Source organism: Trematomus bernacchii, unplaced genomic scaffold (assembly GCF_902827165.1).
Source record: "Trematomus bernacchii unplaced genomic scaffold, fTreBer1.1, whole genome shotgun sequence".
NCBI classification, from domain to species: domain Eukaryota; kingdom Metazoa; phylum Chordata; class Actinopteri; order Perciformes; family Nototheniidae; genus Trematomus; species Trematomus bernacchii.
The window spans coordinates 56056-128144 of record NW_022987787.1 but is presented as its reverse complement, the minus strand read 5'-3'; the positions used below and the strand labels follow the sequence as shown (position 1 = coordinate 128144).

The 72089-nt window shown below is 43.9% G+C and overlaps 1 protein-coding gene across 1 annotated transcript; it reads right to left on the bottom strand.

Annotated features, from left to right (window-relative positions):
• Positions 1–48984: 48984 nt before the first annotated feature.
• On the bottom strand, positions 48985–54136 carry LOC117497598. The gene is made up of 4 exons (XM_034149581.1): positions 53497–54136; positions 52296–53365; positions 50204–50206; positions 48985–49683 (listed from the first exon to the last, which is right to left on the bottom strand). The coding sequence occupies exons 1-4, from the start codon at positions 54134–54136 to the stop codon at positions 48985–48987; spliced, it is 2412 nt and encodes an 803-aa protein (XP_034005472.1).
• Positions 54137–72089: the final 17953 nt, after the last annotated feature.

The following is a 72089-nucleotide window of genomic DNA, read 5'->3' as shown; positions in this document are numbered from 1 at the left end:
ATCCCAAAGCATTTTAAAAAGCCAGCTATACAGATTATATACAAACAAACAGAGGTGGGAAATAGTGGATTACAAATACTTCGTTACTGTACTTAAGTACATTTTTCTGGTATCAGTACTTTACTCCACTACTTATTTTTCTGAGGACTTTTTACTTCTTACATTTTTAACACAAATACCTGTACTTTTGCTTCTTACATTTTCCAAACAGGCTGGTTCCTTTAGTTTGAATGTGTGTTTGGTGGCGTGATCATTATTATTTAGAGTCATTGCGTGCCTATTTATTTGAACACGATTCGTGTATCCATCATTTCCTGGTCTTCTCTAAAGAAGAGGGACCAATGAAAACGTTGTCATGTTGCTGTTGTTCAACAATGACATTATTGTTCTATTAATATAAAGGGAGGTCAGTCACTCTTTAAAACAGCTGGTAGTTACGGGTACTTTTTACTTAAGTACATTTCGAAGCCCATACTTCTTTACTTTTACTCGAGTAAAGAAGTTTAGTCAGTATTTCTACTTTTACCAGAGTATTTTTAAACACGAGTATCTGTACTTCTAATTGAGTACTGTGTGTGTGTGTGTGTGTGTGTGTGTGTGTGTGTGTGTGTGTGTGTGTGTGTGTGTGTGTGTGTGTGTGTGTGTGTGTGTGTGTGTGTGTGTGTGTGTGTGTTGGGATGGGATGAGATTTGGTTCTTTGCCAACCATATCACCCTTCAATCAGCACAATCCAAGCAGACATCTTGGTGTCAAAAATGGCCCAAATGGAAGTAAATCCATACCTGATTTACTAGTATGCCTCTTTCCTCACCAGCAGAGAGCAACTTGTGTCATCTGCCATCACAACCAATGTAGCCCCCCCCCCCAGGGCTGCGTGAGTTCAGCTGTGCTGACACACTGATGATTGTCGTACCAAATCAATTCCTCATGAAGTACTCTGATGATACTGCAATAATATCTCTGCTCAGTAACACAGACGACCCTGAGCTGCACCAACAGGCTGGAAATCAGGTGGTTGAGTGGACTGATAACAATGCTCTTGAGATCAACACCAAGAAAACTGAGGAAATAGTTTTTTGGCTCGCACTCTGACTCCAATAGAGTCCCCATTGTCATCCATACAGATCAAATCAAGCAGGGAGTTGTAATACAAGTACTGGGTGTAATGATTGACCATCTGCTGTCATGGAAAGAGCACATTGAATATCTGTGCTATAGGACAAAACAAATAATTGATTTCCTCCGCCGCCTCAGGTCTTTTGGAGCAAGCAGATACATTCTTCTGTTGTTCTTTACATCGGTGATTTGGTCTGTTCTACAGTACTGCAATACTACCTGGTACAAGGGTTTTTCAACAGCTTTAAAATCAAAACTGCTCCACCTGTTGAAAATCTGCTCAAAGATTGTTGGTCAACCCTGTGTCAGAGACTCTATGACTCATAATAACCTGGCAGTGGCGAGCCGTCAGGGCCCTCCAGGCCCTCTCTAATGGCGCGTTTAGACTACACGGCCTCGCTCGGCCCTGCTCGGTATGGCTGGGCCTCGTTAGGACTGGCTCACTTTATGGCGCATTTCCATTACAGTTTTAGGAACTGGGCTAGTATCTATAGTAACGCAGTGTAGGCGGAGCCGTGACGTGATCTTCAGAGATCCCCAGAAAAACAACACAGCCGTTAGCTGTTAGCACTCAGAGCTCACAGCTCCTCATATATGTTCAGAAACTAGACAAAAGTTAAACAAGTACAAACCACAGACTGCCTGTGTCATGGTGAATACAGTCGCTGCTTTATTTATGTCTGTATAGGCCGTTGTTGTGAGTGTTGACGGTCGGAGCATATACTGCGTTAGCTTAGCCAATCTCCATTTAGAACACACGCATTTTAAAAGGTTTTTCGCCTGCCGTCTGTCTGCAGACTTGACAAAGCATTAATTCATGGTTTTTACTAACCGGTATCAGTATGTTGTTACTTCGGCATCATTTTGAAACGTGTATTACAATTAAATCACGGTCAACGGAGAACATTACATGGGGGGATTACATCCATTAAAGGTCCCCGGGGCAGAGGGATCAGACTGGACAAGGCTGAAGGAACATGATCTGTCTGGACCTCCACGATGCTGGACCACTACAGTATGTTTCATCAATTAAGGCTTACAGTAGTTGACTTTAATTAAATGTATTATGTCAACAGATTACACATCAGGTTAGTTAAAAACAATAACAAATAATTATTCATATTAAGTTTACATAGAAAATATTAGGTTCAACATAATATAGTTGTTTTCAACCAACCTAATACAGTAACGTGACATTTTTTGACATATTACATTTAAATTAAGTCAACATTTCAGTTTTTTCAGTGTATTAGAGACTTTCACAAATAATAACCTGCTCCACCTCTGCTGCTTACAGACAAATGTGTTCACATGGTCTCATTCTCATTCTCTTTTTCACTCGTTCGCATTTTCTGCTCATATTTGCAAAACAAACTCTTTCCTCGGGGGATTTGCAACAAGCAGGGATTGGATTTAAGGTTTTGTTTTACTGGCGAAGGTGAAAATGCCATCAAATTCTAAAGTAGGCTCTCTAATGAAGCTGGGCCGCGCAAAGGGAGGATATGAGAATGAATACATTTGAATAATATTTCTGAACCGCAGCGTCTGAGGCTTAGTGTGAGCAGCCCCTGGGTGGAAACCGTGGATTTATCAACGGTCCAAAACAACATCTGTTATTGCCCTTTTCCACTCCAGTCACCGTTATTGTAACATTTTACCGGAAGTACTCTCGAGACACAGAAAGCCGGATAGCAATATTACATAAAAAATAAATAAATAATAGATACAGTTAGGCAAAATACCACAATTGCAATTTTGTGGAAAGGTTAATTGAGCACACTGGCCCAAAAGTATAAGAGGACAGATGTATAGGCCATACCAGCAATAACACATTCCACCTGAGCTAAGGTTCTGATAAAAAAGAGCAACGTGTTTCCATCAAGGCAGATCTATAAAGGTATTCAAAGAAGTGAGTGTTAAGGTAATGATACGTTGCAACTCGTTTTTTCTACCCAGGGTGCATAGAGAGAGAAAAACAGTTTGACCCAGCTCAGAGCGCACCCTGAGGACAGTTAAAGGAAACATATGAATGCGTAAGAAGCTGGGGATATAAGAGGCTAATTTCTCTACGTGCTAGCTAACTAACTCCTTACGATAGCTACAGTATAGCCTTTCAAATGTATTTTCATAGGCATATTGTTACAGTCTACAGGCTATCATGTGTCATCATAATCACCTCTCATGTTATTATCATAACTTATAATCAAGAAGCTGCACATTATTGTAATTAAACATGTTGATGGAAACATTTTTCTTCATGCATTTAAACAAGACCAGTTCATTAAAGAGGCCCTATTCTGTTTTTTGGGGTTTTCCCTTTCCTGTAGTGAGTTGTACAGGTTTTGTGCATGTAAATGGTCTGCAGAGGCTAAAATCCCTGTGTTCCCCCACCCCCCCCGCCTGAAACACCTCCATTGGACTCCTTTGTTTACTTCTGTCACATATTGACATCACGGTGTAACACTCGCACTTCTATTGCTAGCGCTTCAACACATTGTAGGTAATAAGGTACTAAGTGGTTGACCAATCAGAGCAGACTGGGCTCTGGTTTCAGACAGAGGGTGAAAAGATGCTGCAGCACAGGCAGTATGAGAAAAATAAAGAGCTTTTTGAACATTAAAGCATGGAGACATGTCCCAGTAGAGACACTACATACTATGAACCTGAATGAGCAGAATAGGGCCGCTTTAATTCCTGTAGAAAAAGAACACTCTGTTTCTTCAAACAACAATGCTCTCATTTTAGTGTTGTGTCAGATTGAGAGCGGTATTTAAGTCACAACACCTTTGTCTCAAACAGATAAAAGAAAAAGGAGCTTTACACGATTTCTGCCTTGCCTCCAAATAAAAAAATGTGTCACTGTCTTCTGGCTTTGTATTGAATATTCTTCTCACAATATTGTACTTTGTTCAGATACTATCTCTTGGCCTTACTATGGTCTGAATACATTCAACATACATTCTCCAAGCCCCCAGATGTAATATATGTCCCTGACATTTACTACTACTATTCAGTGAGTAACTGCACTGCTCAGGGAAACTTTTTAAATAATGGTTGTATTGATTCTGAAGCATTTGCTAGCAGTTGGTCTGGTAACATTTAAATAAGATGGTTTTTTTGTGTCCTAAATCTAGTACAATGCTGTAGATATTTCCTGGAAGCAATACCTCACAAAGATAACTTGCACAAATATTATTTTGTAAGCCTTTTGCCAGTTGTCTACAGTGAGTAAATAGGAAACCCCACAAAATAACCAATTCAGCCAATGAGTAGTCAAATGTCACTACTTTGGAGACAAGCATCGTCTAAATGTGTGATCAAAGGTGAGAATATGGAAAGAACTGATAAAGTTTCAGCTGCTGGAGCCTTTTCCACTTAGATGTTGGAAGGAAACCATGCGCTACACAGTGTGCAGACTTGAGGATAAGCAGCATTGATATATTTCTTATCTTGACTTTTTCTCCCTGGACATTACACTGCACATTACACCACCCTGGCTTTGTGTAGGCTGGTCTTCTCACAATCCCTTTATATCTTAAACTCGCTCAATTCCTTTCAGATAGCAAACTATTTCCAAGGTCGGGCGCATTGGAGAGAGAGTGAAACTGAACTTTGGTGTGTTCTGTTCCAACCTCCTATACATCAAACCACCTCCATTACATATAACACATTAAAAGGCAGCTTTCTTATTTCTCTTCTCGCCCTCTTTTCAGACCTGAGTATACCAATAAGACAAATTCGGTGTCAGTGAAGCATTCTCACTGAAACACGAGAGAGGTATTTCACTTTGTGCTGTAGCCAAGGTTACCGGGCACACATACACTTACACAAACCACTAAATATTCCGTACACCCTGCTATAGATTTTCCCCAAATGGAGCTCTCTCCAAGAGCAAACTCTTGTTTGAGCAGAAAAATCTAAAGTGTGTTATTGTAAATGATTTTAATTCCCTGTATAAATAAAGGATAGAATAAATGTGTTGTAATTAAATACCTAGTTCATGGTATATTTACTGCAGAGTGTTTGCACATGGAAAGGGCGTGTGGATAAAAATGGCCCATGCCTTTAGCTTTGAAATTGACATTGTTTCTACAACCAGGCAAGGGTGGAGGTTGAAGAAAATAAATAAAATGAACTTTCGTCCAAGTTGGAACCCACAGGAATCCAAAAGCACTGCCAATATGTTCTGTACAAGAAAGTCTGAGCCAGTACTTTATGTTCTGCAGCAGCTAAATCAAAATATATAATATTTTAATTGTATTTAATCTCCTCTATCTGCCACATGGTCCATACAAATTGCCAGTAACTCTAGACTAAAACCAGACGCTTAATCCAATAGACAGATGCCTTGGTAAAAAATGAAGATCATCCACAGCCCATCAGCACAGACTGTCTCTAATTTATTAAATAATCAACACTTTAATCTTTTGATACAACTTTGCTAGTAATGACACATCTTGTTGAGGTACTGGGGGAAGGGGAGCATCCAATCACATCCATCCTCCAGATCTAATCTTTTTCGCATGCTGAATTAAATCAATTTATTTTTCCTTTCCAGTAAATGACCACACATCCCCCAGGAGATAATCAGCTGAGACGCTGTATTTACGACCACTTTTATGACACCAATACATTTCAGTTTACTCACATTTGTGTTGTTACTGTAGATTTGCCTAATTCCTACAGGCAGTCACAGAAGTAGTTGTTAAACGGCGTTTGGTGTCATCTTATATTTTTGATAAGGCCCTAATCAGTTACAGGGCATTTTTAGCGGCCTGGAGCAGCTTGTTGTAATAGTTTAAGCGCTTCAGTTTTGCATTGCGTCATATTTTTGCAAATACAGTATAGAAATGCCTGACGTTTCATTGTACCATCGGATTAATTGATAGATGGGACTCCTGTGTTGGCTCTTGCTGGATACCCAGAGCTATAGGACCTTAAAAAAAAACGGTATGGCAAAAATAAGTTGAGTGTGGAACGCTGCACACTTTTCACCCTCAACAAATGCACCCAAACAGCTGATCTTGATACTTAACGATAGTTGCTGGATCAGCCGAGAGTGCTGTTGTTTTGGTGAACACGGCACTAAAGAAATGAAAAGGTTTACATGTGTTTTTCCTAACTATTTAATACATGTACTACTAAACTGGTGACAAAAAGAAGCCGCTGTTAATGTAATTCGGTTAATTTCGCAATCTGTAATGATTTGCTACCGCTAATGATAAGGTTGCTAGCTAGCTAACTAGCTAATATTGGGGAACAGCAGCTGTGTGCTATTTGAGACAAAACGATCTGGTCTGGTATGACATGGCAATGTTGCTTATTAAGAATGTGTCTGAATTGAGACACAGCAACTATGATCCATACAGAAAAGAGTAGGCCTGCCTGTGAATTAGCGCGTTACTTGGGAATTTGAAATGTTTATACTGCCATTGTAAGAGGGCATTTTGAAGCTCTACTTGATAACTTGATGTTTGGCCTGCTCCAACTATTTCAAAGCCCAAGTAAGGGATGTTCAATATTTTACCCTATTCACAAAAACAATAATCATCCAGAAAACGACAGCTCGAATGCATGGTAACAAACATTTCAGGTGGTGGACATGTGTCCAAATGTAACACTTCTTGATATATGACAATGTTATAGTGATCTAATTAGGGCGATCTCAGCATGGACTTCAACACAAAAAATGTATATCAGAGATCCTGAAGGTGCAGAGTGACCCGGGCAGGGACGGTCCAACAAAAAGACACCTTTGGTTGCAGAATGGGAAATATATGATTCAGTGTCTTTGAAGCTTGACCCCAGCTCGGGACAAAAAACACGGATATCTCAGCATCTGCTCGTCCAATTTTTCTTTTTTTGTATTCCACCAAATGTATGGTGGTGCTATACTTCACAGCTGGAGTTACCCTTTGAGTCGGCTTTTTCTTTGTAGACAAAACATGGCAAGACTGCCAGGTGCTTTTTGAGTCACTGATGTATATCCGATTGCAGGCTCCTGCTTGCTTTGATCATTATTGCCATATTTCTGCTTGTTACCTCAAAATAGGGTTTGATGTGATGTTTCGCAAGGATAGGAAATGTGTTTCCCAATAAGTTTAAATGTACATTTTGCTGATATCTCCAGTGTTTAAATGATCAGCACAAAAATCTGAGTTTTTAATTGACGTGTCCGTGTTTTTCATCAAGGAGACTCCCCTGATGTAAAGTCGTTGTTGAACTGAGAGGTGTAGAACATTTTTTGGTGGGGGGTTTGTTTAGTAAAGTCTGCTCCTCAGACAGCGGGGGTGCAGCTGGACCAGAGCCAGCCTGAGGTCATTGGGTCCACACTTCAAAAAGGAGTTGGACTGAGCTCTTATCTTCTCCCTGGGTGGGATTCAAAACATTTCCTGTAACCAGTCAGATTCAAAGCAACCAAGAATCTGGCCTGTCTGGAATTAAGCAATTTGATGATGACAATACATGTCAGTCGTGTTAGAATAAACATGTCAACAATCTGTATCTTAACTCTTACTTTTTCATACATTAACTCAGGGTTCAGGCTCTCTTCCATAATCATACAGTGGATTCAGTTGGAAAACCCCCTGAGAGAGCATTAAGACCATTACCATAATCAAACGTCACACTGAATACCATAAGAAAATGCTCAACTAAGGCTGATAATTGGCTCCCCACACCATAATGTGGTTGTTTGATCAGACATCTGATTTGAATAAATGGAAACTAAACATGGGCAAGCTGTTGTCAGTGAGGAATATTCATAAAACACCAGATTGGTCAATAAATGGTCTTAACCAGCCTGTGTCACTCTTGCGGCTTTCACACCAGCGCTTTTCCCTTTCTAGCTCCTAGCGAGAGCTTTTCTGGTTCAGCTCCGGTTTCCCTTTTCAGCTCCCGCTCTGTTCACACCGCCCAGAGCTGCCGAGAGATTTTCTCCCACAACAACAACGGGCCAGGGACTGCGTCGGGTCGACGATCGTGTTGCTTTTAATCATACGAAGCCAGATTAAATTAAATAACGACTTCTCCAACCTTATACTTTTCTCCAGAGTGCCGTGGTTCATTGTTTATTAATGTGTTTCAGCGGCATTTACCGACCGCTGCAGTGCTGGCTGCTCTTCCACGGGAGTTTATTCTCCCGTTAGCTCACACGGCTCTAAAGTATTCACTGTCTGACTGTCACACAAGCAGCTGATACATATCCCCAGTTCCCCTTAAGTGAATGTGTGTCAGTCTGAATTGACGCTGTTTGGCATCACAACGCTGTTATGAAAGTTTCTCTGGTATAACATGGGTGATGTTAGCATAGCAACCGAAGCTAAACTGACTACTTGCTAAGCCGTTTTCTCCAGGCACATTTTACCGACGTATTTTTCATTATGATTCTACTTGTGATAGTCGGACATGACAACCTGTACAGCCCATGTATTAATTCCATCCGATAGCTGCTATAATAACAAACAAAACGTCTGCCTGCTCTCCACAATGATCAATAACAGCGAACGGATGGTCAAAGTAAGGTTTCCTGCACGCCTCGACGTAAGCGACGCCGCGTCATAGCTCCAAAGCTCTTGCCTCTGGACCGACAACTTTTTGGAGCTGGAAGTGAACCGCATTCCGGAGCTATGACGCGCCGCCGCTGCGGTGTGAACAGGAAAAACCGGCGCTTTTCAGGCTCTAGCTCCCAGCAGGAGCTGGAAAAGCGCCGGTGTGAAAGGGGCATGAGTGATGAAAATATGTTGGGGAATGAGTTATTTAAATGGTGTCATACGGTGTCTACACTGAGAAAATGAACATTGACTTTAATTAAATGTATCATGTCAACAAATTTCACATAACTGTATTAGGTTAGTTGAAATCAATAATATTAGGTTGCAACTAATATTTTTTATTAAAACTTAATATTATTGCTTTATCTAATAATACAGTTATGTGACATCGGTTGACAGAATACATTTAATTAAAGTAAACGCTTCCATTTTTTCAGTGTGTGTGAAAATTGTTTCCCCTTTTAAGTTTCATACATGATTTACTCAACATTACTACTATTCAGCCTTTGGACACAAGTTGTGTTCTGTGGCTCCAAACAAGATTTTCCAAGTCTAAGAAAAACAACGGTGGTGATGTTATAGTGATGTAATGAGGGTCATCTCAGGCTTGGAGGCAATACATTTACAACAGAATGTGTTTTACGAGCTGATGTTGTGGAGGAAGGACCAAATAAACTAAACCTCTAGAAAGGGTCATGCTTTTTTAAAAGTTGAAACGAAGGTTCAGAATGCAATATTTCTCAAAAGGTGGCTTAGGCTACATCACCCCAGAGTTCCCCAAACATATTCAACATGTATAAATCACGTATAAATGCATGTTCCTGCAAGAAGTAATCATCTGGCCTGAAGAATTGGACTCATGAGACACATCACTATCTCTTAACTCTCTCTTTGTTCTTTAGAAGATGAATGGTGGAGCCAGCACGTCCGATATGGAGGTTTTCTTTATTGTGTCATTGATAAAAACAGAGTTCTTGGACGTATATAAGATAAGTCTTATCGGACATTTTCCCGCAGTCCCCATACCAAAGTTTAACCACGCTGACCCCATTAGCTCCATTACGGCTGGAATCAGTACGGCCTTTTATACTCAGCATCACCCCCAGACCACACACACCATCAGCTGTGAGAGAAGATGAATGCTCCGTTGGGAGAACAGCGAGCAGAGCTACTGCTAGGCCTCCTCCACTGTGTATTGTTTTTCACAGTCCAGTGGCGATGTGTGATTATATTGCTGCAAGGCTGGCCAAGCTACACCGTCTCCCCGTGGGAAAGAGTGTGTGTGTATGAATGCAGAAAGTTGGTGACGTGTCAGTCATGTTTCACGTCTGGCTAAAGTCTGGCCAGAGGTGTGTTTAGACTACCAAACAGAGTAAAGTTCGCTGGAGCAGTGAGAAAGTTTACGCGTGTTCTGTGAGTTCTTTTAAAGTTGGATTTTTACAGTTTTGGCCATCATTTCCATCAGTCATTGGCACATAACTCACCAACTTCATACTGACATCAGGGGACTCGTTAAAATTATGACTTAAACTGTCCATAAACATCCATTAAATCTTTTTCAACTACTTTCTGGGTCAACTTTAGCACTGCACTTATGTGTGAACAGTTTTACAATGCAGCTGATGATTGGACAGGGCATTTTAGCAGCAAATCTTCCACACTGAAAAACAGCACATACTATTCGTCCAGGTTTGACTTTGGAGGACAATGTATTAGGAAACGTTGGTTTGTTCGCCAAGAATAGGGATCTTTACCATCATGTTTACATTAATAACTATGTGTTAAAGGTTGGAAATGGATCGTGGTCATGTTTTTAGGTGCTTCACTATAGGTTGAAAGGTGTCACTAAAAAAATGTATCGCAAGAAACATACAATGAGTGAGAACAGGAACAGAAAGTCATGTGTTAACGTCGGATTTTCTGTTGATGGAAGTTATCGCTCTATATGAAGTCCACCTATAACCTGCACCGTTGCTTCTTCATTTTCTTTTCTAAAAGGTGTATATGGGGTTATTATTTGGGACATATTCATCCCACCAACTTTAATTCTTAGTCAGTATGACATCTGTGTTTACCCAGTAATTGACATTTTTCACAACCATATTACTTCACCAAGGAGGTTATGTTTTTGGTTCAGCAACAGGTTTGTAAACAGGATTAATGGAAAAAACGTCTCGACTTTCATTGAACAAAGTGTAAGGGTGAAGCATGGGCCAAAGATGAACTTTTTTCAATTTTGAACCAGATTCGAATCACAGGATACATATTGCTAATGGAAATAGCCTTGGCAGAGGTCCACACTCTCCGAATGCTCTTCTAGTTATTGCAATATCTTTAAGTCAAATGGAACATCCTATAATGGCACCAAGCTGATATATGGGTAGACATTTACAGGTCTGGAATATAAAATGGATGGCATACAGCAATAAATCTGCATTTTAAAACACATTCGCCGAAGAAAAATGGTGAAAGGAACCAACCTTTGGCAGGAGAAGCAGTTTCCAACTCAAACCCCCCATGCTTTATTGACCTGTCACTCTTTTTCCCCAACATCCATTAGGATGTCTGAGAGGGGTTGTTCAGAGGAAAAATACAGAGTGGAACTAATATTGAGTGAGTCTGATTTATGTGGAAACAACAGCAGTGCACTTTTACAGAAAGCCTTTCAAGTGCCGTGAAACATGAAAAGATTTTTAATAAAGAAGAGCAGAAAAAGGTGAAGCTCATCAAAAAGCAAATCAGTCCTGATGATTAAAAATAAATGTGATGAAGCAAAGGTTCATTTGTTTGAACTCATTCCAATTGAGCCTGGCTTTTTGCAATGCCATTTCAGTAATAATGCAAATGTAGTAAATGTAGTTAAAATAATAACTGATGTTACATGTGGGGCTTGAAGCTGAGGCGCGGGCTTGACAAATACAGTTCTAAAAGCACTAAATTACTCAAACTGCATAGTAACTTCGAGAAAAATGCATTCATAAATGACTCAGAGAAGCGCAACGAATACAACATCAGCATTCATTTATTTATTTTGAAATTCTTGTGGACTGCTGCCATATATGCTATGCCTTTCACTTTCAGATGGCACGTGGAGATGGGGTCTTGGAATGTGTGATGGATGGAGGGAGCTGGAAGATGAAACAGATTCCTGCTCCATTGGAAATCTCCACGAGACTGGTGGGCTACAGTAGGTCAGGAGGCTCAGGGGAGGGGGGGCTCGGCCCAGGAGACTGACTGCAGCGGAACCTGGTCCTGATAAGGGAGGCTCATCTAAAGAAGGCCTGTTCCTTAGGGTTTGTGTTGACATGGTACCAGTTCCTGACATGCATTTGTTCTGCTGCGAGCATGGCTAAAAACACAGAGCTATGAATGAATGGCAGTCAGTCAGGTGCTTGGTCCAGATTCAAAATATCTGAACAATTGGAAGGATTGTTGTGAACTTTGGCATCTACTGACTTCAGTGATGTCTTGGCTCTTCCCTCTAGTGCAGTTAACATCTTTAGTTTCGAGACATCTTTAGATTTTTGTGTAATGTTGACAGTTGACAGCTCCATCAGCCAAAGTTGAACTTCGAGTTGACTAATTAGCAATTGTTAGCATGCTAGCAAGGTGCACTTAATGGTAAATTAACCTGGTAAATATAACTTGCTTAACATTAGCATGCTAGCTGGCTGGATGAGTTCATCAGAGGCTTTTGCAAGAACAGAACAACAAACCCCTTATAACGTCTTCTTTATGAAATATGGCACATGGCATTTGCAAGATTTGGAAAATGTTTTGTTATTGAGCTGTAGGACTTCATTATGTACACTTGGTGAGTGGTGAGAGTATTAAACTGCAAATGTAATACTTGGTTTTGCACATATTTATAATGACAAAATAATTCTGGTCGAGATACAACGTGGGTCAATTTCATGTTATTCTTTGAAATGTTGATTTTAGGAAGATCAGCTTAACGTTGGTGCAAGGTTTAACCTCTTAAGCACGGCAGTCGAAAAAATAAACGGTGGGAGGGGTCCAATGGGGGATTGGACCCCTCCCACCGTTTTTTTTTTCGAGATAATGTCTCAGGGCTTCTTAACATTTATGAAACTATTAATGTGTAGCACCAGATTAACGGGAAGAATCTCAGCTAACTGAAGATATGAACCATTTTTACCAAAACAAAACACAAGTCTCATAAGAAGCGTCTAAATGACCCCTGAGCGAAAACATTCTAACGCACTGCGGCACACAATTCAAGATAAAGATACCCTTATTACTTATCGTAGCTGCACATACAATATAGCCGATTAAAACTGAGACTCCACAGATTATTTAGGTATAGTATCATCACTGAGCGATCCGAACTTGCGACAGGGGAAGCAAACACAGAAATCACAACACGTACCGTTACGGAGCATTTGCGGCAGATCGTCTCACCGTAGCTGTCAATTAGGTCGAAAGACGTGTTTAATGGCATTAAAACGAAAAACAAAAATGCTACAACTGTTGATCCATAGGTTGATAATGTACCTGTGCCTTTGAAAAAATTATTTATAATCCATAATTCCATTTATTATGTAAAAATCGGAGCGGAAAAGTTAGCTGCTATGCAGCTTCCGGTTTTGGTAACGCGTCACTCTCACTCCTTATTTGTTAACGTTTTGGTGTGTATATAACTTTCCCTCGATTCCATTGGCTCTAGCGGTTATAAAGAGCTTTCATTCATCAAAATCGACCAAGGGGGGCCAGAGATAGGTCAAATCCACCCAAATGACCCCAGAAGTGGGGTTTTTTGGCTAAATCTCTCTAAAAAGGTCAAATTTCACTTGTTTTGCATCAATCTTGATACAGGGTACTTATTATATGTTGTACTTTGGATTCCTAAAGCTTTTAGTCTACTAACGCATCATCCAAGGGTAGTTTTCACTATAAGTAAAAAATAATTTTTGGACGGACACTATAATTTACAGTTTTTTACTATGTAAAATCTGAATTTTCTTTCAAATAAAAAACATCTATATTGATTCTAACTTTTCTACATCCAACTCACAGGTTTATCATTACTTTGAGAATAAAGATTATTAATTGAACCCTTTTAGAAGGGAAGATATGGTCATTTGTTCTGGGAATGTCATTTTCGAGCCTGAGACCTGAAAAACAGGCTCAGGGCTTAAGAGGTTAAAATTATTTTGTAGTAAATTGTTAAGGTTATTGCTATTTAAAGCAATGGTACTCGCAAAGACATGCATTTGTTCCTGCATGCAAGAACAAGAGCTTATGTCTTTGTTTATCTTCTTCACATCATTTTTCACAGTGTACTATAACCTGGCAACCAGGCTTGGAAACAAAAAGGCTGTCTAATACTGGTGCCAATGGCTTTTCACTGTGGTACATTTCACCGTGTGTGGAACACAATAACAGTTTCATTTGTTATATCAGAATTTATTTCAGTAAATGTCCTCCTTCATTCACATCATTACACTATAAATACCTTTACAGTACATATTCTCCATATTTAAAGTTACCACTGTAATAACTACAGAAAAGAGGGCAATCAAGGTCCTGCAGTAAATAACCTCATTAGAGATTATCTTTGCCATTTTATCAGCCTATAATCTTGTTTACTCCGAGGCTAATGGAGGAGCGTGGAAATGGCCTCGTTCCAGCTGCTCGCCTTCAGCTTCTACTTATCAGCCGTGTATGATGTATTGAGACCTGGAACTTGAATACACCCAAGAGAAGGGCAAAAGGTCAAATGCAGACAAAGAGCATCTCTGTCTCTGTTTTCATTCACAACAATCAAGAGAGTGAAAGCAGATTAAGTCGTACTTCTAGATGACATTTAACTTTTATATCTCAGGAGTTCTAATGTGTGAAATATGGTCATATTTTATTGCTGCCCATCAATTCCGGCCTTTGAGAGTGTTTTTTTTGTACGTGTCTAGTTACATACTCTCAATATGATCCCATTAAATCCTACTCTAAAAAACACAGTAATAAGACAAGCATTTAAAAAACGTTTAGAGAGGAAACAAAGGCGACACAGAAGCATGTTTTAATTAAAAGTCTGGCATGTGACAGGACTGTCTCCCAGACCGGGGTCAGGAGGGTCAGACTATAGATGTCGGGTCGGACAGAGTCTCCATGGTAATAATGTGTTGCACGCTAAAGAGCGGGGGGTCTGATTCAATTATAAAGCTCAGGGCTTCTCAAACAAACCTTAACTGACTGACAGCTTTCAACTGCAGATATGTTGTCTTCAAAGACACACTTTTCTATTTGTCAAAGCAGACTGCATTATAATTCACTACACTCTGTTGTTCCAATAAAATAATAAACACTGGTACAGGGCCATGCTCATATTGTATCATTTGTCATTCCATTTCCTGGTAGAAAGCCCTGAAGAAAGAAATTGATGGAAATCGAAACAAGTATTTATTTCAGCCCTGAAAAACATTGTAGGTCCCCCTTGAGCCAAACAGTATTTAGATGCATCATTTCACCAATTGGCTGTAACAGTATTCCAATGAACAATTGAAGAATTCATGCCATTAGGCTTTTTTTGAATAACTCAGAATTGCAGTTGAGTTACTGTAAAAACTTGGAAAATAAATAATGAATATATATATATATTGTATTTATAATGAATATATTTGAATCAACATACCAACCACAGTGGTTGTATTGGTTTGTCTTCAAGAAACAAATATTGGTTTTCCCCTTTAAAACTCAATGGCTATTTGTCTGTTTGGTAGGAATATGTTTTATTTGACTTCTTAAATAATGGGATAAAATGATGCATCAATTAACTTGGGTGGACACGAGTATAGTAGGTAATGTTTAATTATTGCTAGTTTATGCCAAAGAGTGGTTTAATCTAGACTAGTCATTACCAAATGATTAAATAATGAATTTGTAGTATTTAGAATTTTCTATGGTCTGTATGTTTATTCTACTATATAGTCCCCCATAATAGTGAATCATCACTTATTGAGTTAGTGCCTTAGTTGTTGGTGATTGTTTTGTAGAAGCAAATGGGGCCCAATACCTAGCCATGTGGAACACACGTTTACCAGGCAGCATGTTTCAACCAATGATCTTTCCATTGCTAACCCGAAACAACAGATTTATGTCAACATACCCATAACTAACTGGTTCATTGTTCATCATTAGTTCCTCTCGTATAAAGAAAGCATCTGAGCTGCAAACAGCAAAACAATTATATTGGACACTCATGGCACAGCAATATAAACATTAATAACAAATAGAGCTATTGAACTAATATAATTAAATACAGACAATAGAAAGAGTGGATGTTTCAATGACGGCCAATATTCTCTCTCTTGTGATTGGAAGCATTAACTTGTGGTTCATATTGTATATAATAAGGCAGAGCAGTGGAGTGTCACATTGATAATTCCCCACAACTAGAGCCTTAATTAGAACTTTATTATCCTTTGTTTACTGTCTTTGCAGATTTTTTAATTTGCTGTGTTTTGAGCCCTCAGGACCACCGTACTCTACCCCCCCTGAGGCTCTCTGCTGCAAGCCTGTGTGCACCTAAAGTTAACAGTACTGAAATATATCATACTTAAATTACTTTTTAAGGGTCAACTGCTGGAGACTGTAGTTTTTATCAAACATTATTCAAATGAATGAAGTCATGTTTGTTGGAGACTATTTTAGCAGCATATTAATACATAGTTGGCCCTCTCATGGGTAATAAGAGGAGAACAATAGTGGATGAATACATCATATCATACTTTGGCTTCTCAGGCAACACTTGTAAGTCATTGTAAGTTTTTCTCTTTTTATGGCATTTGATGTTCATTTGATTTTTCTAAGAATGGGAAAACTGTCTGTCTTTCTTTCGAGACAGTGATATCTCGAAAGTTCCCAGAAATATTGCTATAATGGTATTCATGGTCCTTAGAGGATGATACCTAACCTTTCCTCTCCATTTTTTAACTGTCAAACTTTTGTCCAACTCCAAGTCACTAAAGTAAAATGTTACTTTATTATTATTACTTTGTGTTAGTTAGTGAGTGTGTGTGGATTATTTTGAGAATAAAGTCATAATGTTGGATTATAACACTTTTAGGGGGAATTGATACTTGAATGTAAAGATAATTTTATTTGAGTCACAAACTTTAACCTTTTTGTCACAATAATACCAAAACAATTGTAAAATCATGACTTACTGTCTTGACATCATACAGTATTTTTGGTATATTATTCCGGTTTTATTCTATCTTTCCTGTTGTAATATTTGTATCGTATGATCAGAGAAAAGAAGTAGGTTTATCCTACAAAGACTATGAATTTGGCCACTTGTGACCAAACCGATTTTTCCTATTTCACTGAATAATCCCTGATCTATTTCAAACCAATTGCCTAATGTCTGTATTGTTTAAACTGAGGTTTACCATTCTGGTTCCCCTCCCATGGGTTCTCTTTCCATTATCCCATTTTCCTGTATTCCTTGTTATGGCCAATATGTTATCCTCCATTTCTCTCTCCTTCTCCATGGAGCAACATAAAGGTGGGCTGCATATGCACACTGTGTAATTTGGTTCCTGTCAGCAGCTATTTGCACAATGTAATGAGAAAGTCAGTAAACAAATGCAGCCAATTACTGATAGGACTGGATGTGTTTGTCATGTGGTAATGACTTCAAAGGAAAACAATGACTTGAAGCAATCACAGGACTTGCAAACTGAAAACCTCTGATCTGGCTTTATCGCCTGCAGTCTTCAAGCTCCATCCTGGAGAAGTTTTTATTGATGTGTGTTACATTTTTTAAATGACATTGGCGATTTTTGTTTTACTCCAAAACGAAATTCAGACCGGCTATCTTTTGACAGAAGCATCTCTATTCATGCATATTTTGTCTGGAATGCAGTCAAAATGTGTCATTGGAATTCATTCACCAAGTATGACTACCGGTGTTTGGGTAATAAATCTTTCTGCATTTGAAAGCAAACGTCAAATCTAAAAAATACAGGTAAAAGCAGATCTCAAGACCTGCAGATACCCAGACAAATAATATGAAAGTGAGAAATGGATAGGAGAAACGCAAAGAATAGGCCTTATTCAGAGAAGATATTGGGCATCTCCCATGGCTGAGTTCCATGTAACTGCTTCAGAGTCACACTGGATCACTGTAACAATGTTATGACTTAATGAGACTTGAATGACTCATCATTATTATTGTCACACATGTGATTTCCCACTGCATAAAAAAGACATCCAAATTAGAACTTCCAATATTCCAACATAGTGTTAAAGCCAATGCCATTAAGCCCATTCAGCTACCAGGTCATTTCTTCTTTGTTATCATCTTCAAGCAAATGGCCCCCTCGTCTAAAAGACTAACGAGCAATTTACCTGATTCATGGCTTTGAATGTAGTCTGGGATCTCTATTTGTGGATAATGTAGACACTGCCGGAATAGAAAAATGACTCAGTGTTTCTCCACAAGATTTGGTAATTTATAGAAAGGTAGGAAATGGCATTCAATTTGCTATAATTAAAGACAATATTAACTGCTCAGAATTTTTGAAATTGTGGCTTCTTTGATGAATAAATCCTTGTATGTGGCAGTAACTTAGGCAGACATTTACTTTAGGGCGGGCCTGTATAAAATAGGGTGGGCCAGCTTTTTCCAGGGGGAAAAATGACTTTAAGGTAGGCCTGGCCTATAATAATAACATATAATAATGCCCATTGCCAAGCATCGTTGTAGCATTTCCCTCCGAATAATGGTTGAAGACTTGACTGATGATATGAATTTATTGAAATCTCCAATATCAACGTAAGAGCTATAAAGACACAAAAATAACTAATACATTTAGGCTCCATTCGTATTAGAATCACTTTAGCAAAGAGTAAAGCAAGCAGTGCTGAATAAAGTATTATCTTTTACGAAACGTTTTTTTTCATATGGAATGCAGTTGGAGGTCAACCAATCACAGAGCTTGAGGCAAAGCGGAACAATAGCTGAGGATTCTGGGTAGTGTAGTGTCTTCGGCCATCCTAAACTCTGAACAAATATTTGTTTCTCCGAATCGAAGGGGAAAATTACAAAAGCATTGTACACAATTTAAACCAATCAATGTTGTGTAATTAACAAGGATAATCTGGTGTTTTTGAGTTGATGAGTAGTGCAGATATCACTGTAAAATCAATCGACAGTAAGGAGAATACTTACTTCCGGGTGTAAAATCCTCCGTTATCCAATGGGAATGGACGCTCACATTGCTCTCTGCGTCCGTAATACAATAAAGGGGACATGATCAAATAGGAATATAATTATCTTTTAAATAACGTTAAAGGGAACAATCTATTTGACACAGCTGAAGTTCTGGCCTTCCTTAAAAACTCATTTAATAAAAATCACAGTTGTATTACACACAATGCACTGTTTTTTGAGAACAAAAATTCGTAACTAATGCACACACATACTAATGCACACACATACATTCTGACGAAAAATAAAAATTATTATGAATACAAATAAAATAAAAGAAGCCTCGCGTGAGTTACTACAAGCTATAAAGTAGATTTTAAAAACGTTTTATAGAATAAAAGCTCAATGCTGGACGTTGTAGAAATGCGTGTGTGCACCACGACAAAGGAGCCTCATTCACTTTACATTGGGGTTGTTTGCGTGGTGCAGACACGTAAATGTAGCAAAGTTCGTGACTCCACCACGCACTGCGGTGTTAAGGAGTCGTGGTGGAGTCACGCATTCTGGTGAGACCAGGTTGGGCCAATCACGATCACAAGCCGCTTGACAAAAACGTGCCTGCGCAGACGCTTGCACGCCGTCAGGTGGCTACATAGCAGCGCTAATGTCAAAGACACAAACATTATACATAATATTTTAATTTTACCAGGATGCAGTGACAAAAATATTTGGGAAGGCTTAGCCTTCCCTAGCCTAAAGTACCCGCCGCCCCTGATAGCATGGAAATACATTGAAGGACAGCTCGCTTTGATATTTAATATAATCAAATCTTAAGGATTATGTCATAGAAAGTGCTCCTTAAAGCTGGATTGGGGAGCTTTTTTCTTCCCACACTGGCATTGAGAGTGATTATCATATGGATACCATAGTGACAGAGCAGCAGCTAGGAGTGGTGCACAAAATAAAAAATGTGGCGATCAGAGGAAGGATTCAAGTAAACATATTTGCACGGCAAAGGGAGATGCAGGAAGCTCACCAGAAGGCCAAGATGCAGGAAATTGGACAAAGAAGCCAGACAACACAAACCCCATAAAACTGAGAATACAGAGAGCTTTTCCTGCCGGATATAGGCTCATACAGTATTGTGTGTACAGGCTTTTGCAAGACATTTAGTCTCACACTACAGCTTTAAAAAAACAACTTCAGTGGATGATTTTCTTCTTGGTTCTACCCTTGGTCTTATGGAGATGGACGTGAACACACAAGCACACACACACACACAAACGGTCTACATCGGGAGATGTATCGACGTGATGAAGGAGGAGGGCCAGCGCTGAGTGCTGGGAGTCGCTCTCTGGTTAAACTCACATATACACCACGACTCAGCGCCTATCAATTATACCTGATGTGGGCAAATTGATGGGCACAGAATAGTTCATAATATACAACCTACCTGCTTGTATCAACTAAGAGGGGACTGTCAGGAACAAAACAAAACACGCCTGTGTAATCAGGGCATGTTCAGTGTTGTTTATTATGTCTGATGTCAGAATGTGGAACAAGGGCTTTCACTGCAACAGCATGCAGTGTTCTTTGCTGAATGCTAAGCAGGACTGGGTGAAAAATGTAGAATTCTGAATGTATTCTGAATAAATGTTATATCTAGTGACTTATAACAGGCCTGGCAGTGAAGATCAACTCTGTGCATTTATATAGGGTCTTTTCTATCGTTTGGTGCTGCCAAAAAAGAACAGTGTATCCCTCCCCTACTTTCATTCCCTTACCAACACGCTAAATTTGGAGGTGTGTTTGTATTCAGGTCAAAATGTGGTAAAATAACCAATATTGGCATTAAAATCACTCAATATGATAATTATGTAAAACGACATAGTATTTCGGTCATTATGCAGTAAAACTTACCCGATGTGTTCACATGTAAGTAGCATCTTACTTGTGATGTTGTGGAGATGGAGACAATGTTCAATATTTGTTTAAATGTTGGGTAGTTTAATGTAAAGGACCCATGTCATGGCCATTTCCACTGATCATAATTCCATTGTTGAGGTATACTAAAATAGATTTATACTGTGCAATTTTCCAAACTCACATTGGTTTCTCATACAGCATCTCTGTAAAGTATGTGTATTCACCGGTATTCACTCTCTCCACTAAACGGCTCGTTGCAGCTCTTGCCCCCCCCTCCCTGTGAGCCTAGTGTGCTCCGATTGGTCAGCTCGGCCACTCTGTTCTGATTAGGCAACCACCAGAGAGGCTCCGTCCATGTCTAACAGTGCTTTTTTTCGGCTCGCTCTGAGCGGAAGAACATCAGTCTTATAATGGCGTCTGTACAGCCGTATATTTTATACGCTAACTAACCGAACTGTACCTACAACCCTAACCCTAACCCTACCCAGAATCCTCAGCTATGGGACTACACCATGTGCTTAGCTTGACAAACCCCGTGATCAGTCCTCAAGCTCTGTGATTGGATGTTGGAGTGGCAGTGCGCGAAGTTTACACGGAGCGTGAAAAAGCACTTTGAAATGGAATGAAACCCATCGACGGCACACTATCCAAAACAGGAATCGAACGTGCCAATCGGCCACTCTGTTCTGATTAGTCAACCACCAGAGAGGCTCCGCCCATGTCTAACGGGCCGTCTCCACGGCAGCGTTAAAAAAATCTTGGAGGTGGGCGTATCTGAAGCTTGAGGATTTTTTGCGAGCAACCAATCACATGAATCTCCCGCCCGCGACATACGAAGCAAAAAAGCCCGAAGTAAACTGGATATAAACTCCCCAAAACAGGCGAAAACCTACCACTGTCTCTGCCACCTCCCTCCATGCCTGGCTCCTCCGGTTTATATCCCGGTAGGTCTGGTCATAAAGCACCGGGTGATTGATTCGCTACCGCTAATTTCTCCTCCATTTTTTGGAATATGAGGAAATGACCTGCGGTATTTCTCTCCCAGCATACACGCCGTTTGATTGGCTAGAGCTTGAACTGTCAGATTTGCGTACACGGGATTTGATTGGCTGACGCTTCCACCTCAGCCTCAAAAGTTGAACATTGTTCAACTTTGGATCTTGAAAATCCTGAGAATCTCCGCTCGCCTGCCCACAATGCATTTCGGCGAAAGCGAAAAAAAGTGACGTCACCCCATTCAAAGTGAATGGGCAGAAGCGTTTCAAGATTTTTTAACGCTGCCGTGGAGACGGCCCGTAACAGTGCTTTTTTTCGGCTCGCTCTGAGCAGAAGAACATCAGTCTTATAATGGCGTCGGTACAGCCGTATATTTTATACGCTAACTAACCGAACTGTACCTACAACTGTTGTTATAGAAGAGTAAGTTATTTTTACCTGTAATAAACTACTACTGTTTGATGAGAAATCAAATCATGGTTTGCTATATATGAATGATATGTTATAGGAGCAAATAATTCAGGGAAGAAAGGATAGGCCTACTAAGTATTTCCATCAAACTTTATTTTTAGAAATGTACAAAATGAACATGCGTAAATATACATATATACACTGTATATCATCCATTCCTCCCCTTATAGGCGTTTTCGGCATCTTGCCTATCGCAGCTTTGTAAGCGGCTGCCGGGGCTTTTTAGGACGAGGCATCAGAGTGGGTCATCCCGTGTGTGTGTTGTCCGCCAGATACGCCAGGAGTTTCCTGATCTGGCTGGACGAAATCAAATGCAAATCACAAAATATTAGAGAAACTTAGTTATTTTAGATTCGTTAGTAGTAGTTGTGGTAGGAGTGTGTGTATTTCCTAAATACCGAGGTCCAAACATGATAAGGGGGTTCGGGGTATACCCCCCCTGAGATTTTTGGTATTTTCATGATCGAGTTAGGTGCTTTTTAAGTCCTGTGGGGGGTCACAAATTGGATAATATATTGATTTCAAACCATGTCAGTGGGCTGCAGCATCAATTATTTTTGAAAGTGTAATGCATAAGAATCAGTTGATTGTTACTATTAATGATCTGGACATGCAGAAGAGGCTAAAATGATCACAAAACATTGTCAACATTCATTTTCCATGTCTCTCTCCTTTCCATAACCTGCCCCCTCTCTTCCATCTTCTTTAGTCTCTCTGTCTTCTTCCTGTTCATTACTCTCTCTGTCCTCTACTCTTTCTCTTTGTTCAATCTCTCCCTCGTTGTTCACTTTTTGCTCCTCCTCACTTGTCGCTCCTGCCAGTGAATTAAAAGCAATTCAGCAATTTAGTTCATTTCACTTGTTTGTTTGCATTATTTTTTTTATTTAAATCTGTTTTGTTTGATTCTCAAAAGAGAACAAAGATGTAAGCAAATTGTGTGGTTTTATACAATTGTATGTTATTATGACATAACTGCAATAGATATATGTTGTTTTAAAATTATGCCTATTGTGTATAGTGTAAATGAAGACTATTGTTATAGATAAATAAATAGATAGATAAATAGATAGATCAAGGTTCTTTATTGTCAAACTGACATAGCTACAGAGTAATTATGTTGTTGAAAATCTTATGTCACAGGCTTCTCCAACAATGCAACATAATAATACAGATAGCAAGAGCAATACAAAAAGAAAAATAGTTATAAAATAAAGTGAGCATGTGGAATAGTGCAGTACGAGTCTATATACAAGTTATTGGAATGATATATATTAGATACATATTACCGAGTAGCAGATTAATGTTTTGAAGTCGTTTCAGCAGTTAAATTGTTTAACAGTCTCACTGCCCGCGGGAAGCAACTGTCTCCAAATCTTCTTGTCTTTGCCAGGATGCTGCGGTAACGTCTGCCAGACGGCAACAGAAAGAACAGTTTGTGGCTGGGGTGATGGGGGTCTTTGATAATCCGTAGTGTTTTCTTCCTGAGCCGCTGGGAGTAAAGGTCCTCCATGGATGGCAGCTCCGTCCTGGTGATGTGCTGTGCAGTTTTCACCACCCTCTGTAAAGCCTTACGATCGAGGTCGGTGCAGCTGCCGTACCAGGCCGTCATGCTGCCAGTGAGGATACTCTCTATCGTGCACCTGTAGAAGTTGCAGAGTATCCTGGAGTCCATTTTTAACCTCCTCAGCCTGCGGAGGAAGAAGAGCCGCTGTCGAGCTTTCTTGGTGATGGTGGTGGTGTGAAGAGTCCATGCCAGGTCCTCAGTGATGTGGACCCCAAGGAACCTGAAGCTGCTGACTCTCTCCACCGTAGTCCCATTGATGGCGATGGGGGCGTGTCCCTCTCCTTGCTGCTTCCTGTAATCCACAATCAGCTCCTTTGTTTTGCTGATGTTGAGATGGAGGTTGTTATCCTGGCACCAAGATGTCAGGTTTTCGACCTCCTCTCTGTACGCCGTCTCGTCATCGTCTGTGATCTGGCCGATGACGGTCGTGTCATCAGCAAACTTCACGATGGTGTTGGAGCTGTGTGTGGCCACGCAGTCGTGAGTGAACAGGGAGTAGAGGAGAGGGCTGAGCACGCAGCCTTGAGGGGCACCGGTGTTGAGAATCAGGGTGGAGGATGTGATGTTTCCCACCCGCACTGCCTGGGGTCTGCCCGTCAAGAAGTTCAGGATCCAGTCACAGAGGGGGCTGTTGAGCCTGAGGTCTCTGAGCTTGATGGCCAGCTTGGAGGGCACAATGGTATTGAATGCTGAACTGTAGACAATGAACAGCATTCTCACATATGTGTTCCTCACATATTCCTGGGGTTATTAAGCCTACATTCTTTTGTGTGACTGTACCTGCAGTTCCTCCCTGACTTCCATCACTTTCTCTCTTTGCCTGTCCTGTCTCTTCCTTACCAAAGCTGAGCTTCGACTGACGTAGTCTTTTCATTATATCTGAGTCAGCGTAAAAAGAAAACAATACAATGTTATATCTTCAATGTTTTACTCAAATTGAAATGAAAGAAAAGCATTACAACGTTTATTAAAAGGTAATCCTTCTGACATTGGATGCATGTAATTAACTGTAGCTCTCTAGCTTGTTTATGTTAGGATGCGTGGAAAGGGTAGGACCCAAATGCAGACTACAAAACAAGGTAAAAAGGTCTAGAAACAAAAGCGAGCTTTATTCCAAAAGCTGAACAAAAACATGGCATGAAACACATAGGTACTACAAAAACTGACCGTGACCAACATGGTGGGAGACAGGAGAAACAATGAACCGACAAGGCACACAGGGGAAGACAAGACTAAATACAGAGAGGGGTAATCACAAGATAAGACACAGCTGGGGTAAGGGAGGCAGAAACACAAGGGCAACAGGTGAACACAATCAAACAATCAGACACACCAGGGAAACTAAGACAGGAAGGCAAACACAGGAAGAAGGAACAGAGAAGACACAAGGAGGAAAACATTTCAAAACAAAACAGGAAACCAGAGACAGAAAAAGACAAGACAAAACACAACACAGACAGATCGTGACAGTTTATTCACGCAATTTAAACCAAAGTATAGCCTATAGCTGCAATATGAGTTAGTGTGCATGTTGTCGGACGTCCACTGACTAACGTAGAGCGTTCACACAGGATCTGCTGGTCATATGATGTCCTGTGAGGAACAGAAACACAAGCAGCCCACTGGACTCAGATCTCTAGATACCTCATCACTCCTCCGCTGCTCCGTTACAAGTCCGGGCTGCGGTGGTTTGTTGATACATGTCGTCTTCTTCTGTTTGCTTTAATCGAGGCTACGTAGTTATGCAGCACCCCCATCGGCAGTAAATGGAAGTACTACTACAAAGAACCCCGTTTAGTGCAGTTGTTTCACACGTTTTGTTATATACACAGCTCGGAAATTATTACCGAGGTCCGGACCTCGGTGACCTCAATGGTGGATACGGCCCTGGACACACACACTGCTGGAGGAGCAGACAGGCTTGGCGATGCAGCTAGAACAAGCGAAACTCATCCTGAGCACACACAAACACTCACAGCCGAAGTAAAAACAATAAGTGTGGCTTGATATTGAGTAAGAAAAAGGTTTATAACACTGTGAGCATGGGTCTGCGGAGAGCATTTCAACGTAATAGTCCGAAAAACATTTACCCATTTAAACAGTCGTGGTAGATATCTTGTTTGTTTTAAACATCATAAATACACAAACAACAATGAATACTTACAGGCAGGGCCGTATCCACCATTGAGGTCACCGAGGTCCGGACCTCGGTAATTTTTTTCGAGCTGTGTATAACAAAACTTGTGAAATAATTGCACTAAAAGGGATTCTTTGTAGTACTTCCATTTACTGACAATGGGCGCTGCATAACTACGTAGCCTCGATTAAAGCAAACAGAAGAAGACGACATGTATCAACAAACCATCGGAGCAGCGGAGGAGTGATGAGGTATCTCGAGATCTGAGTCCAGTGGGCTGCTTGTGTTTCTGTTCCTCAGGACATCATATGACCAGCAGATCCTGTGTGAATGCTCTACGTTAGTCAGTGGACGTCCGACAACATGCACACTAACTTATATTGCAGCCATAGGCTATACTTTGGTTTAAATTGCGTGAATAAACTAGCTAGAGAGCTAAAGTTAATTACATTCATCCAATGTCAGAAGGATTACCTTTTAATAAACGTTGTAATGCTTTTCTTTCATTTCAATTTGAGTAAAACATTGAAGATATAACATTGTATTGTTTTCTTTTTACACTGACTCAGATATAATGAAAAGACTACGTCAGTCGAAGCTCAGCTTTGGTAAGGAAGAGACAGGACAGGCAGAGAAAGAGAAAGAGAGAAAGTGATGGAAGTCAGGGAGGAACTGCAGGTACAGTCACACAAACATAATGTAGGCTTAATAACCCCATCTGGCAGACGTTACCGCAGCATCCTGGCAAAGACAAGAAGATTCGGAGACAGTTGCTTCCCGCGGGCAGTGAGACTGTTAAACAATTTAACTGCTGAAACAACTTCAAAACATTCATCTGCTACTCAGTAATATGTATCTAATATCTAATATATATCATTCCAATAACTTAGATAGATAGATAGATAGATCGTACTTTATTGATCCCAAATTGGGAAATTGTTTTTGTTACAGCAGCATAAAAGGCATTTTACAATAAAACAAAATATACAAGAATAGAATAAAATAAAATAAAATATAAAATAAAATATAAAATATACATGTCAAAATACAAAATAGAAAATATACATACAGATATTATATATATATATATATATATATACAAATATATATATATTCAAAATATATGGAATTATGGAGTATTAAATATGAAACAGATTATGTGTGAGTAAAATGTACAAGGTGGTTTTATTTCTAGAGAAACTATGGAGCAGAGAGTTCTCTTCCAGCCAGAGGTGATTTGTTGTACAGTGTTATTGCAGTGGGCAGGAATGTTTTCCAGTATCTGTCCTTGTGACAGGGGAGCTGCAGGTGGAGAGGATGGGTGGGGTTATCCATGATGGACAACAGCCTGTTCAGTGTCCTCCTCTCCACCACAGCTTCAAAGGGTTCCAGCTTGATGCCGATGACTGACCCAGCTTTCCTGATCAGTTTATTGATCCTGCTGGTGTCACCGGCTCTGATGCTGCCCCCCCAGCAGACTGCAGCAAAGAAGAGTGCACTAGCCACAACAGACTGATAGAAGATCTCCAGCATCTTACTGCATACGTTGAAGGATCTCAGCTTCCTCAGAAAATAGAGTCTGCTCATCCCCTTCTTGTACACAGCGTCAGTGTTGATCCTCCAGTTCAGCCCATTGTCTAAGTGCACTCCCAGGTACTTGTAGACCTCCACAACTGCCACATCCTCTCCCAGAATGCACAGGGGCAGAGGAGGAGATGTCCTCTTCCTCCTGAAATCAATGACCATCTCTCTGGTCTTGGCCACATTCAAAAGCAGATGATTTCTTCCAGTCCACTCAACAAAATCACCCACCAGCGCTCTGTACTCCTCCTCCCGTCCATCCCTTATACACCCTACCACTGCAGAGTCATCCGAAAACTTCTGCAGGTGGCATGACTCTGAGTTGTATAGAAAGTCAGAGGTGTATAAGGTGAACAGGAAAGGAGACAGCACAGTCCCCTGTGGGGCTCCAATACTACCAACCACCACATCAGACAGCACACTGCCCAGCCGGACGTACTGTGGTCTGTCCGTGAGGTAGTTGGTAATCCAGGAGATGGTGGACGAGTTTACCCTCATAGCCTGCAGCTTGTCACTCAGTAGCCGAGGCTGGATCGTGTTGAATGCACTGGAGAAATCAAAAAAGGTGATTCTCACAGTGCAACCCGATCCATTCAGGTATGAGTGAGCACGCTGCAGCAGGTAAATAATGGCATCGTCCACCCCCAGGTGAGGCTGGTAGGCAAATTGCAGAGGGTCAAGGAATGATCTCACCTGCGGTCTGAGATGGGCCAAGACCAGTCTCTCAAGCACCTTCATCACATGAGATGTGAGTGCTACAGGGCGATAGTCATTGAGCCCAGAAGGAGTTGTCTTTTTAGGGACCGGAACAACGCATGATGTCTTCCACAGCACCGGGATGGTCTCCAAGTGCAGGCTCAGGTTGAATATATACTGGAGAACAGGAGCCAGCTGGCGTGCACAGGTCCTCAGGACCCTGGGGCTGATACCATCAGGGCCAGCAGCCTTGCCTTGGTGGAGTTTTTCCATCTGACTCTGGACCTGTCCTGTGCTCACAGTGAAGCGGGGGGGGGGGCTTGATGGCAGGGGGGATAGAGGGGGGGGGGGTCTGAGGCAAGATGAGCAGAGGGGGGGGGGGGGGGTCAGCGGCAATGTGAGCAGAGGGGGGGTGCAGAAGCCAGGCTGGGTGGTGGAGGAGAGGTGTGAAGTGTAGGTGGTGAGCAGAGGGGGGATGTTGACGCCAGGCTGAGAGGAGGAGGTGAGGTGAGAAGAGGAAGTGGAGGAGACAGCAGCGGGCGGAGAGCTAAACCTATTGAAGAAGGTGTTCAGCTCGTTGGCCCTCTCCAGGGTGCCCACAGTCAGTCTGTCTCTCCCTTTGAAGCCAGTGATAGCCTTCATCCCAGCCCAGACATCCCTGCTATTGTTCTGCTGGAGCTTATGGCGCGTTTCCACTACAGCGCGCAGCCCGGTTTAAGAGGGCTGTGACGTCAGCGGCCCGTTTGTGGTTGCGTTTCCACTTGGCCTAGTACCGGCCGGCTGGTCCTAATTCTCAGTTTTTCTGGCCTCATAAAATCGTGGGGCCAGGGCCGAGAGAACCGGGCTGAGTTTGTGACGTCAACGCTCTCGGCTGCTGATTGGTCGGAGAGAATCGTCACAATCTGCGCGCGACATAATCCATTTTTACAAACAGCATTTTTGTTAACAGAGGAGCTACAACAATGGCAAAGAAAAGTACACCATGGTCGGTCGAGGAAGTGACGACGTCCATTATATTGCAGATGATAAGGTCCAGCGGGTGCTCGACGGGACAACTCGCAATATCAAAGTCTTTCAGGAGGTCTCTACACAGACACTGGACTCTCCAACGGCGTTACTGGAGTCTGCATGGTACGTTTTTGCTAACGCTGTTATTTGCTTGAAAGCTTTGTGTCCCTGCTTTGTGTCCCTATCTGTTTTAAAGCTCACTTCTAACAAATAAGTCTATTTTATCCTTACATTTATGTTCGACAACCCCGATGGAGCCCCGAAGGCTAGCTAGGCAGATAGCATTAGCGAGAGCTATTGTTTGCTAACACCATATGTGCCATTGTTTACGTTCAGTTTGTCTTTTCTATAGTTGTTGTTGCTATTTATAGTATTGTGCTGCAGTAGTTTGTGGAATTTACAAGTCATGTTTCTGTTCTAGATGATTACATTGGGACTAGCGAGGAGGAACAGTTCCGAACAACGTCCTCTGCATCAACAGCACAAACCGAGGAGGAGAGGATCTGGCCCTGCAGGAACGGCAACTGGCCCAGTAGAATCAATGCCATGTCTTATCTTATTGCTTGTTGATAAATAATTGCACCCACCAGCGATCGCACAGAAAGATGGCATCATCTAGGCGTCCCTCTGCAGTCAGAAATATCATAAACACCATCGTCCACAAAGCACTGTACAGGGGTTTATGGATTTAAGAGAATACTTATCACAGTGAAACCTTTATCATCTGTTGCAATTAAAGCAAATAAGAGAATAAATACTTGGTTAAATAATACATTTTAACTCTTTAGCAGGACAACTCTGCATACTGTTTGAAATTGAGTTTGCTAGCTTGAGGTCCTCCTCTAAAACATAACATTACATATTTTGTAATGGTATTAAGAATACATGATAAATACATGTAGAAAAATTACTCAATTGTAATACCCTCGTTGTGCTAGACTCAAACACATTGCTTATATATTTCAAAGAGAAGAGAACAAAAGAAAACACCTATACAAAGAGAGCGGTGCACAGCGCTTAATATTTACTTGCACTATATTTCTGTTGATCTGGGTTATTGTGTTGCACTGTTGGAGGAGCCTGTGACCTAAGATGTTCATTGTCATAACTACACTAGCTATGTTCGTATGACAAAATAAAAAACCTTGAACCTTGAGGCTGTGTCTTTCAGACAAACCATCATAATCATATTATTTTATGCTGTGGATACTTTAGCCTCCATCCATGTTAACAATTTTTTACACTTGCATTTATGAATATAGTTCTGTTGTGTTTTACACTTTTGTATTTATGTTTATAGTTTGCTTTGATATTTGCTTAATTTATTAGATTATTATTATGGGGGCAGTACTGGTGCTTGAAATTCAAATATTTACTAAATAGTCAATTCTGATAACATTTTTTTGGTTTAAATAATTTGACAAACACATGTATGTGAAAAAGAAAAGATGTATTTATGTTCAATACAATACAATGAATATTTAGGTATTACACGTAGGTTTTCCTCAGGCATCCTGAAGTTCTCCACCCACTGAGTGTGTGAAAGATGGAACAATCACATTCCACCAGTCGGTAGCTCGGTCGGTAACTTCTGAAATACACAAACAAAAGCATACATATTTTAATACGTAAAAGTGGTAGCTACAATTAATTAAATACTTGAAATACTTTGGTCGTATAGGGAGCGTGAACCTAAACACATTGCTAGTTAGCGAACGTTAGCTTACCAAGTAGCATTGTAGTTAGTAGTGATTCGAGTCGTCCTGTAGTCTCTGCGGCGTAGGAGGACTGCCCGAACTCTCGCATCAGCTTCTTCTATACCTCGTCTTGCTATACGTCGCCTCTTTCGAAACAACTCTTGTCTATTTCTTGTGATAATAAACCACACAGCAAAAAACAAGCAAACGATCGCTTTCACATCTCCATTGTTGTGTCGCATTGAAGATGACGTCACGGCAGTTTTAAGCAGCGTCGCTCCGCCTACACTGTGTTACTATAGATACTGACCCGGTTCCTAAACTCTAATGGAAACGCGCCACAAAGTGAGCTGGTCCTAACGAGGCCGGGCGCGGCCAAAGGAGGCCGAGCGGGGCCGAGCGAGGCTGTGTAGTGGAAACGCGGCATTAGTCTCCAGCTTCTTCCTGTACGAATCTCTGCCCCTCCTCAAATTGTCTCTCAGTTGATGCTGGATACTCTTCAGCATTGATTTGTCCCCAGACTTAAAAGCTTCCTTTTTCTTATTTAAAAGAGTTTTCAGGTCACTAGTAATCCAGGGTTTATTATTGGGGAAACAGTTGACAGTTTTAGCCGGTAATATTGTTTGTTCACAGAAGTTGATGTATTCTGTGATGCAGTCAGTCATATTATTGATGTCCTCTCCATGTGGCACACAAAGCACGTCCCAGTCAGTGGTCTCGAAGCAGTCCTGTAGAGCCTCATTAGCCCCTGGAGTCCATTTCCTCACAGTCCTGGTGGATACAGGCTGCCTCTGCACCAGAGGGACATATTTAGGAGCCAAAAAGACGAGGTTGTGGTCAGATCTGCCCAGGGGGGGGAGGGCAGTGGCACAATATGCATTCTTGGTATTTGCATATAGAAGATCCAGAGTATTATTTCCCCTGGTGGGGCATTTCACATACTGAGTGAATGTAGGCAGAGATTTGTCCAGTTTTGCACGGTAACTTGTATATAGACTCGTACTGCACTATTCCACATCATCACTTTATTTTATAACTATTTTTCTTTTTGTATTGCTCTTGCTGTCTGTATTATTATTATGTTGCATTGTTGGAGAAGCCTGTGACATAAGATTTTCAACAACATAATTACTCTGTAGCTATGTCAGTTTGACAATAAAGAACCTTGAACCTTGAACCTTGATCTATCTATTTATCTATCTATCTATTTATCTATAACAATAGTCTTCATTTACACTATACACAATAGGCATAATTTTAAAACAACATATATCTATTGCAGTTATGATGTCATAATAACATACAATTGTATAAAACCACACAATTTGCTTACATCTTTGTTCTCTTTTGAGAATCAAACAAAACAGATTTAAATTTAAAAAATAATGCAAACAAACAAGTGAAATGAACTAAATTGCTGAGTTGCTTTTAATTCACTAGCAGGAGCGACAAGTGAGGAGCAAAAGGTGAACAACGAGGGAGAGATTGAACAAAGAGAAAGAGTAGAGGACAGAGAGAGTAATGAACAGGAAGAAGACAGAGAGACTAAAGAAGATGGAAGAGAGGGGGCAGGTTATGGAAAGGAGAGAGACATGGAAAATGAATGTTGACAATGTTGTGTGATCATTTTAGCCTCTTCTGCATGTCCAGATCATTAATAGTAACAATCAACTGATTCTTAAGCATTACACTTTCAAAAATAATTGATGCTGCAGCCCACTGACATGGTTTGAAATCAATATATTATCCAATTTGTGACCCCCCACAGGACTCATGAAAATTCCAAAAATCTCGGGGGGCATACCCCCGAACCCCCCTAGCATGTTTGGACCTCGGTATTTAGGAAATCCTGGATACGGCCCTGCTTGCAGGTTGTGTACCCGAATTCCCGCTGGTCCAAACAAAGTAGGAACAGCATCGTTCTTCAGTGCCCAACACACTCTCACTCCCTAAGCGTCCAGGAGCGACGCTTGGTCAGGGTCCCGTGGCGTCCAGTTGTGACGCGCCGAGGCTCCTTCAGCTTCATAAACGGACGCAAAGAGCTTTCAACTGATTGCAATGTATTCCCATCGGCGGCGGTATTTTACGCTTACGGAGCGTCCACACAGCAGCGTTAAAAAAATCTTGGAGGTGGGCGTATCTGAAGCTTGGGGATTTTTTGCGAGCAACGCGACCAACAACCAATCACATGAATCTCCCGCCCCCGACATACAAAGCAAAAAAGCCCGAAGTAAACTGGATATAAACTCCCCAAACAGGCGAAAACCTACCACTGTCTCTGCCACCTCCCTCCATGCCTGGCTCCTCCGGTTTGTATCCCGGTAGGTAAATAGGGACTGGTCATAAAGCACCAGGTGATTCCCTACCGCTATAATTAATTTCTCCTCCATTTTTGGAATATGAGGAAATGACCTGCGGTATGTCTCTCCCAGCATACACGCGGTTTGATTGGCTGGCGCTTGTACTGTCAGATTTGCATAAACGGGATTTGATTGGCTGATGCTTCCACCTCAGCTTCAAAAGTTGAACATTGCTCAACTTTTGAATCCTGAGATGCCTGGAAATCTCCGCTCTGCTTCCCACAACGCAGTTTGGCGAAAAGTGAGGCAAAGTGACGTCACCCCATTCAAAGTGAATGGGCAGAAGCGCTGGAAGATTTTTTTAACGCTGCTGTGTGGACCGGCCGTTAGGGAAGCACGGCATTCGTTTGTGTCGGAGGCTGTTCAAGGCAATGTGAGCGTCCATTCCCATTGGATAACGGAGAATTGTACACCCGGAAGTAAGTATTCCCCTTACTGTCGATTGATTTGACAGTGATATCTGCACTACTCATCAACTCAAAAACACCAGATTATCCTTGTTAATTAAACGACATTGATAGGTTTTAGTGTGTGTACAATGCTTTTGTCACGTTTTCCCCTTCAATTCTGAGAAACAAGTCGTTTTCTATGAGTTTTGGATGGCCGAAGACATTACATTACCCACAATCCTCTGTAGCAACCATAGACTGTATAAAAAAATGAAATAATGCATTATTCCGAGTGTGCTTGCTTTTCTCTTTGAAAGTCATCACATAACGGCATTGTAATACACGTTTCGGCTGCATTAAATATGACATATCTGCCGTAGTTAACTCTATTTATAGAGCCCTGATGACAAGACTTCTAGACAAACAGGAACTGCCGCCAAAACTGAAAACTTGACGTGGATCTTAAATATATAAGCAATTAAACAACATCTTACATTTCTTTTCACACAATACGTCTCCTTGCAGTATCAACACTAATTCGGCTGACTTTTATATTTGATCCAATTGGTAGATAGGCTGTATTTACGCCATAACGGTGCACAGCTGATAGAAAGGGACACCTACTGGTTAAAGCACGTTATTGCATTTTATAATTTTATTATTAGATATTAATAGGATCCCTATAAAGTATATTCTTTACTCGTCGTTATTCTCTACTAATAGTTAATTAAAGACTGTATATAATGACTATTTTGCACATCCCATTCAAGATTTCAAGATTTTCTAAGGTTTATTGACATTAAAGACTGTATATAATGACTATTTTGCACATCCCTTTCACGATTTTCTAAGGTTTATTGACATATCATATTATACACAACTACGGTGTAGTTATGCAATGAATGAAAAACTTGGGACGCAGGTTCCTCAACAGTGCATTACAAGACATCTATCAATATGTGTGTACCTCCACCATTACATTGTCATATTCTGCACATTTCTTATACTATCTACATACATCTTATAAGAGTATAATACATATGTATAATTCAGTTAAAATAAGTGCTTAAACATAGTTAACATTGCAGGAAAGCAATATATTAGACGTTAAGTACTTTGTCAGGCTTAATATTTATCTGTAGATACAAATGTCACTGTGTGTGCTGTGTGCTCTGCATGTGTGACCATCAAAGAGGGTTTCATCCCTCCATATTCATCTTCTATACCCCCAAAGCTTTTTTCTTATTCAAAAGAAGACCTTAACCTAAAGTATTCTTTAATGTTTAAATAAAGCCTTATTAGTTTGTCTGTTTTACACATCCTCCTATTAATATCTCACGTGCTTTAACCAGTAGGTGTCACTTTCTATCAGCTGTGCACCGTTATGGCGTAAATCAGGGGTCACCAACCTTTTTTAGGGTGAGGGCTACTTTAAAAAAATAAAACAAGTCGGGGGCTACTTTTACTCCTCTTTTTTTTGTTTTTTGCAGTGTATATATTTAGCACATTTTAACATTATGATATGCTGACCTTTAACCTTTGTGTGCTGTTTGGGTCTGTGGGACCCGTTTGCAGTGTTTACTAAAAGAACATGTATGCAATCTAATTATTTTAACCTGCTTTATTTGGGGGTGGACGGGCCTCACCTCCTCTAGGGGGGTCCTCACCTCCTCTAGGGGGGACCTCACCTCCTCTAGGGGGGTCCGGGGGCATGCACCCCCGGTAAGATTATTTTTAAATGTTGAAGTGAAATGCATCAATCTGGAGCACATTGAGCACAAAATGAATTGATGGATACAGCTCTCAACACTCAGATGAAAGGGAGCTGTATACTTTTCAATAATCCAAACATCTTTAGAATATGATCACAACCAATAACAAATCATTTAAACTGGTTTATTCTTATCTTATGTTACCTAGTTAGCATTCTTTCTTTTTATTTATGCTTATTTTACTAATCACTCCCCTTTCAAATAGTTTTTTTTACTGTCCTATAGTACACATTGGAATGATTTCTTATATATTAAATAGATAAAGGTGTGCTCTCGCTCGCTCTCTCTCTCTTTCTCTCCCTCCCTCCCTCCCTCCCTAGCTCTCTCTCTCTCTCTCTCTCTCCCTCCCTCCCTAGCTCTCTCTCTCGCTCGCTCTCTCTCTCTCTCTCGCTTGCTCACAGAGGCTGTGTGCTCCTCCGTGGCGATGACGGCTTGCGTTAAAAAATAATAATAAACATATTTGTAAAGTGGGGGGACACAAACGGGATTTCGAAAAGAGCGGGGGACATTTCCCCCCTGTCCCAGGTGGAAATTACGCCATGCGTGTGTGTGCGTCAAGTGCAATAAATATATATGCAAGTTGCAACACACACAGAGTAAAACTCTGCCCCCCATGTGTTGTATAGGCTGGCATGACTAGGCTGTTCAATGGGGCTGCTGTGTTGTGTAGATTCTGCCAGAAGGAAAATCAGCGGGGAGGTGCCACATTGCTTGTCTTCCCGACTGCAACGCTCGTCCCGCAAATCAAGCAAGAACGTGATTGGTCGATATTCATTGTGGGGGTGGGGGGAGGAGGGGTGTTAGATAGATATAGAGTTGTAGTAAGTAGATTTAGGTTTCGTTTATGCATAGGGTAGATTCTTTTAATTACATTTCCTTTTTTGTTTTGTGTATTTTCATACATTTTGGATTGGAGCTATTTTTAGAACATGACCCGCGGGCGACTAAGGGCACCGTGTTGGCTACCCCTGGCGTAAATACAGCCTATCTACCAATTGGATCAAATATAAAAGTCAGCCGAATTAGTGTTGATACTGCAAGGAGACGTATTGTGTGAAAAGAAATGTAAGATGTTGTTTAATTGCTTATATATTTAAGATCCACGTCAAGTTTTCAGTTTTGTCGGCAGTTCCTGTTTGTCTAGAAGTATTGTCATCAGGGCTCTATAAATAGAGTTAACTACGGCAGATATGTCATATTTAATGCAGCCGAAACGTGTATTACAATGCCGTTATGAGATAACTTTCAAAGAGAAAAGCAAGCACACTCGGAATAATGTATTATTTAATTTTTGTATACAGTCTATGGTTGCTACAGAGGATTGTGGGTAATCGGCCATCCAAAACTCATAGAAAACGACTTGTTTCTCAGAATTGAAGGGGAAACGTGACAAAAGCATTGTGCACACACTAAAACCTATCAATGTCGTTTAATTAACAAGGATAATCTGGTGTTTTTGAGTTGATGAGTAGTGGAGATATCACTGTCAAATCAATCGACAGTAACGGTACGTCTACACAGCAGCGTTAAAAAAATCTTGGAGGTGGGCGTATCTGAAGCTTGAGGATTTTTTGCGAGCAACCAATCACATGAATCTCCCGCCCGCGACATACGAAGCAAAAAAGCCCGAAGTAAACTGGATATAAACTCCCCAAAACAGGCGAAAACCTACCACTGTCTCTGCCACCTCCCTCCATGCCTGGCTCCTCCGGTTTATATCCCGGTAGGTCTGGTCATAAAGCACCGGGTGATTGATTCGCTACCGCTAATTTCTCCTCCATTTTTTGGAATATGAGGAAATGACCTGTGGTGTCTCTCCCAGCATACACGCCGTTTGATTGGCTAGAGCTTGAACTGTCAGATTTGCGTACACGGGATTTGATTGGCTGACGCTTCCACCTCAGCCTCAAAAGTTGAACATTGTTCAACTTTGAATCCTCAAAATCCTGAAAATCTCCGCTCGCCTGCCCACAATCCATTTCGGCGAAAAGTGAGGGAAAGTGACGTCACCCCATTCAAAGTGAATGGGCAGAAGCGTTTCAAGATTTTTTTAACGCTGCTGTGTAGACGTTCCGTAAGGGGAATACTTACTTCCGGGTGTACAATTCTCCGTTATCCAATGGGAATGGACGCTCACATTGCCTTTAACAGCCTCCGACACAAACGAATGCCGTGCTTCCCTAAGCGTAAAATACCGCCGCCGATGGGAATACATTGCAATCAGTTGAAAGCTTTTTGCGTCCGTTTATGAAGCTGAAGGAGCCTCGGCGCGTCACAACTGGACGCCACGGGACCCTGACCAAGCGTCGCTGCTGGACGTTTATGGAGTGAGAGTGTGTTGCAGTGCCCTACGCTGTACATATCCGGCATGAATCCTGAAAGGTTTTGGGAAGTTTTGTTACGTGAAAGGCTGGCAGAGGGTGCGGCCATAGCTCTGGGCGTGGCTACTGGCCATCCCTATGTCACGATACCCAGGAAGTAAACAATGGAAAATGAGAAATCTCCAACGAGGCGTTTTGGGGAGGTATTTTCTGTGTTATGGACCGTCCACACAGCAGCGTTAAAAAAATCTTGAAACGCTTCTGCCCATTCACTTTGAATGGGGTGACGTCACTTTCCCTCACTTTTCGCCGAACTGCATTGTGGGCAGGCGAGCGGAGATTTTCAGGATTTTCAGGATTCAAAGTTGAGGAATGTTCAACTTTTGAGGCTGAGGTGGAAGCGTCAGCCAATCAAATCCCGTGTACGCAAATCTGACAGTTCAAGCTCTAGCCAATCAAACGGCGTGTATGCTGGGAGAGACATACCGCAGGTCATTTCCTCATATTCCAAAAAATGGAGGAGAAATTAGCGGTAGCGAATCAATCACCCGGTGCTTTATGACCAGTCCCTATTTACCTACCGGGATATAAACCGGAGGAGCCAGGCATGGAGGGAGGTGGCAGAGACAGTGGTATGTTTTCGCCTGTTTGGGGAGTTTATATCCAGTTTACTTCAAACGTTTTTGCTTCGTATGTCGCGGGCGGGAGATTCATGTGATTGGTTGTTGGTGCCTTGCTCGCAAAAAAATCCCCAAGCTTCAGATACGCCCACCTCCAAGATTTTTTTAACGCTGCTGTGTGGACGGTCCGTTAGAGTTTTACTCGTTACAGGGTGTATTTTGAGGGTTTTTGACTCTGCAGACCGTTTACATGCATAAAAACCTTCATAACACACAAGGGGACGGGTAATAACCGGAAAAGCATGACATGGGACCCTTAATATCACATAAATGGAGCGAAGCCTGCGAGCTAGTTCAGGCAGTCAACTCGAGCACTTACACTGCATTCATACATAACGCCCCTTGCCACTCTACAACCAACCAAACAGAGTCTCCTTAATATGCCGCTTTATTTAACCTGCCAGATCTCTCTCCATGCATTGCTTGCTGCTGCTGCTGCTGCTGCGTTCATGCCCTGCTATTGCGTTCGCATTGCTACTGCTGTGTTCATGCTGCTGCTGCTTGCCTGCCCCACCACCACCCCAGCTTCCACTCGGGGTTAGTTATTTAATCATCACTCATCGTGCTATGTATATCTGTGGAGTGATGATGCCCGAGCCTAGTCGCCAAACTCAACTATATGCTGCTTCTAATAAACATGTTAAAGAGATACGTGAGTTGTCTGACTGAAATGCAGTTAAGGCTAGACACTACAGGTGAATAGGGTAATTTTTTTAACTTAAAGATATCAGCTAGAACTTTCTCCAGTTAAGTTAAGACAATTGTCTTTTGTATTACAAGTTTTCTGAAATAGCATGTTTAAATATGCAAATGAGACATAATCTCATTAAATATGCGCATCTTTTAATACATTTCAGGAACACAAATCTGAACATTTGATAAAGCCAGGTTAAAAATTCTTGTTTCATTTTGTAGTCATATTAGAATCTAAAGTTTTTACAGAAGGGATTTTGGATATCTCTTTTTATCACTCCATAAATCAGAAAATACTGCCCTAAAAACAGCACTAAAATATCAATTTTGCCATGTTTTTAGGTATAAAATGTTATATAATTCAGACTATGAATGATATATGAACAAACCCCTCTGTAAAAACCTTCAGAATATTGATAGGAATATAACTGGAAGGTTTGGTGTATGTAAGTGCTACTGAAGTGGACATTTCTCACTCAGAATATTAGAAAAAACTCATTTTGAGAAAACTACCTTTAAAGATTGCTGTGTGGCGCTACCTAAACCCTCCTGTTCTTTGGATGACAGCTTGCGCCTCAACGCGCTCCGTGAAGATATTTCATGGTCAGGGTCATTTGTTTTTTGTCTAACCTTGCTTCGTGCAATTGACACTTATTGTCGTCTTCTCTGTGAACGTTTTTTTCGCTGTTCTTTTGCCATTTTGAGATTTAAATTTCCAGCGGAAAGCTAAACCACGAAGTGTTTTAGCACACCACGTGACGCATATCAACGAATCACGTTGTCATAAATTGACACCAGCCAATGAGATTTCGTTTTTTGGTTAAAGGCCACTTTGTACTTTCACGATTGGTTGCTGATACTAAGGAAATGATCTTATTTGGATCCGATGAGGTTGTGCAGGAGAGACGGAGCTTTCCAACGATACCTCTGATTAATAATAATAATAATAATAATACATTTTATTTGTAGGCGCCTTTCATAACACCCGAGGACACCGTACAATTTGTTAAAAAAAGAAAACGCTAATAGGCAAGAGAACATGATAAAAACACAAACAGGAAATCATGGAGGAGACAATCAAGTGGACACAAATGAAACATATAATGGGAAGCACTACAGTGAGTAGGCAGATTTGAACAGGTGGTTTTAAATTGAGATTTGAATATGGTGATTGTGTCAGACTGTCGGATGTGCGGGGGGAGGGAGTTCCAGAGTCTGGGAGCAGTGCAGCTAAAAGCCTGAGCACCCATGGTGACGAGGCGTGGGGTGGGGACGGTTAGCAGACCAGCAGAGGAGGAGCGGAGGGAGCGAGAGGGGGTGTACTCCTAAAGAAGGTCAGCCAGATGGGGGGGGCCAGGTTATGTAGGGCTTTGTAAGTGAGCAGCAGGTTTTTTAAGTTGATACGGGATTGAACAGGGAGCCAGGACTTCAGTGTTTGATTGAGAAAGGGATGGGCGGAGTCTGGAGATGTTGCGTATGTGGAAGAAGGCAGTCCGGGTGATGTTATTTATGTGAGGTGAAAATGAGAGGGAGCTGTCCAGGATGACACCAAGGCTCTTAACTTGGCCAGAGAAGGGGATGGAGTAGCCATCAATGATGAGGTTGGAGGCAGGGGAGGATGAGGTTTTGGAGAGGGTGATTTTGGTGCCAACCAGCAGGGCTTCGGTTTTGCTGCCGTTGAGTTTTAGGAAGGTCCTGCTCATCCAGCTCCTGATGTCCTGGAGGCATTTTGTCAGAGAGGTTGGGGGGAGGGCAGTGTTGGGTTTGCTGGAAATGTAGACCTGGGTATCATCGGCGTAACAGTGGAAATGGACATTATGATGACGGAGGATAGTGCCAAGGGGGAGTAGGTAGATAATAAACAGGAGTGGACCCAATACTGACCCCTGAGGAACACCATGTGAGACAGTGGAGCTGCTTGACCGGTACATGGTGCAAACAGCGGTCGCGGTACTTTATGTTACGTTAGAATGTTAACTTTTGGTGAATTTAGGAGAAATCTACAAACGCAAATAGACAAACTATAGTAAAAATAAACATCTAAATGTGTATTTTGTACGTTTTCCTTCCAAAAGCCTGAAAGAAAACATGTTATGGAATCAAAATAGCACAAAATCTCAAAATTGACCAGTGCATGAAAAACTATGTTTTTGCCTGCTGTAGTGCAGTCATGCAGTGTGTTGAAACTCTGATGTAAACAGTTAAACCGCAGCCAATGAAGACAGAGTCGTAGTAGGTTTGACCGTTTACTGTCACAATTCTTCAAAGATATGGCGGTGAAAACTGTAAATAAACACAATACATTGTTCTTAATGTAAATACAAACTTAAATTGCTTTCCTGCATTCTTTACAGTGTTTAATATAGTTGTAAATAAATGGTTTTTTAAACAAACTAATCAATTATCTTTTTAACAATATTGTTCCTCATAAAGGATCTTTCACATGAAATATGTCAAATAGACGAACTTACAGCATTGCCTCTAGGATGTTCCTTGTGGATGGAAGCAGATTACATTTAGAAAAATACACACATGGGCTGCGTTTCACTTCGGTTAAATGGATTCCTTGCGTCCCTTACTTGCGTCGTTTCCCTGCGACTAGTCCCTCCCACCAGGGAAGCATGGAGAGACGCAAGGAAACCACGAGAAGCAGGGAAATTAGTTTTAAGAGCAATGGGACGTCCTTTCCTCCGGAGCGTCACGTGAAGCGACGTCCGTTTGTGATGACGCTGCACAGCTGATCGTCTGACAGCAGCTCTGTCCCCGTTATTTTCACAAACACCCCCGCCTCTGTTCGTACACATTTACTGACACAAACATTTGTATCATCTGTTGTAGACCCAAATACATTAAATAAAATAAGAACTCATTCTCAAAAAAGATAAACGCCATTCTTAAAATGTATAAACGAACATTAGTTAGATTAATATTGATTAGAGTGCACAATAGAAATAAAATAATTGAGAGAAGAAAAAGAGATATGTTATCTATCAAAACCCAGTTAGATTAACATTCATTGGATTGCATACTTTGTTTGTTTGTGTGGATATGTAGCAAATTAACATTTTAAATAGCACTTAATGACTGACTGAATGGAAATGACAATAAATGAAAAAGTAAAACGAAAAAGCGATCATGAAAATGTTTCCAATAAATGAATAAAATGATTTTTGACCACTTTGTTGTTCAGATATATCACATATTTGTAACTGAATGATGCATTAATTGAAACAAAACACAGTATAAACTGAGGAGTGAGTCCCGTGAGTTTCATGTGTTTTCTTCACTCCGCTGGGAAACTGCTCTCATGTCAAGAAGCATCAGATCAGTGCATGCGCTGCATCGTCCAATCAGTGAGCGATACACAGTAAGGGGGCGGGGAGAGTCTCTGAGGATTTCACCGGAGGATGGTCTGGTGGTTCCTCGATTATAGCTCCTCCATTAGCGCTCCTCGCTCCTCGATCCTCGGTCCTCTGACAAAAATAAGGCCATTGGGACGCTACTCAAGATGGCGCAGACAAATCAACTTCCGGTGAGACCGAGACCGAGGAGCGAGGAAATGAAAAATAAGAGAAGTGAAACGCAGCCTGGGTGTTTCTCAATGGTTGCTTGGTAGTAGAGATGGGTGAGTCCTGATTCATCCGGATCATTAACCCGGATCCTAGTAATGAGCTTGTCGTGACGAGTCTCCCCTCTCCATTAACCCGAGTCCTTTGAGTCCCACACTTGGTGTGACGTACAAATTAAAACTATAAATTGCGTCACTCGCTACTCTCCTTATAACATGTAAAATCACATTACAACGTACCCCAGTCCATCTGCCTAGCCTTTAGCAAGTAGGATAGCTGCCAGAAGTTACTAAGTTTACTCTTGTTTGCATTTTCTGGGCTATTCTTTGTGTGCCTATTGTGCCTAATTGTGGTCCCTTTAAGAATCAGGATGACATCATCAGATGGGTGTGTCAGGTGATCATTAGAGAGGAAATAGGCAAAGCATGGCTCTGTGAGCAATGTGTTATTGTTTGTAAGAAATCCAGCTACATCTGCATACGTCTTAATGCCTTTGATCGCATGGTATGTAAGTATTGTTTATGTTTATGTTATTAACAATTACAGATGATTATTTTTAGAAAATATTGTATTCTGTGGTGTTTAATGCTGGAGATCTTCCGAGTTGTCTCAACATTGTAGGGGAGAGTGGGGTAAGTTGAGCCATATTTTAGTTATGCTGTCCTAAGCAAGGAGAAATGACACATAATAAAAATGAAAGCAGACACCTATAATTCAGGATGTCTCCTATCAATGGCAATTGTTTGTTTGTAGCCTTTATTTAACCAGGTTAAAAAATCCCATTGAGATCAACGATCTCTTTTTCAAGGGAGACCTGCGCAATGATAACAATTCATATTTGATCAAGGGCAGTGAAAATATTACTTCTAAAAAAAAGTGGTTGCCCCGGGTTAGGGGCAACCACGTAAATTGATCCAGGTCAGGGGGTAAATTGAACCACTATTCAAACCAGAGGCCTGTACTACGAAGCCGGATTTTCGCTTAGCCGGCTGAATTCAGGGAAAACTCGGGCTTTCCGGTCCTACGACGCTGGTTCTCTTTTTAGCGGGCTAGATCTCCATGGTAACTTATGCTGAGCGGCTAACCTCCTCGGGAGGAGGTTAGGTTGCAGGCTAATAGATCAACTCAGTGAAAGCACCGCCTGCTGACCAATCAGAGCTCCGTGTGCGGAGTTTAAAGCTATCAAGTCATATTACAGGATAGAGGAAATACAGAAAAACTGCCGTTGCAGGAAAGACGGCCGGCAAAAATCAACTGACTGTGTGAACGTGAAAATTAATAGAATATCCCCTCCCATCTTCAGAGCAATCTGACTATTATAACATTAGCGTTAAGAAAGCTTACTTAAATATCTGCCACGACATAAGTAACCAGATCAGAGTAACATTAAGTACAGTCCGCGGCACTGTGAGTGCAGACGTCGATGTGTCCCATTATCATTCATATCATATCACATCATAATGTATCATATATTTCCTTATCTGAGTCAGCTTCTTGAGCCGTATCTGGCCGTGCAACACTCAGTGTCACATACTGTATGCAGAAGTATTATTTTAAGCAACACATTAAGTTGACTAAACACTCGAGTCAAATTCTCCTAATTAAAGTCAGATCGTGTCTTAGACGGGGCAGTGATTTCATAAACCTGTTAATGTACGCATTCAAACGCTTTTTCTTTTACCAGCTGTATTCACCTTGCAGGTGCAGCTATGTGGCTTTTATCCTGGATAAAGTGTTTAAGTCATAGATGTTTAAAGTTTAACTTCTTCATATTTGACTAATATTAAAGTTCACTTTTCATTCAGGAAGTATGACGCTGCGCTGTCAGTACGCTTGTCCATGTTTGAGATTGGTCGAATGCTCCAAATACCACCCCTTTCATGTGAACGCGCACCTAACTAGATAGGACACGGCTGGCTTGAGCGATCCACTTGATAACCAGCGTCGTAGTACAGCTTAGCCAGAGCGCGTATGTTTTGGATTGGGCCAACCGGCTAACTCAAACATATCCAGGTTAGGAAAATCCGGCTTCGTAGTACAGGCCTCAGGGCATACCTACAACAAATCTTAAAGGTAACTTTAAACAATAAATAACAAACCAAATACAAGTTTAGTTTTTCAAATATTTGTAATATAAATTTCGATTGAATTGATTGATTTTGTTTTTAACATGTTAAAAGGAAAAGTATTCATTGGATTGCACACTTTGTTTGTGTGGATACACTGCAAAAACTGAAATCTTACTAAGATGAAATATCTTAAAGGGCCCATGTCATGGCCATTTCCACTGATCATAATTACATTGTTGAGGTATACTAAAATAGATTTATACTGTGCAATTTTCCAAACTCACATTGGTTTCGCATACAGCATCTCTGTCAAGCATGTGTATTCAGCAGTATTCACTTTCTCCACTAAACGACTCGTTGGAGCTCTTGCCCCCCCCTCCCTGTGAGCCTAGTGTGCTCCGATTGGTCAGCTCGGCCACTCGTTCTGATTAGTCAACCACCAGAGAGGCTGCGCCCATGTCAGTGCTTTTCCCGGCTGCTCTCAGCGTAACATCAGTCTTATCATGGCGTCGGTACAGCGGTATATTTTATATACATATATATTTTTAACTGTTGTTATAGAAGAGTGTGACGGCCCCAGGGCCTTTGTCTTACGATGGGGTGGAGCTGAAGAGGGTAATCAGCACGATCACGGACACCTCCGGACACTACGGCCCCAGTCTCTCTCCAAAGCGGCTGCAGGAAGACTAACTCTGCGATCCTCTCAACCACCTATCTTTGCATTTACCACAATAAATGTGCCGTGGTTTTGTAAACTCGTGTATGTCTCCTTGTCTTTCCGTTGTGGCCTACGAGCTACTCTCATAACAAAGAGTAAGTTATTTTTACCCGTTATAAACTACTACTGTTTGATGAGAAATCAAATCATGGTTTGCTATATATGAATTCAGGGAAGAAAGGATAGGCCTACTAAGTATTTCCATTCAACTTTATTTTTAGAAATGTACAAAATGAACATAAATATACATATATACACGGTATATCATCCATTCCTCCTCCTCTTGCCTGCGCACAGCCGGTGCGGTGCGGTGCCTTTTAGCACCCTCAGTAGAATCCCTTCCCCGTCATGGATTGTCCGCCAGGATCTGGCTGGACGAAATCAAATGCAAATCACAAAATATTAGAGAAACTTAGTTGTTTTAGATTCGTTAGTAGTAGTTGTGTAATGAACAGCTTGCCTGCTAATATGCTAACCTAGCTTTGTTTACCTTGGTAGCTAACACGATATGAACGTTAGCTTGGAGGAAAGGCAACTATAATGCAGTGTAATAAAACTACTATGAACAAAAGCTAGTGGTTCATATTAGGCTAGCAATAACGTGTTTATAATTGCAATCGTATACGGGTATTCTGCTACCATACAATGTAACTTGCATGAATACATTGTTTTGCGCTAGCATACAGCTAGCCTCGTTAGCTACATGCAGTATATGTACGGTCACAATGTACGGTAAACCGGAGTATACTGTATGAGTATTCCGTGTGTGTGACTGCAGACATTCTCCTGCCATGACAAACATGTAAGGCCATCTGCTGACATTGTAGTTGATATATTTAAACGCTAGCAACGTAGCATCACAAAAATGTTTTTCTGACCAAAACTAGCTCAAGCTCCGTGTGTTAGATCGCTACGCCAGCTATAATGTAATTACGTTTCGCGACTGACCGGCAAATCACCCGCAGTATACTGTCAATAGGTATTTTGTGTGTGAATGCAGACATTCTCCTGCTATGAGATACATGTATGCAAGGCCATCTGCTGATATTAGAGTTGATATATGGAAACTCTAGCAACTTAGTTAGCACAGTTAGCACTGTGTCAATGGCTTAGCAGTCCAACACAGTTTACACATTTAAACAGTCTTGTTTGATAAATACACAAATAACAATGCAAACTTACAGGTTGTATACCCAGATCTTCCCCTGCTCCAAACGGTCCAAACAAGCTGTGCATATCCGGCCTCAAACTGGGCAATGTTTTGGAAGCTTTCGTCTGTGAAATGCCGGTTCTTCGAACCTCTGGAGGAGGAACACGCCGCTGCTGGTGTGGCCATAGCTCTTCGGGATTGGTCCATTTCGTTCCGGGTACCGCATGACATCAGGCGGTACCCGGAACTAAATGGAAGACTCAAATGGGCAGTGACGTATCTCCAACGAGGCGTTTTGGGGAGGTATTTTCTGTGTTAGAGTTTTACTCGCTACAGGGTGTACTTTGAGGGTTTTGACTCTGCACACCGTTTACATGCATAAAACCTTCATAACACACAAGGGGACGGGTAATAACCGGAAAAGCATGACATGGGAGCTTTAAATCAAGGCAAAATATGCTTATATTTTGTCTGCCAAGATATTTTCTCTTACAAAGAAGTTTTTGCGGTAGTGAATTTCACTTATATTAAGTGTTTTTTTACTTCATTATCTTAATGAGGTTTTATTACTTGTTCTTGAGATTTTAATACTGATTCTGAGTAAATTAATGTTTAAATTGAGAAATACCATAATTCTAAAGGTATTAGATCAACACTGATACACTGCAAAAACTAAGCCTCAAAAAACAAGTAAAATAAATAATAAAATTAGTAATATATTACTTAAAATAAGAAAGATTATCTACCAACAGAACAAGAAAAATTCACTTGCCAAGACCTTCTTAAAACAAGTAAATATATCTAGCCTAAAAAGATCTACAGATATCTTAAAACGAGTGTTTTTAAACCAAAAATAAGTACATTTGAATTGAAGCAAGGAATATTTTTAAGAATTATAATCTTATAAGGAAAATGTGCTTGAATTCAGCATATTCTACTGCTATTGTCCCAAAATTCAATTTTATGTTAGGCAACATATCTTAAAACGATAGTTACGTCTGTAACTACGGTTCTATGAGTCCCGGATGACCGCCAGAGGCGGTGCTTTTAGCACTGGATATGTCCATCGTGCGCATGCGCAGTACGAGTACCAATATCAACAAAGTCACCTGTGACCCACGTGACACCGGCTATATCAGCCCGTGTCATCAGAGGATCTGTTCCCAGAATCTTCTCGCGAGCACACAAGAATTCTGAGTGACAGGAAACTCTGGCGGTCATCCGGGACTCATAGAACCGTAGTTACAGATGTAACTATCGTTCTATTTCGTCCCTACTGACCGCCAGAGGCGGTGCTTTTAGCACTGGATGACTTATACCAACCATGTCATGAAGAAACCAAATACTCACCTAGCTGGAAGCAGCGGAGCTTGGCAACAGGACCACGCCCAAAGGATGGGGAGTGGCGACATTGACCCGGTAGAACCTGGAGAATGTGCCGGAAGACGCCCAAGACGCAGATGGTCTCCAGGGGCACTCCTCTCAGGGCGGCCCAAGACGTTGAGACGCTCCTTGTAGAGTGGCATCTCACCCCTGATGGCAGGGGGCGGCCACTGGCCCCATAGGCATGTGCGATTGTATCGACAACCCAGTGGGACAGCCGCTGCTTGGAGAGAGCACAACCCTTCCTAATGCCGCCATGGCAAACGAAGAGCTGCTCTGACTGCCGTACACAGGCCGTAGCATCGACATACGCTCTCAGGGCACGCACAGGGCACAGCAACTCGGGCGTGCGGCTCTCCTGTGGGACGTTAAAGCGTGCCAGCTGGATGGGCCGATTGGAGTGGGCAAGTGGAAGCACCTTGGGCAGGAACGCCACATTCGGCCGAGCCATCGGAGTTCCACCTCAGGCATGTATCGCTCACGGAGAGGGCATGCAACTCCCCAACTCGCTTCCCTGAGGTTATGGCAAGCAGAAATGCTGCCTTCAAGGACAGCCACTTAAGCCTTACATGGGCCAGGGGCTCGAAGGGAGGAGATGATAGGGCATCTAGCACTAGGGGCAGGTCCCAAGCCGGAGCCCTCGGGGTACTAGGGGGACGATGCCGTAAGGCCCCCCTCAGGAAGAGGGACACCGACCTGTGGCGCCCCACCGTGGCGCCGTCGACCTCGACATGTTGGGCAGAGATAGCAGCCGTATATACCTTCAAAGTGGAGTGAGAACGTCCACTATCCAGAAGGGACTGCAGGAACTCCAGAATGGTGGCCACAGAGCAATGCCCCGGATTCTCAGCCTTACCCAAACACCAGTGGGAGAAGAGCTTCCATTTGCACTCGTACTGTGCTCAAGTGGATGGTGCTCTGGCATTCAGGATAGTTTCCCTGACCGATGCCGAAAAAGCGCTCAACAGTGGGTTGGGCCCTGCAGAGGCCAAGCCCAGAGCTGGAGGCGGTGAGGGTCGGGATGCCAGATCTGACCCCTGAGCTGTGACAGAAGGTCCTTCCTGTCGGGGAGGCGCCATGGTGGGCCGCAGCAGAGACTGCGTAGCAGCGGGAACCAAACTCTCCCCGGCCAGCGGGGGGCGACCAGAAGGAGCCTGTGCCCCTGAGTAAGGACCCTCTGAAGCGTCTGTAATAACAGCGGCTGCGGCGGGAAGGCGTACAGGAGACTGTCTGGCCAGTCGTGTGCCAGAGCATCCTGCCCCATTGGGCTGGTCACCTCTGCCCAGGAGAACCAGAGGGGGCAGTGCCTCGACTCCTCCGAGGCAAAGAGGTCCACCTCGGCCCTGCCGAAAAGGCTCCAGATTGTCTCCACCACTTCTGGGTGAAGCCTCCACTCCCCTGGTGGAGGTTTGTGCCGAGAGAGGAAATCTGCCACCTGATTTTGGTCCCCTGGTAGAATGACTGCCCGCAGGCTGGCCAAGCGGGGAGACGCCCAAGACAAGAGGCTCTGTGAAACCCGGAGCAGCTGTGCGGACCTGGTGCCCCCCTGGTGGTTGATCTGGGAAACCGCGGACATGTTGTCCGAACGAACAAGCACATGCCTGTCCGTCAGTTGGGGTAAAAAGTGCCTGAGCGCAAGCAGCACAGCGCGAAGCTCTAGCTCAGGGGTGGGCAATTATTTTTTCCATGGGGCCACAGGAGAAACTGAAAATATTGTGGAGGGCCGGGCCAAAAGGCTGAACTCAATTCTGCATAATATTAATTGTATTTCTTTATAAAAAGCAGTAAATAGCATTGTTTTGACAAGCTGGTAAGAGTATATGTTATAGTTAAGTAATGAAAAAGTTGCCTTACAAAAAAATGTCATTTATTAAATCAAATTTCCCAAAACAATGGTAAACAAAATGAACGTTTTTCACCATTTGTGACTCATATTAGTGAACATTTTCAGTCACATTCACTCAAACACATTTTGAGTTTCATTTACTGTTGGAAAGAGGTTCTTAGCATTGTAAAGACATCACAATATTGTCTTTGTACTCCAAATATTAAGCAAGATACATCATATTGAACTGTCACTAAACATCACTGAACTGTGATTTTGAGAAAAAGGCTTCCAAAGAAAGTGTCCCAGTTCACTGCTAGTTGGTGCCTTTACATGCCAACATTTGTAGTCTAACCACCTCATTTGGTGTTTTTAAGTTCTCTTTTCTTGTTCAGTGAGAGAAATCTAGTCTCTGCTGGGCTTTAACGAGTGCATCAAAGTCAGGTTGAATGTCTGAGGTGGAGATGCGAAGCACAGCTGACAGATGATCATCAGTGAGAGAGGATCTATACCTGGATTTCGTAAACTTCATAATTGAAAATGTTTGTTCACATATGTAGGTCGAGCCAAAGAGAACCAACATCTTCTGAGCATGTCTCCTCATGTTTGGAAAGTTATCCTCCTTGAGAGAAGAGTAGAAATCCAGCAGAGATCCTGACTTAAAGTGCTCTGCCAGTACTGCATCAGACTGCAGGTCGATGAGTTCCAGCTGAACATCACTGGGTGCATTATCCACACTGCAGGTAAAGGGAGAGGAAATCAGGTGCATTTCATCCTCGATTTTTCTGAGATCTTCAAATCGCCTTGAAAACTCACCATGCAATGCTCCCAACATGGATGAGTACCTGCGGAGGTGATCAGCTGATGGTGTGACTTCTTTCAGGGTTTGCATGTGAGTGAGATTGTTGCTCTCCAGTTGGCTTGAAAGAAACTGCATCTTTGTCATGAAAGCCTTCACCAGGCTGTGCATTTCATGAACAAAAAGGCCCTTGCCTTGCAGTTTGGTATTCAGTTCATTCATCAGTGCAGTCACATCAATAGCAAATGCAAAATCTGCCATCCAGTCCTCATCTGAGAGCTCTGGGAAGTCTTTGCCTTTCTTCTCACAAAACTCTCGAATCTCTGCTTTCAGGTCCCAAACTCTTTTTAGCACTTTGCCCAGACTGAGCCATCTGATAGCTGTGTGGTAGCCGATGTCACGATGCTCAGTCTCATGCTCCTCCAAAAGTGCGATAAACTGTCTGTGGTTCAAAGCTCTTGCCCTGATGAAGTTTACTATTTTAGTAACAACATCAATAACATGGTTAATTTTTAGCACTGACTTGCACAACACATGTTGGTGTATAATACAATGCAAAAATACCAGTTTCTGATCCGCGTCGATTTCAGTCACTTTATCTTGCATACGTTTCAAAAGTCCGACATTTTTTCCGGTAAGATTTGGACAACCGTCCGTTGTGACACCTGCCAGTCTGTCCCATTTCAGTCCCAGCGTGTCCATGCACTCGTTTACCTCCGTGAACAGATCGCTCCCTGTAGTCGTCCCTTTCATCGACCGCATTGCTGCCAGCTCCTCCGTAATCTTGAAGTCCGGTGTTATCCCGCGGACGAATACGAGTAACTGGGCTGTGTCGCGGACATCACAGCTCTCGTCCAAAGCCAAGGAGAAAAAGTCGTAACTTGCCACTTCACGTTGCAGCTGAAGCTCCAGATTCCCCGCAATGTCCTCGATCCTTCTAGTCACGGTTCGCCTGGACAGCGGGACTTGCTCAAATGCGGCTTTTTTTTCAGGGCATATTAGTGCTGCAGAGTCCACCAAGCACTCTTTGACAAACTCCCCCTCCGAGAACGGCTTACTGTTTTTAGCAATTTTGTGGGATATCACAAAGCTGGTCATGGTTGCTGCATCACTGGATGTGTGAAGCTTGGTAAAAAAGCCTTGCTGCTTTTGCAGCTTAGCTAGCAAAGCTTCCGATGTCCGCGCCCTTTCAGCGTCAGTCAAGTTTTTATATTTCTCCGCGTGTTTCGTCTCGTAATGTCGACTCACATTGTACTCCTTAAACACGGCGATCTGCTCCCCGCAAACTAAACACACGGTTTTACCTCCGACTTCAGTAAATAAATACTTAGCAGTCCAATTTTTGTTGAAAACCCTGCATTCAGCATCTACCTTTCTTTTTTTAGCGGACATTTTTTTGAGGGCTAAAGTCGTCTTGTGACAAGGATCCAATAATGTGCACGTCTTGATATACGTATTGCGTCATTATGCACGTGAATAAAAAACAACTTCAAAATAAAAGCAATGCAGCTTTAGTCCATGCATGAGGTAAAGTTAGAAAATATGTTTATTTTGTAATTTCCAATTAGCCTTACACAGGCCGGTCAGAGTCAACCAAAGGGCCGTATGTGGCCCGGGGGCCGTACAATGCCCAGGTCTGCTCTAGCACGTTGATGTGATATGCACCTTCCTGGGCGGACCACAGACCCTGAACAGTCCTGCCCTGCCACACAGCACCCCACCCTGAGAGACATGCATCTACAGTGACAGTCTCCCGGCGGGATGGGATGGCGCCCATGGGCGCTCCCATCAGAAGATAGGCCCTGTTTCTCCAGCGTGACAGAGAGTGAAGGCACTGGCGCGACACCCTGACCCTCCTGTGCCTGTGCCACTTGGCGTCCAAGTGAACGCTGTTCAGCCATATCTGCATAGGGCGCAGCGACAGCAGACCTAAGGGCACAACGGCTGAGGCAGCCGTCAGTCTGCCCAAGAGCCGGAGGAACTGAATGTAAGGCACATTCTTGCCCAGCCTGAAGAGGGGGAGAAGGTGGGAAATGTCGTCCACACGACGAGGTGTTAGGCAAGCCCTCATGGCGACCGAGTCTAGGACCAACCCCAGGTAAGTGACCCGTTGGGAGGGGACCAGGCAGCTCTTCCCGGTGTTTACTGTCAGGCCCAACCGGGCTACGTGACATAAGAGGCGCGCCGTATCCTGGGCCACTTGGGACCGGGACGGCGCACAAACCAGCCAGTCGTCTAGGTACGGCAGGACCTTCATGCCCTGTGCCTGCAGGGGTGCGAGAGCTGCCGCCACGACCCTGGTAAACACCCTTGGAGAGAGGGAGAGACCGAAGGGAAGCACCCGGAACTGATAATGCTGGTCCTGAAAGGCAAACCTCAGGAACTTCCGGTGGTGGGCCGCAATCGGCACGTGGAAGTAGGCGTCCCTTAAGTCCACGGTTGTGAACCACTCCCCCTGTGTGACAACACGGAGGGTGTCTGCTGTGGTCAGCATGTGGAAGGGCAGCACCCTCAGGAATCTGTTGATTCCTCTGAGGTCCAGTACTGGACGAAATCCGCCGACTTTCTTGCTCACCAGAAAGTACGCCGAGTAGAACCCCCCGGACTGAAGCAGGGGGTCCACTGGCTCGATTGCGCCCTTGGCCAAGAGGAGCTGCTGCTGGGAAAAGCAGCCGACGACCGGCCCAGGGACTTCAGGGCCTAGCCCTAGCCCGGATCCTGCATGGCAGCCAGGGTCCGGCTATCAGAGCTGAAGCGGGAGAGGGCCTTAGTGTCTCTCCAGCATGCATGGAGCTCCCTCAGGTACTCCTCCGAAGGAGGAACAGTGAGGGGGACAGGGGTAGGGCTACGCCTGAAGAAGGCGCTAGCCTGAGCCGCGTCGGCCTGCGGAACAGGAAGCTGCAAGTGTGCCAGGGCCGCACGAATAATGGCCGCCATGGAGGCGTCCTCCACGCCCTGCAGAGAGCCCTGAGCAGAGGAGTGGGAAGCCTCCCCGGAAGTGAGCGGGGCCTCGTCCTCCACCTCTTCGTTGAAGAGGTTAGCCGAGGCCGCTAGTGACATGGCATCCTCATGCAGAGGTGCGGCAACCGAAGGAGGGGCAGGCGGCAAGCCAGCAGCCCCTATACCGGCCCCTGGTTGAAGGGCTAAGAGGAGCGACTTCATCATGTCCATGTCGGCGGCTAACCGATCCACCTTAGAGGACAGCCTGTTAGGGGGCGAACCCGTAGCCATCGCTCCCTCGGGTCGCCGGGAACGGCCAAACTGACCTAGGGGAAGATGCGACAAGGAGAGGTGTCCGTTGGCTTCTGCCAGACGCTCCACCTCTGCGACTCTGGCCGCTCTAAGCGCCCAAGGCATGCAGCTACAGTTCATGCAGGCGTCCTGCGTGAGACCCTCCCTCAAATGCTCGAGACCAAGGCAAGAGGGGCAGCGGTCGTGGCCATCCTCGGGCTCGAGAGAAGCCATACAGGCGCTACATGGATGAGCCATCATGTAGGTAGCCGGATGCAGCGTAACCGGGAGCGGGGTGCGAGAACACAGCCTTCACCAGTTACCTGCTGAACGGAAGGAGTAGAGCCCTGCTCCTACTCGCCGAACACGAGAGGGGTGTAATGGGGTACACCCGCGTTACTTAGCAGAGGGAGCGGGGAGCGAGAGCACTGCCTTCACCTAGCTAAGTAAATGAAAGTGCAAAGCTACTAGCAGAGGGAGCGGGGAGCGAGAGCACTGCCTTCACCTAGCTGAGTAAACGAAGCACGGAGCTACCAGCAGAGGGAGCGGGGAGCGAGAGCACTGCCTTCACCTAGCTGAGTAAACGAAAGCGCGAAGCTACTAGCAGAGGGAGCGGGGAGCGAGAGCACTGCCTTCACCTAGCTAAGTAAACGAAGCACAGAGCTACCAAATAAGGAAGCTTAACAGGGCAGCTAGCCAGCCGGCTGCTGCTCACAGTCAAGGAACACTCTTACCAGGAGCGGGGGTGAAAACACTGCCTTCACTGGTTGAGTAAAATAGCGAAACAAGCTAAGGAAACTGCTTCTAAAGAAAAACCAGCACGGGTAATCCGGTGCTTACCTCAAGCGTCAGCCAAAGTGGCTGACCAGGCAGGACAGAGTTAGGCTGAGCCGCGCTACTGCTAACTAGCTAAACAAGAGGACACAACACAAGCTGGAACTCAGGATGCTAATGATAGCTTGGCGCAACGCCGCGCTATCAGAAAAGTACAGAGAACGCAACAAGGGCAACTCCTGGGAGAGGGGGCGGAAACGCTACCGTCACCAGAAAGTTCAAGCCAGGTAGCAACCAAGACAGAAATCAGGACAACCTAGCTGGGAGAGGGAGTGGAAACACTGCCGTCACCGACCAAGCCGACACCAACCTGTCCGTTGAAGTTTTCTGCGCAGCCGGCCGCAGCTCCTGGAGGACGGGTAATCCCGCGGCTCCGACTGGATCAGTCGCGAAGCTACACGCAGCCAGCTGGATGCAGAGAAATCCTTAAATCCAAACGTTCCAACTGAACGCTGTAGGCTACAATAGTGTAGCCACGGTACTCTCGCGCAGCGAGAAGATGAAAGGAACAGATCCTCTGATGACACGGGCTGATATAGCCGGTGTCACGTGGGTCACAGGTGACTTTGTTGATATTGGTACTCGTACTGCGCATGCGCACGATGGACATATCCAGTGCTAAAAGCACCGCCTCTGGCGGTCAGTAGGGACGAAATAGAACCAGTGCAGCTTCACTTTAAACAGGTACATTTGTCTAGATACAAAGATAAGATTTAAGAATTATTTTCTTAATATGTAGAAAAATCTACTTAAATTCAGCATTTGGTGCTATTAAAGTATTCTTAAAATAAGGCTAAATACCAGAGGTGGGACCAAGTCATTGTTTTGCAAGTCTGAGTCAAGTCTCAAGTCTTTGCGCTCAAGTCCGAGTCAAGTCTCAAGTCTTTGCACTCAAGTCCAAGTCAAGTCTCAAGTCTTTGCGCTCAAGTCCGAGTCAAGTCTCAAGTCTTTGCACTCAAGTCCAAGTCAAGTCTCAAGTCAGGATGGGAAAGTTCAAGTCAAGTCCAAGTCCTAAACTTTGACAAAACGAGTCTTAAACAAGTCCTTATGTGCTTTTCAACAAATGTAATGACATCGATCAACAGAATAATACTTAATAATCAAACTGCTCTTTATTAGTCACATTAATAATTTAATAATCCATTTTCTCTCTGCTGGTAAAGTAACGTGTTTTTCTTCTATTGTAAGAGGGATCAGTAAGGTAAGGCTACCGTGACGGTTTGATTCAGAAGGAGTTTAATGTATAAGATCCCTGATGTTGAGGTGACCAGAATGTTTATTTCCACTGTGTACAGCATGTTATAAGGGACCCACAATCTATCTTTATGCAAGGGATAATGTGCAGCGAGGCGTCTCTATGGGGAAAAGAACACCTGACTCTAGATCCCTCTGCAGGTGGTACTTTAACTATATTTTGATGCTAATACTTTTGTACTTTTACTTGTAACATTTTGAATGCAGGATCTTTTATTGTAACCGAGTATTCCTACACTCTGGTACTTTTACTCAAGTACAAGATCTGAACTTCTCCCACCTCTGGCAATAAATCCTGAGTGGTTACCAAAAAAAAAACCCTGCTCTGAAGGTTATTTTCATTTTACAAATCCTGCACTCAGCTTTGCTTTCTCCAATATCATTGAAATGCAGCCAGAAGCTGCTCCTTTTTTCGGTTTTCGCAAATTTCTTGACTTCTTCCGACGCGCTTGCATTTAAATCCGTCTCCCCGTCGCTCTGTGTATCTGGCCTGTACCACTACACCTGCTGTCTTTGGAGCGTCTGCCCCCCACCCTTCTTTCACATAATGGTATGATCCTAGTGTGTCCTCGCATATGATTGGCCGCATGGTGGCTCAGCAAAATAAAGTCCCGCCCCTGCCTGCATGGATTCTCAGCAAGAGTTGCAGCGGCTGAAGATTCTGCTCTCCCCGACGGGAGTCTGCTCTTCAAGCGGCATCTCGCGATCGGCGTGTTGGAGACCCCTGAATTAAATGATCAAGTCACCTCAAGTCAGAAGGCTCAAGTCCAAGTCAAGTCCCGAGTCATTGGTGTTCAAGTCCAAGTCGAGTCGCAAGTGTTTTGTGATTTTGTCAAGTCGAGTCCAAAGTCATCAAATTGGTAACTCGAGTCTGACTCGAGTCCAAGTCATGTGACTCGAGTCCACACCTCTGCTAAATACCAAGAAAAGTAGAGACAAAACCTTCAAAAATCTTTAATCCTATCAAGATATAAACTTTGACTGCTTGCATAAAGAGAAATATGAGTCTCAAATTATTTCTTTTAATGTTTTTATTGTTTTCAAACTGTGTAGTAAAGGTCAGTCATCAGATATGTCTTTAGAAAAAAAGAGAACATTATTTCAATGTAAAATGCAACGCAAGTGAAATTCTCATGACACTTTTGACTCAGCGAACAATTTTCAATAGGACTATAAGTATGAGGGGCCGCTAGGGACATTATTCAGAAATACCGTTCACATACACATGTGAAACCAACATAATTTACAAACATGTAAAAATCTCTCATATACACATATGAAACGCTCTCACACACGTATGAAATCCAAAGTTATTCCCATATATATGTCAAACGCACTCATATACACATGTGATAGTACGCACTCACACACACCTGAAATGCACTCACACCTGAAACGCTCTCACACACACATGAAACGCACTCACACACACATGAAACACTAATATGAGTGATGTGTGATTATTATTCATGCTATATACTGATATAGGGCTAAGTAAGCAATCAATCCTGCAAATTAACCCTTAGTTGTTCAATATATTTATTCAGACAATGTGAGTAGAAATACAGAAATTCTGCTCCCACCTAAGGCCAACGTTGCAATATTACAACATTTCCCTAAAAACTTACCAAAACGTAAACATTTTTAAAACTCTTTCATTTCTGCTCCAGAGGCCAGGGGTTAAATTGGGATTTGATATGTGGGGGGGCTCTGTTAGAAGGTGCGACGGGGGGGGGGGGGGGAGAGAGTGAGACGCTCGTGAATTGTCAACGGGGGGGGTTAACATCAGAGCATCGTCCTATGGGCTTAGCCCCGGACAGGTACAACAGGTATTCACTCAGAGGGGGGTACTAAATGCCATCCATTTACATGTAGGCAAACAAAATCAACATACAGTAGGGGGGTGGGGGATGGTGAATCAGCTATGTTACTATTTATAATGTTATTGTTGTTACAACAGAAGATGTTTTTCTTTATATTGAAGTTAAATGCATCAATCTGGTGCACTTTGAGGTCAAAATTAAGAGATTTATGGATACCGCTGGAAAAAGCTGTGTGTGAAAGTTTAAATCTTCCTTATTGAGCTTTAAAACAAATGAATAACGACTATATATAATAATAAAATAAACACCGGCTGTTGTTATGCCTGCTGTAACGTTAAATTACTCCGTTCTCCGCTTAAGTAATTATGCCGTTACAAGCTTCATAGTTGTATTTATCATCTAAATTTGCCGAAACAAGTTTAATATTCTGAAAGCCAAGACTTTGTTTATTTGAAATCAGATGAAAACAAACTGTAACGGACCCTGCCGTGTTATCTTGATATTTCCGGCACAGACCCTTTCATACCGGCAATGCGCGATAGAAACAACAGGAACTGCGACAGCATAAATATGCGAACACAAACCTACAGACTGCTGGAGAAGAGATATCACAGGGGGGGGTTGGGGGACACACATTCCGATGGCCAATTAGTTTTAAACAAAGAGTATAGCCTACTCAACATAGGGGGGTGGGGGCTGGTGAACGGGATGGTCAATGTTTGTAAACACTGTGACATTTTGACTTTATTTGATCATTTCAGTTAAAAACTAATTTAGTAATTTACAGGAAAGGAGTGCACGCTACTAAAGAGACATGCTACCATGGAAACCAAACAATGGTGTTGCTGTAATGAAGTCAGAGTGGAAACAGTCATATTTGGAGCGTTATGTTAGAATGAAACAGCCAGAGGCCTGTACTACGAAGCCGGATTTTCCTAACCTGGATATGTTTGATTTTTGTTTTTCAGTCAATTTGACTTGTTCAGTGAGAAAAATCCAGTCTGTCTTGGGCTTGAACAAGTGCACGGAAATCTGGTTCAATGTCTGAGGTGGATATGCGAAGGACAGCTGAGAGGTGATCATCAGTGATAGAGGATCTGTATCTGAATTTGTTGAACTTCATCACTGAGAATGTCTGTTCACATATGTAGGTAGATCCAAAGAGGACCATCATCTTCTGAGCACGTCTCCTGATGTGTGGAAGGTTCTCCTCTTTCAGGGAAAAGTAAAACTCAGGCAGTGAGACTGACCTAAAGTGCTCTGACAGAAGTGTGTCAGACTGCAGGTCAATGAGTTCAAGCTGAACATCACTGGGTGCATCATCCACATGGCATGTAAATGGGGAAAAGATCATGTTCATTTCATTCTCAACTGTTTTGAAGTCTTTAAATCGCCTTGAAAACTCACCATGCAGTGCTTCTAACATGGATGAGTACCTCTGGAGGTGATCAGCTGATGGTGTGGCTTCCTTCAGTGTTGGCAAGTGCGTGAGAATGTTGTCCTCCATTTGGCTTGAGAGAAGCTGCAGCTTTCTCATGAAAGCCTTCACTGCACTGTACATGTCATGCACAAAAAGGCCCTTGCCTTGCATTTTGACATTTAGTTCACTCATTAGTGCAGTCACATCTACAGCAAAACCAAGGTCTGCCTTCCAGTCTGCATCTGAAAGCTGTGGGATGTCGTTTCCTTTCTTCACACAGAAGTCTTGAATCTCTTCTCCCTCTTAGGTGCCTTACAAACAATGGACGTCCACTCTCGGGAGCGTCGGAGTGGTGCGGTCACCCTAAGTGACAGACCTAAAGTATCCGGGATTCAGGCATCTTCCCTGGCTTGTACATTTTTGGTGATGCGCCCTGGAGGTATCAGACTATTTTAAACAACTTTTCCCCGCTTTTCAAACACTTATTCCGAGGTTTTAGCCAGTCATTTTGCACGAAATCATTTAACATTGACGGTCTCCTGAAAAAGCACATATTCTGTGCATTTTCAGGAGAGCGTCTATGTTAAATGATTTCGTGCAAAATGACTGTCTAAAACTCTCTTCCAGACATTTAAAAATACTTTCCCCGACCATTTAAACATTATTTCTGGCTTGTAAAGTGCAGTTATGCGCCCTGGAGATATTGCACTATTTACAAAATGTAGCACTCTGTTTATTTCACACCTCCAGGAGAGACCAGGGGGAAATCACCTCTCTCTGCCCCCTCACAGAGCCCCAAGGACGGACTAATTACCTCCAGCATGTCCCCATAACAGTGGGACTCTGTTTCTTTCACAGCTCCAGCAGAGACCAGGGGGAAATCACCTCTCTCTGCCCGCTCACAGAGCCCCAAGGACGGACTAATTACCTCCAGCATGGGCCCCTAACAGTGGGACTCTGCACCTCCAGCAGAGACCAGGGGGAAATCACCTCTTTTTGCCCGCTCACAGAGCACCGAAGGACGGACTAGAGACCTCCAGCACCAGTCCCTAACAGGGGGACTCTGTTTATTTCACACCTCCAGGGCGGAGACCGGGAAAATCACCTCTCTCTGCCCGCTCACAGAGCCCCAAGGACGGACTAATTACCTCCAGCATGGGCCCCTAACAGTGGGACTCAGCACCTCCAGCAGAGACCAGGGGGAAATCACCTCTCTCTGCCCCCTCACAGAGCCCCAAGGACGGACTAATTACCTCCAGCATGTCCCCATAACAGTGGGACTCTGTTTCTTTCACAGCTCCAGCAGAGACCAGGGGAAAATCACCTCTCTCTGCCCCCTCACAGAGCCCCAAGGACGGACTAATTACCTCCAGCATGTCCCCATAACAGTGGGACTCTGTTTCTTTCACAGCTCCAGCAGAGACCAGGGGGAAATCACCTCTCTCTGCCCGCTCACAGAGCCCCAAGGACGGACTAATTACCTCCAGCATGGGCCCCTAACAGTGGGACTCTGCACCTCCAGCAGAGACCAGGGGGAAATCACCTCTTTTTGCCCGCTCACAGAGCACCGAAGGACGGACTAGAGACCTCCAGCACCAGTCCCTAACAGGGGGACTCTGTTTATTTCACACCTCCAGGGCGGAGACCGGGAAAATCACCTCTCTCTGCCCGCTCACAGAGCCCCAAGGACGGACTAATTACCTCCAGCATGGGCCCCTAACAGTGGGACTCTGCACCTCCAGCAGAGACCAGGGGGAAATCACCTCTCTCTGCCCCCTCACAGAGCCCCAAGGACGGACTAATTACCTCCAGCATGTCCCCATAACAGTGGGACTCTGTTTCTTTCACAGCTCCAGCAGAGACCAGGGGAAAATCACCTCTCTCTGCCCCCTCACAGAGCCCCAAGGACGGACTAATTACCTCCAGCATGTCCCCATAACAGTGGGACTCTGTTTCTTTCACAGCTCCAGCAGAGACCAGGGGGAAATCACCTCTCTCTGCCCGCTCACAGAGCCCCAAGGACGGACTAATTACCTCCAGCATGGGCCCCTAACAGTGGGACTCTGCACCTCCAGCAGAGACCAGGGGGAAATCACCTCTTTTTGCCCGCTCACAGAGCACCGAAGGACGGACTAGAGACCTCCAGCACCAGTCCCTAACAGGGGGACTCTGTTTATTTCACACCTCCAGGGCGGAGACCGGGAAAATCACCTCTCTCTGCCCGCTCACAGAGCCCCAAGGACGGACTAATTACCTCCAGCATGGGCCCCTAACAGTGGGACTCTGCACCTCCAGCAGAGACCAGGGGGAAATCACCTCTCTCTGCCCCCTCACAGAGCCCCAAGGACGGACTAATTACCTCCAGCATGTCCCCATAACAGTGGGACTCTGTTTCTTTCACAGCTCCAGCAGAGACCAGGGGAAAATCACCTCTCTCTGCCCCCTCACAGAGCCCCAAGGACGGACTAATTACCTCCAGCATGTCCCCATAACAGTGGGACTCTGTTTCTTTCACAGCTCCAGCAGAGACCAGGGGGAAATCACCTCTCTCTGCCCGCTCACAGAGCCCCAAGGACGGACTAATTACCTCCAGCATGGGCCCCTAACAGTGGGACTCTGCACCTCCAGCAGAGACCAGGGGGAAATCACCTCTTTTTGCCCGCTCACAGAGCACCGAAGGACGGACTAGAGACCTCCAGCACCAGTCCCTAACAGGGGGACTCTGTTTATTTCACACCTCCAGGGCGGAGACCGGGAAAATCACCTCTCATTGCCCGCTCACAGAGCCCCGAAGGACGGACTAATTACCTCCAGCATGGGCCCCTAACAGTGGGACTCTGCACCTCCAGCAGAGACCAGGGGGAAATCACCCTCTTTTTGCCCGCTCACAGAGCCCCAAGGACGGACTAATTACCTCCAGCATGGGCCCCTAACAGTGGGACCTCCATAACCTTGCACACCCTGAGTCCCCGGGCCCCCACAGTTAAGCACTCCCCCACGGACTAAACACAGGTATTCACACCCACCAGAACCTCGTGCCCCTGGTGACCTTACAAGGGGGTGGTTTTATGGTGCTTCTGTGTCCGCCCATCAGCATCCATATTCGGCCTTCTTCACGGCATCACCCCCCCTTCTGTGGAGGGTATTCTCGTGCCCCTGGTGACCTTACAAGGGGGTGGTTTTATGGTGCTTCTGTGTCCGCCCATCAGCATCCATATTCGGCCTTCTTCACGGCATCACCCCCCCTTCTGGGCTGGAGGGTATTCTCGTGCCCCTGGTGACCTTACAAGGGGGTGGTTTTATGGTGCTTCTGTGTCCGCCCATCAGCATCCATATTCGGCCTTCTTCACGGCATCACCCCCCCTTCTGGGCTGGAGGTTCAAACACTTTAACTTTTGTTCACCCTCCTCTGGCTTACACCTCCTCCGCCAACACTTGAGCGCTCATCACAGGGTTCAGCACCAAGGAGAGTGCCTCCCCGGTGCTGATGGAAAGTGGCACTTTTTCTGCCCCTGGTAACCATCAAGGTTATTGTTTTTTATTTTATTTTTATTTTATTTGAACAAAAAACACAGTTGACAGTACAGAGAGGCTAAAACATAAACTATTTACACGTACTACTGCTACTATAACAGTACTACTAAATTTCTTAACCTACGTTTTAAAGTGCAGTTATGCGCCCTGGAGGTGTTGCACTATTAACAAAATGTATGCCCAGGATTCTGGCACCTTTCCTGGCTTGTAAAGTGCAGTTATGCGCCCTGGAGATATTGTACTATTTACAAAATGTATACACAGGATTATAATAATAATTATATACACGGTATACATATTCACAATGTTTAGCGGGATTCAGGGGACCAAATTAGGCGTCTAATTCTTACGGTGCACCAGGGCAAACAGGTTGAGTCCACGGCCCCTGCCCCATCATCAGGAGTGTCAACCAGCCCCGGTCCCGACTTCATTGGCCTCTTTCCCTCCCGCTTCCGCTTCCGCTGCTGCTGCCGCTCCAATGACCCATCAGGTGAAGATGATAGAGCTGTACTGTTATAGCAGCCCTCTTCGGAGGTCTCCCCATCTGACAGCGGTAGACATCCTTCTGATGATGATGCAGCTGCTGCCGCATCTGATGACGCCCTGAACATGGAGCGGATTCTCAATGCCTCCTTTATACCTGGCGCATTCGCGTAGAACCGGTCCGCCGTGGTTACGTCGTGACACATAAACCTGGCGAGAATCGACCGGCTTTCTGGATCTTGGTGATGCTTGATATTGTCAGCCAGGGCAGTGCGCAGGATTGTGAAGGTGACGGCTGTTTCTAGCCCAGCATCAGCCCATGCCCTCTTCAAGTGAGCGTTCAGGTTCTTGGAGGCCCGATTCCCCCTTGTGAAAAGGAAGAATTCATTCTGAGGACCCAGCAATGCCTCTTTAATCCCCATCCACCGCATGACCCAGCTAAACTCCTCTACTGTAAGCGCCAGCTGTGCTTCGCCATATGTCTTGGCCGTCTTGTGATCCTGCACATGGATGATGTAGCCCTCAGCAGTTCCCCTTATGGCTGCCTCTAAGACCTCACTGTTTTTCATGTTTGCGTACACGCCCGTACGGTGGCCATACAGGAGGCTCCAATGGAGGGTGAGATAGCCATAGAGAAGCTTCTGGGTGGTTGAGGTCGGCGTGCCGGCCATCAGGTCGAGGAGCTCCGGGATGCGCTTCTCAGCGGCCGCCATGGCGGCGAGAAGCTCCGCCTGGCTCGGCAGACGATCCAGTTTGTTCCTCTTCACCTTAAACTGATGTAGAGTGACTGCCTTATTCAAGTGTTTCATGTTGGCTTTCACCTCTCTCATTATGTGGGTCATATCAGACTGGGTGAGCTTGCACCCCCCGGGGCTTTGACTCAGACATGTACCCCATGAACTGGTGCACATTCTTCAGGAAGAACTCTGATGTTGTGACTGCCCGGCCCGGCTTTACAATATACTCGCTCCAGCCACGGATCATCTTCATGTTTCTTAGGAACAGCCAGTCTGACAGGCGGTTAACACCATGGGCCATGTATACTATGAAGTTCTTTATCCGGCTGATCTTCGACACAACATTGTCTTTCTGTTTTACTGTCGGAGCGACACCCAAACAGTGATCCAAGTATGTCTGAAGGTACGCCTCCATGCTTCTAGGCAACGTGATTTCACGCATGGTATTCCCCCGTCCACACCCAGTGGACCAGTAATTTGAGGGAGAGGGCAAGTCATTAGCCAGCTTAGAGGCACGGGTCTTCCGGCATACAGGGGTCTCGCTACCGGAGGCTACTGCAAACATGACAGTTTCCACCGGGGTCTTCACAGGGGTCTCGCTACCGGAGGCTACTGCAAACATGACAGTTTCCACCGGGGTCTTCACAGGGGTCTCGCTACCGGAGGCTACTGCAAACATGACAGTTTCCACCGGGGTCTTCACAGGGGTCTCGCTACCGGAGGCTACTGCAAACATGACAGTTTCCACCGGGGTCTTCACAGGGGTCTCGCTACCGGAGGCTACTGCAAACATGACAGTTTCCACCGGGGTCTTCACAGGGGTCTCGCTACCGGAGGCTACTGCAAACATGACAGTCTTCACCGGGGTCTTCACAGGGGTCTCGCTACTGGAGGCTACTGCAAACATGACAGTCTTCACCGGGCTCTTCTCAGGGGTCTCGCTACTGGAGGCTACTGCAAACATGACAGTCTTCACCGGGCTCTTCTCAGGGGTCTCGCTACCGGAGGAAACTGGTAATATGACAGTCTTCACTGGGCTCTTCACAGGGTTCTTGACCGGTCTCTTTCCACCGGAGGCTACTGCAAGCATGACAGTCTTCATTGGGCTCTTCACAGGGTTCTTGACCGGTCTCTTCCCACCGGAGGCTACTGCAAGCATGACAGTCTTCACCGGGCTCCTCACAGGGGTCTCGCTACCGGAGGTTACTGGGGACTGCATGACAGTCTTCACCGGGCTCTTCACAGGGGTATTGCTGCCTGAGGCTACTGTGTTTATGCCGGAGGTATTTGGGATTGCCAGGCCCTTAAATCGTATACATTCGTCCTCTTCCTCAAGAACAGCAGCACTCTGCTTCCTGGGTTTTAGCTCCTTTTTCAGCCTGGAGCGCAGGGTCTTCACCTCATCATTGAGGGCATCCTTCTGAGCCCTCAATGCCACATTTTCCAGCATCACCTGCCTGCAGTCTTCGTTGTCACACTCGGTATGTGGGGAGAAGGGTGGAGGGTGCCCGGGGTATTCCTCCTCATTGTCTATATCCAATGATGTAGCCATTCCAATGATGGGGTTAGTCTCACGGAGGTCATGGAGCAACTGCAGTGCCACACTATGCTTCAGCCTTGCCATGACCTGATGTGCCTTATGTCGGGACAACTCAGGGTGGTCATGTTTTACATGACGGTCCAGTCTCTTCCCAGCGTACGAACACCCAGCGATGGGACAGGGTTTGGTCCGAACATTTATCCTTCCACTGGCTATTTTCAGGAGGATTCCCCTCTCCTCCAAGTTCCGCACTGCATGCTTGTGCTTAAGGTGTTTGTTCAATGCCAGATAGAAGAGTCTGCACACCGGGCATTCAGATGACATCCTTCCTGAAACACACATAATGATTTTGATCAAAATTATGTTATAGTTCTCCGTTTATATGCGTTAGCGTGAGCGGTGGTTGCGACACTGGGTCCGATGCATCAATTCATGGTGCATGGACGAAGGGAAGTATTGGGTTACCACCGGGTCAGATGGTCCCACTTCCGCACCAACGCGGGGCTGGTGATGGCAACATTGGGTCCGATGCATCAATACATGGTGCCCCGACCATGAGAGGGTTTGGGGTACCCCGGAACCAGGCACCACCCCAGCAGGAAACGGGTTGTATGGTCAAAGGAGGAAAGAGTGATAGAACCGGGGTAAAGCAAAGAAAGTGTCCGACAATAGTGACTTGTGAGGCGGCCAGAGAGTCTGTCATATCTCGGTCCTATCCTCCAGGCAACGCTGTGGCCAAAACTGGGCTAAAAACAAAAAAAACTAAAAAATATTTCATCCAGGGAAATTTGGGTGAAAATGAAAAAAAAGTACCCCAAAATAGTCCTTCATTAGCCAGCAGCAGTCCCCTGTCGACTCATGTGACATTCCTCCAGGGTTACATAGAACCAGGGTGTGGGCTCCGAGCCATCTCCGAGACATCTCTAGTCCGTGTTGATAATGGGGGAAATGTACCCCAAAATAGTCCTTCATTAGCCAGCAGCAGTCCCCTGTCGACTCATGTGACATTCCTCCAGGGTTACATAGAACCAGGGTGTGGGCTCCGAGCCATCTCCGAGACATCTCTAGTCCGTGTTGATAATGGGGGAAATGTACCCCAAAATAGTCCTTCATTAGCCAGCAGCAGTCCCCTGTCGACTCATGTGACATTCCTCCAGGGTTACATAGAACCAGGGTGTGGGCTCCGAGCCATCTCCGAGACATCTCTAGTCCGTGTTGATAATGGGGGAAATGTACCCCAAAATAGTCCTTCATTAGCCAGCAGCAGTCCCCTGTCGACTCATGTGACATTCCTCCAGGGTTACATAGAACCAGGGTGTGGGCTCCGAGCCATCTCCGAGACATCTCTAGTCCGTGTTGATAATGGGGGAAATGTACCCCAAAATAGTCCTTCATTAGCCAGCAGCAGTCCCCTGTCGACTCATGTGACATTCCTCCAGGGTTACATAGAACCAGGGTGTGGGCTCCGAGCCATCTCCGAGACATCTCTAGTCCGTGTTGATAATGGGGGAAATGTACCCCAAAATAGTCCTTCATTAGCCAGCAGCAGTCCCCTGTCGACTCATGTGACATTCCTCCAGGGTTACATAGAACCAGGGTGTGGGCTCCAAGCCATCTCCGAGACATCTCTAGTCCGTGTTGATAATGGGGGAAATGTACCCCAAAATAGTCCTTCATTAGCCAGCAGCAGTCCCCTGTCGACTCATGTGACATTCCTCCAGGGTTACATAGAACCAGGGTGTGGGCTCCGAGCCATCTCCGAGACATCTCTAGTCCGTGTTGATAATGGGGGAAATGTACCCCAAAATAGTGCATCATGACTCAGCAATCATCACACTCAACTTTGGTGAGAACCGGGCAAAGGGGTCAAAATCCGTCAATGTGGGGGGTGAAACGGCTGTACGCGAGCCCTTGGGGGGGCACCCGGGACCGGGCAGTGCCCCCGGCAGAAGGAACCGGGTCAAACGGGCCAAAACAGGAAAAAAAATAAAAATAAAAAGAACCAGGCAAAAGGGGGGAAAATGGGAAAAAGTGTCCGAAAATAGTGCCTCATGACCCCGCAGGAGTCCCCCCGCGGACTCCCCTGACATTCCTCCATGGTCGAAATCATCCAACTCAACTTTGGTGATAACCGGGCAAAGGGGTCAAAATGTAAAAATTATACCCCAAAATAGTGCCTCAAAATCGGGTAGAGTCACCTGGAAAGTGCCCTCGCATTCCTCCATGGCTCAAAATGTCGAACTTAAACTATTTGGAGAACCAGAGAAATGTAAAAAATACGCCCCAAAATAGTGTCTCAAAATCGGGTAGAGTCACCTGCAAAGTGCCCTCGCATTCCTCCATGGCTCAAAATGTCGAACTTAAACTATTTGGAGAACCAGAGAAATGTAAAAAATACGTCCCAAAATAGTGTCTCATAATCGGGTAGAGTCACCTGCAAAGTGCCCTCGCATTCCTCCATGTCAAACTTTAAGTATTGAGAGAACCAGGCTGGGGGGGTCCTTGCGCCACAAAATTAGGCCCACTCAAAGTGCTTGGTGAGCGGATACATTCTTCCATGATTTGCAACAGCCGTTATTTTTCTGAGTGCACCCAAAAACTGGGTTTCCGATTTCGTGCAGACGGTAGTTTGAAAAGTATGGATGAATCTTTTTAACAGAGAAGTGGAAATGAAGCCCAGGGACTTTTTCCCCTTCTCCGTTGTACCAACCATCGGAGAAGGGGAAAAATCGGCCTGAAGCGCCAATAGTCTGGCCCCTTCTCCCGTTGGCACTCTGTCATTTTTTTGACAATTTTTCAAAACTTCATTTTTGATTATTTTAAGTTATAATTAAGCGTTTTCTTCAATTTTTTTTGCTTTCCACGGGTGGGGGCGCCTGGCAGGCCGCCTATGAGCACCCAAATTCGGCCTGGATCATCCAGGATTTGTGGGCTAAGCTCCATAAACTGACTAAATCACCCAGAGAGGTCACCTTTCTAGCCCAAATATATATAATACAAATACATTTAAATAGTAAAAGGTGCACTTGTGCTCTGCATTACCCGGAATTTTATTTTCATAGCCCCATGATAGTGATTAAAAATCATTTTCATGGGAAAAAGTGTTAAAACGCCTGATTAAATTATATGCAGGACCCCAGTGAGCTCCAGACTATGTGCATTGTGTTGGGGAACCATATAAATGATAGAATAAATGCATTTAAATGCAAAAATAATGATTTTAAATCATTTTAGGGGGACAATTGTGGAGAGGAGCCTGAAAATGACTCTGCAGCAGGCTGCCTATGAGCACCCAAATTCGGCCTTCTTCACGGAACCACGACCCCTTCTGTGGAGGGTATTCTCGTGCCCCTGGTGAGCACACAATGACCCAGGAAAGAGTCTTCAAAACACAGGTAAAAGTGTGTTAAACAGTGGGGTAACATGTTTGAAATGACAGCACACTGCTGCTTGTTGGCAGCCTGACTCACTTGACTTGTCTCACACACACCCAGGGGGGGAGAAAGAGGACACATTGGAGCACAGAATGACCCAGGAAAGAGTCTTCAAAACACAGGTAAAACTGTGTTAAACAGTGGGGTAACATGTTTGAAATGACAGCACACTGCTGCTTGTTGGCAGCCTGACTCACTTGACTTGTCTCACACACACCCAGGGGGGGAGAAAGAGGACACATTGACCCAGGAAAGAGTCTTCAAAACACAGGTAAAACTGTGTTAAACAGTGGGGTAACATGTTTGAAATGACAGCACACTGCTGCTTGTTGGCAGCCTGACTCACTTGACTTGTCTCACACACACCCAGGGGGGGAGAAAGAGGACACATTGACCCAGGAAAGAGTCTTCAAAACACAGGTAAAACTGTGTTAAACAGTGGGGTAACATGTTTGAAATGACAGCACACTGCTGCTTGTTGGCAGCCTGACTCACTTGACTTGTCTCACACACACCCAGGGGGGGAGAAAGAGGACACATTGGAGCACAGAATGACCCAGGAAAGAGTCTTCAAAACACAGGTAAAACTGTGTTAAACAGTGGGGTAACATGTTTGAAATGACAGCACACTGCTGCTTGTTGGCAGCCTGACTCACTTGACTTGTCTCACACACACCCAGGGGGGGAGAAAGAGGACACATTGACCCAGGAAAGAGTCTTCAAAACACAGGTAAAACTGTGTTAAACAGTGGGGTAACATGTTTGAAATGACAGCACACTGCTGCTTGTTGGCAGCCTGACTCACTTGACTTGTCTCACACACACCCAGGGGGGGAGAAAGAGGACACATTGACCCAGGAAAGAGTCTTCAAAACACAGGTAAAACTGTGTTAAACAGTGGGGTAACATGTTTGAAATGACAGCACACTGCTGCTGGTTGGCAGGCTGACTCACTTGACTTGTCTCACACACACCCAGGGGGGGGAGAAAGAGGACACATTGACCCAGGAAAGAGTCTTCAAAACACAGGTAAAACTGTGTTAAACAGTGGGGTAACATGTTTGAAATGACAGCACACTGCTGCTTGTTGGCAGGTAAACATTGTTTAATTGTTTAAGTGTTTTTAAATGTATGGAACAGTGTTTTGTCTCTTTCAAAACTCTCCCGTCATTGGCCGGATACATGGGGACGATTTTATATTCACTATGACCGTTACTATTCCAGTGAGACGAAGTACGTCCGGTGACGGGAGTGATCCCATGTTAATTTTGTCCAAAAACCAGAGCATTCCCTTATCTCAGGTCCCATACTCTTTTCAGCACTTTGCCCAGGCTGAGCCACCTGACAGCTGCATGGTAGGGTATGTCACGATGTTCAGTCTCACTTTCCTCCAAAAGTGCAACAAACTGTCTGTGATTCAATGCTCTTGCCCTGATGAAGTTAACTATTTTAGTTACAACATCAACAACATGGTTAATTTTTAACACTGACTTACACAACACTTCCTGATGTATAATACAATGCAAAAATACCTATTTCTGCTCAGGGTTAATTTCTGTCACTTTATCCTGCATTCTCTTCAATAGTCCAACATTTTTCCCTGTCAGATTTGGACAACCATCCGATGTCACGCCTGCCAGCTTGTCCCATTTCAGTCCCAACTTTTCCACACATGCATTTACCTCCGTGAACAAATCACTCCCTGTTGTACCTTTCATTGACTGCATGGCTGCCAGCTCCTCCGTGATTTTGAAGTCTGTAGTTATCCCACGTAGGAAGATGAGTAGCTGGGCAGTGTCACGTACATCGCAGCTCTCATCCAAAGCCAAGGAAAAAAAGTCAAAGTTGACCGCTCTGTTCTGCAGCTGAAGCTCCAGATTTCCCGCGATGTCCTCAATTCTCCTCGTAACAGTGCGTCGGGAGAGCGGCACTTTCAAACACTCCTTAATGAACTCTCCGTCCGAAAACGGTTTACTTTTAAGACATAACTCGTCTTGACAGCTGCATCTCTGGATGTGGAATGTTTTGTGAAAATGTGTTGTTGGCTTTGCAGCTTAGCTAGCAAAGCATCCGACCCCTTTGCCCACTCTTCCTCAGACAGGTTCTTGTATTTATCTGCGTGTTTGGTAGCATAGTGGCGACTCAAATTGTACTCCTTGAACACAGCGACCTGCGCACCACAAACTAAACACACAGCTTTACCTTTCACTTCTGTAAATAAATACTTAGCGGTCCATGTCTTGTTGAAAATGCGGCATTCAGTATCGATCTTTCTTTTTTTGCCCTTAGCGGACATTTCGAGGACTAGCCGGCCAGCATCACTCGTAGCTGTTACGGCATGCGCGTTTACGTAAATAAATAAAAAAACCAGCAGCTTCCTTTTCAAAATAAAAGCAACACAGTTAGAAAAGTATTTACGCCATGCAAGCAATACAGCTGTGTTGCTTTTATTTTGAAAAGGTTGCTGTTTTTTTTCATTATGTCATAATTTATGATCAACCTCACACGGGCCGGCCAACGGGCCGGATGTGGCCCGCGGGCCGTAAAATGCCCACCCCTGGGTTGGGGTATTGTTCCGCACGGACATTTTAGTGAACCAGACCAGCTGTTTCCGCCGGTCTTCGCTTCCCGGGCATGAAGTTGTTTACATGTGTGTTCAGATGCTAAATAAAAGTTTAGCTTTTACTTTTGATACCCCGCCTCCGACTCCCGTCTCTCGGCACCACAACATCCAGTTTACTGTATCGAAGTTGATTTCACATGAGCTCCAGTGTGGAACCCCACTGCACCCCCTGGTGGATCAATGATCCATTGCAGCTGGCTTCACAATAATTCAATTTATTTATCACGGGGGCGGTATCAAGTCAGACTGGGGGCCGGCTCTTCATCACGGGCCGATCACGGACCAATCACGGACCAATCACGGACCAATCACGGACCAATCACGACCCTCGCGTTTCAAACTGTCCAAAATAAAACGCTCCATCTGTATTATGCAAAACGCATCTGGAATCCAAACAGCTAACATTTGTATCTGCTAATAAAATATCCTAAGCAGTGTTTCCCCTACCATTGTCTTGGAGGGGCGCTGCGCCCCACCAACGGAGCCCCGCGCCCCCCCTGAAATTCAAGGTGTTTAAAAAATATATATA

What these genes read in the sequence shown, in the direction of transcription:
- LOC117497598 (XM_034149581.1), bottom strand. Translation starts at nt 54,136, where the DNA reads ATGGCTCATCCATGTAGCGCCTGTATGGCTTCTCTCGAGCCCGAGGAT. An exon ending in GGCTAGCGCCTTCTTCAGGC is followed by an intron (nt 53,366 to 53,496) that starts GTAGCCCTACCC and finishes GCTGCCATGCAG; the next exon opens with GATCCGGGCTAGGGCTAGGC.